We start from the raw sequence: 72,089 nt of genomic DNA, 5'->3' as shown, positions 1-72,089 counted from the left end.
CTCAAACCACCCTTTTTGGGCCTCTCCCTCTCTCGTTGACACTCTTAAAGGCATTTTCTTAATATACTCATAGGTTCTTTTACAACTCCAGTATGGTCAGCATAAAAACAACATTCTTCTCTCAATGCAGCACAAAGTCCCCGTTCTCTCATGAAGAGGAGGTTTAACCCTTGCCTGTTCTGTAAACCAACTTCAGAGAGAGAGGTTAAAGATTCCTGCAAAGCTGTGATGGAGGTTTCTAATATCTTTATATATGGGTCTATTTCTGCTTCTAATTGGGTCATTTGTTGTGTCCCATGGACTAGGGCAGTAGTTCCTGTGACCACTCCTGCAGCAACTCCTATTCCTAATAGGATGGCTAAAGTGAGTGATACAGGTCCCGGGCGCAACTGGGTTGTATGCCCTCCTATTTGATCTTTAAATGTACCTGCGTCATCATAGAGCACTATGGGTAACATCTGCACCATTACATAATTAATCATATCTGTTAACCATTTCATGAAAACATAAACAATGTTTAAATATATATAATCTTTCTGTTGTAGGGACAGACAAGGCAAGGCACATAAGATAGCACTGAAGAAAGGGAAACAGTCCTATTTCATTGCAAACGGACTTAGAGAGCATTGCTTCTGTTGTAATCAATTAATCCCCTGAACCCAAAGTTTAGGTTGTTTCAGAATTTGTACCCAACATGTAAGGGAAAGGGCTCAGAAGTTCACAGTCTGCAGAAGTTCACAAAAAGCAGTTTTTGTTTCTGTTATTTTTTCCTTTGTTCTGGGCAAGTTAAATTTTCAAGGACAACTGAAAGGGGGATACCTTTCTTTTTCTCTATTATTTTCTCCCTGCCAGCTGTTACCATGGAGCCTAGTTGGTAACTTCTTTATCTTAGAATTGTAGCCATCTATGTGAAGCCGCAATTCAAGGAGAGAGGTCTTATTCACATATTTTGTGATGAACTCGTAAGGGGGTGTCTAGCTTAGGAGTGCTGATTTTTCCAGCCACTGGCCAAGTAGATCGGGGCAACACGAAAAGAGGAAGTATATCTACATTGAACACTGACTTTTGGAGAAGTCATTTAAGACTTTTCTGTGGGCCTGGTACACAGGGGGAAGACGTGGAAGGCAAGGCTGAGAGCAGCTCTGTGCATCTGAGAATGAGGAAGGAGAGGTGTAAAAGAATAGTGGGAAAGGGGTTTTGGATTTTTCTAGCAAGAAAAACTTGAGCAGTAGAAAAGGTAGAGCAGAGGGGACGACAGGAGTGAGGATCCCAAAAAGCCTGTGAGGGACTTTAAATTCTCAGTCAACTGTTTTCAGTGATGACAAAGCAACTTTAAAGGCCATTTTCATTTCATCTTGGATAGGGGTCTGAGGGATCTCCTCAGCTGGTTTGAGCTTTGAGTTAGCTGGTAAGAGGACCTGATGGGACCTGCTGTGGGCACCGACTAGATAAGAGAGAAGTTAGTAGGTGGAGGGGTACCTCAGTACCTGATACCTCAGCAAGGGGGCAATGGTCTGAGGACTAGCAGAGGTTTTGATTTTTGATCTAGTAATTGGAGGGGAGAAATCAGGTTGCTGAGGTGGGAGTGACAGCAGAGAGTCTGGAGCAGAAGGCTGAGGGTTAGGATCTATTGGAGAAGCATAGTTCAGAATGTGAGCAAAGGAGGGGAAAGGCCTCAATATAGGAGAATCTCCTTCCACCCTTTTGAGCACTTGCAGAAGCTAAAAAGATCAAGCAGAATTTGAGGATCTAGAGACCCCTCTGAGGGCCATCGGTTTTGGTTGTCTAATTGGTAATATGGCCAATGCTGTGTATTGAATTTGATGAGGAGTTTGGGTTCCACCAGGTAGTCCCTGTATGCTAACATCCCCATGACTTACAGAAGAAGTCGGCTTTTCCTCCACACAGCTGTGGCTGTTTCTGGCTTTGATAGTCCACTGGGAAAACATAGTAATCTAGCCTAGCCAACCTGCATCTGGCTGGCGTGTCCCTACACCATAATGTTTGTTTCCATTATCTATGAAACGGAAGGGATTTAATGGAAATTTATTGGGATACGCTTTATCAGGGATATCCCAATAGGAAAAACCTATAGCCAGCTGACAAATATCTGGGTATTGAGATGGTCAACAGGTCCCTAAAGGGGCTGTATGCAAGATAGACTATTCTTCTTTTCTATGAGGATTTGTGATCAGCCATCGCTGCTGAATTGGCTGATGAGGGTTAGGACTACTGGTTGCCAATGGGAGAGTCTATAGCTTTATCCACATGCCAAATATGCTATTTGAAAGGGTTACCCGTCATTTCCAGTTTCCAGAAAGAGTCTGGACAGGGCACAGGCATGAGATGAGAGGCATAGATCCAGGAAGTGATTCCATCTACTTTTATTGCTGTAGGTGTTATAAATAGCACCTGGTAAGTTCTTTTCCAGCAGGGTTCCAGGGATGACAACTGATGTTGCCTTATGCAGATTAAGTCTCTTACTTGATGTCAATGTGGAGTCCCCCTGGTTGGTAGGCCGTGGCCAGCTGTTTTAACAGGTATCACTGAGTTCTTTCAAGAGCTTTAAGTCTGTAAGGAAGGGGGTGTGGAATGGATCCATAGGTCTTAGAGTTGGGGTTAGGACCCTTACTGATGGAGGGGCACCATAGAGAATTTCACAGGGGGAGAGGTTACACAAAGAAACAGAGGGAGTATTTCTTCAATGAAACAGTGCATAAGGCAGGAGCATAGTCCAATCTTTTATGCTGGTCTCTAAGCTTAATTTCATTAAGGTCTCTTTAATGGTTCTATTTATTTTTTCTACCTGTCCTGAGTTCTGGGGTCTATAAGCATAATGTAACTACCAATTAATCACCATGGTACTGGTTAACCCATGACTTACCTGAGCCATGAACGCCAGTCCATTATCAGACCCTGTTACATTAGGCAGGCCGTATCTTGGAAAAATATCTTTCAGGATGATCTTGACCACCATTTGCACCATTTTTTTTTCTTCTTCTTTTTTTTTCCTGTTGGGAAGGCTTCAATCCATCCTGAAAATGTATCTACAAAGACTAGGAGATATTTAAGTCCATACCTTGCTGGCTTAATTTCAGTAAAGTCCACTTCCGAGAAGTGTCCTGGTCTGGTTGCACAAAGGTGCTTTCCTGCAGGAAGCTTGGAAGGGTAACCATTAACCAATTGATGGACCCGACAGTCTTTAGATACCCATTCAGTTATTTCCTTTCGCTGTGAGTCGGTTAGTGGAAAACTCTGTTCTTGATCCTTCAGGAATGCCTGTAGTTTCTTTGAACCAAGGTGAGTGAGTTGATGTACATTTTCTATTGACATTGATAGAGCTGTGACTATAGGGGCTTTTACTGAAGGATTTAGAAATTCCACTTGGGGGCCTTCAATGTTAAAAGTTATTTTGGCCCAGAGCTTGGTGAGCAGATCTCTACCCAATAATGGGGCCAGGCATTCTGAGATTACTAGGAAGCAGTGATGGATTTTTCCTTTCCCCAGGTCCATGGTACTCTTATTTGTCCAAGCCCAATATTTACTGCCATTAGCCCCTTGAACTAGAGACATTTTATTTGATACAGGGCCCAATGGGGCCTTAATGGATGAATATATTGCCCCTGTATCCACTTCATGTTTACTGGGGTCCCCTCAAATTCAAAGTTATTTACTTTCACTGTGAGTTGGTTAGTGGAGTTGGTTAGACTTCATCCACAATGAGTGCTATTTTGCCCATTTTGGTTTTGGATGCACACATGGGATGTTCCTTAGATCCAACAAGTGATGAGAATCTAAGCCACAGCCTCACACAAGGCCAAAATGCTGATTCAGACACGTCCCTTTCCAAAGCAATTAAGCAAAGAGACACAGGTGATGTCCACTCATTTCAATTTGAAAACTGTTTTCTTCAGGCTTCTCAAAAGGGTGGCCTGAGGCAACGACCTTCCTGACATTCAGGGCAACAGAACAATAGGAATGCAAAAGGCCCAAAGCAGGGTATCTCCACTGAGACTTTATTGGTCACACTGATATCTGAGTTTTCTGAGATGCTCGCCATTCCCTTCAGCTATCCAGTACATGGCAATGTCACAGAGCTTGGAGGTGGTACTTATCTTGGACAAAAAATCATGAGCCTATTTTGGAGAGTGACCAGAATTCAGGAAGAAAACAGGAACTTAGGAAGATAGTAGGTGTTGCCCATCCATAGGTCAAGCCACAGTCCATTCATCAATTGGGCAAGGTGAATCCTGGGAAGCTTTCTACTAGACAGAAAACATTCATTGATGCATTCTCTTTTCTAATGTTTACAACTACGGACACAGTGGGATACACAAACGAAGAAACCCTCTCCTTGTCAAACGACTTACCAGAAACAGTTCACACCAAACCAAAAAAACCGCCTTTCCTACCTATTCTCAGAACATGAGACAAAACCACAAACCCACACCCACACCCACAAAGGCACCTCCTTCCCCCAAGTAGGTCTGAGACTATCCAGAGTGTTCTCTGACTAGCGGACCATAGTATGTTCCCACAAATTGGCCTGTCTAGACTCAGATATGGTCTCCTTGTTCAACTCTGTGAAGTTGAGAGAAGCCAGCGGTGAGCCACTACCTGTTTTCTCAGGAAAGGCCCCTCTTCTGAGCTCTTCTGGCATTTGGCCCACCTCTCATCAGTAGGTACCAAGAAAGACTGACGCTGTCCTTGGTAAATCCAAACAAGTGAGACCCTGGAACTGGGACAGGAACTAGCTCTGGGTGCCTTCCTTCCTGGATCCCAGGATCAGAGAGTTCCAAAACCAAGGAAGTGAGGTGAGGTCACTACCTTCAGGAACTGAATGAGGTTACTGCCTTGGCAACCACTTTGTCCTAACAGTTGCTTCCTATGGTCCCTTGAAATGGAGGCAGCCCCTAATTCCTGTGACAGTTTCACAAGTTAGAATGGTATATAAACCATAGGCACCTGGGAACAGCTCTCCACACAGGCCTGCATGGTCCATCTTCTCTACATTAAGAAGAGAGAGGCTCATTCAGACACAAACCTTTATCCTGACCAGGTTGTTTACCATGGAAGATGACTTTTGCTCTCTCAAGTCCTTCATAGCTGCATACATCTTCTCCAGGGATTGTTTCTGCATGGACCTTTGAGGTTCTCAGCAGGTGGAAGATCCCCTACATTCCTGTATTGTAAGACCAAAACTGTCCCTGCTCTTCTGTAAAGTTACATTAAGGGAACGGTGTATGGTTAGTGTTAATAACATGTTCGATTTGGGTTAGAAATCATTCTGCGGGATGAATAATGTTATTTGGAACCTGTGATTTTTACAAGAATATATAGGTGAAATATAAGTATGAAAACAGACATCTAGGTAAGATTTGAAACCCAGAAGGGCATTGGAACTTTGATTGGGATACTTAGTTTTGAATTATGTTCTGCACACATGCCTCAGATAAATTGATATAAAATGGCATAGGACCTTGTACCTTGGATGATTGAATGTCGAAGAGAACATCCATTCAAAAAGAGACAGTTGGTAGGATTAGGAAGATAGTAAGTAGGTTTAGAAAAAAAAGAATGATTATAGGATTTGGACCAAATTTTTTTTGCAATAGGGTTTCGGTTAGAGAGTGAATGTCAATGTCAGCACATGTGTAGATTGAGTCACAATGATGAACTGGGGAAAATATTTAGGAAAGCAGATATCAATAGAGACATTACAAAATGAGACAAAGTATAAAGTGAGTGATAGAATTAGACAGTTTCATAGGGTTGAGTTTGAATATATAATCTTAGAAAGAAACAAATATGAAGTCACCAATAGGATTGACATTTGAGAGCATTAGGCAAATTGGACATGGATATTTTTTGTAATCCATGTTCACGTTCCATTTAGGGTTTGGTACAATCATAAGTGCGAACTTTGCATTTTTTGTCCTGAATATTACTGTGATAAAATGCATATGTAGATCAGGTGACATGAGTATTTCTTCCACCATTTCTGGGAGCAATATTTTGAAGACATATAAATTAGTATTGGGGGTACAAAGAGGTGTAACCTGTGTCTATGTATATAGAGGCAATGCATAAAGAGACCATGTAGTGAATAAATAATATAACTGTTTACACTTTAAATAATGGATTGAATTGATATCTGAAAATATACAGGAAGTCTTATATTGATATTCAATCATTCATTCCAACCAATTATACATATAATGGTAATATTACGGTTATGGTTTATCATGACGGGTGTGTGAGTTTTGCTTCAAAAGTGATAATGGAAATTGAAAATAATGTGTCTGGAACGAAGTCTCATGAAAAGAGCAGTCAAGAAACATGGAGGAATACATGTGTTCTGAATCAGGAAGTGATTGAAAGTGAAACAAACGCCTATCAATTTGATAAATTGTGGATGAAATATATATCCTATGATGTGCATAAACTGAAGAAATAGTAATGTACCAGTGTTGAATAGAAATGAACTTCAAAATACACATTATGTGTCATAGGAATCTACTTGCATTGATGTGAAACTGGGTCAGTTACTGTAGAAATAGTAGGATATTTATGCACCATTTACTGAAGATAGTTTTTAGTACTAGCAAACAAATAAGTATTTCAGGTGGGTGAATATTTCTGAGAATAATCTTGTGAAAAGTTTATTATAAATCGACATATATGAATATGAATGAATTCAAAATAACAATGAAAACCAACAGTGGGAGGTAGGACAGTAAAGGGGTGGGAAATAATCAAAGAGAAAAACAAACCATGTTTCATAACAGAAATAAACATATATGACTGGAAGCACAACCCATATATCAATAATAACCCTAAATGTAAATGGCTTAAACACACCAATTAAGAGACACTAGTAGAATGGATCACAAAACAAGACCCAACAATATGTGTCTAGTGGAGACGCATTTGATAGGAAAAGACATACATAGGCTGAAAGTGAAAGGTTGGGAAAAATCATATCACTCATATGGACTTCGGAAACAAGCAGGAGTGTCCATACTCATATAAAATAAAATAGATATCAAGCCAAAGTTAATCAAAAGGGATAAAGAGGGCCACTACATACTGCTTAAGGGAACCATATACCAATAACACATAACAATCATAAATATATATGCCCCAAACAATGGTGCAACTATTTTCATCAAACAAACTCTTCTCAAGTTCAAGAGTCAAATAGACCACCATACAATAATCATGGGAGGCTACAACCCACCTCTCTCCCAACTGGACAGATCTTCCAAACAAAAGTTGAATAAGGAAACTATAGAACTCAATGACACAATTAACACAAATAACACAATTAATAACCTAGATTTAATTGACATATAGAATATACCACCCAACATCAAACAGTTACACTTTTTTCTCAGCAGCACATGGATCCTTCTCAAAAATAGAACATATATTATGTCACAGGGCAACTCTTAGAAAATATAAAGGAGTAGAGATAATACCATGCATCTTATCTGATCATAATGAAGTGAAACTAAAAATCAACAATAAAAGAAGGAAGGAAAAAGCATACATCACTTGGAGAATGAACAATAGGTTACTGAATGATCAATGGCTTATAGAAGACATCAAGGAGGAAATTAAAAAATTCTTAGAGATAAATGAAAACACAGACACAACATATCGGAATCTATGTGACACATTGAATGCAGTTCTAAGAGGAAAATTTATTGCTTGGAGTTCATTCCTTAAAAAAAGAAAAAAAAAACATGGTGAAGGCGATCTCCCACTCACTGTCTTGACAGGGTCACAGTGAGAAAAAGTGTTGGCAAAGCCGCTCTCCCACTGTCTTGACAGGGTCATAGTGAGGATGAATGCTGGCAAAGCCACGCTGTTTGGTGGGAAACGGAAACCATGAGACCCTATTTTATGTAATTGGGACTTTTCATTTCATGCTTATGTTTCTGACAGGAGGCATGAGTATGTTAAATGCAAAACAAATTAAATTTCAGATGGCTGGAACATAACATTTAGTTCATGCCTTGGAGGCTGTTCTACTACTCCTCAGCATATCAAGGACAAAGTAGAAGGTTGTTCTTCTATCTCAGTACATTGTGGACAAACCTGATAATGGACAACAATCATCCTTTGAAAGGTCATGAGAATTTTAGGCACCACATTGATTATATCAACTTGAACCCATGCCCATATTTCCAGTCTCTTACAAAACCTAACCAGTATGCTTATTTCACAAAATTCACCATATGCAGTCTCATTTTTGATTAAGGAAAGTTATATTATACACTTAGGAACGTTAAAACATATAAAGATATATTTTTCTTTTTTTTATAAACCCTTTCTTACTTTACATAGGGATATATGATGAGCATAGTTAATATTGGTGGAAAGTGGATTGATTTTTATAACTTACTTTCTATTGAGAAAGATTATAAAGATATGAGAACTAGTGCACCTTCACTGAGAAACAAAGAAACTCTTTGAGAAAGCAGCTCAATCAGTTTTATGAGAATAAATTTAAGAATTAATTAAAACAGCTTTATAAGACACAGTTTTAGAATAATGTTAGAAATATTATTTTATTTAGATACTTAAGTTTAGAAATTCTTAAGTTTTTAGTTGTATAGGTTTCTGATATGCTTTAACAATTATTCATAAACTTAAGAATATTTTACATATAAGATTTAAAGGGACTTTTTTCGATGGGAATTTTAGATTAGAAATAAAGTACAACTGTATTTTAGGTTAATGATTGGTTAGGAGACTTAGAGTCTGGTTATGTAGTTTGGCATTAGTTAATAAGAAAATAGCATATCTTGTGAATAATAGTAAATCTTCGGAAAATCTGAAAAATGTAAATTAGTGATGTATTTTATTAATGATTCTGTACTTTTAATAATTATATAACTGAAGGACATATCCTGGAAAAATGTAAATTAATGTTGCATTTTTTGTACCCCCAATCATGGTTAAGGAAATGTCATGTCTTAACAAAGTTTTAAATTATATAATCAATGACACATTCTGAATCTATAATGATGAGAAAAATTGTAATAAAATTGTAATAAAAGATAACCCAGAGAAAGATGCATTAGCTCTCTCTCTGGAGATTGCTCGAAAAAAAAAAATCCACATATATGAATATGAATGCATTTAGGGATTGTATAATAAGAAACATATATTTCATATTTTGAAAAATCTGGAGAATATATATATATATATATATATATATATATATATATATATATACACACATACACACACACACACACACACACACACAAACAGACTTTAAAAAGTAGCAATATATATGCCAATCAAATTCATCATGAAATATATATCATCCACAGATCCAAAAATATTCATTTTACTGAACATGGATTTGAGTATAATGTTGTTAAACTAGGAAGGGAACAGTGTATGGTTCGGGTTAATAAAAGGTTTGATTGGGGTTAGGATTCATTCTGCAGGATGAATAATGCTATTGGGAACCTGCGATATTTACAATAAAGTATAAGTGAAATATAAGAATGAAAACAGAAATCTAGGTAAGATTTGAAGCCCAGAAGGGCATTGGGCCCTTGATTGGGATAATTAGCTTTGAATTATTTTCTGCAGAGTTGTCTCAGATAAACTGATGTACAATGGCATAGGACCTTGTACCTTCGATGATGGAATGTCAATGAGAACTTCTAGTCAAAAAGGAATAGTCGGTATTATTAGAAAGATAGTCGGTAGGTTTAGAAAGAAGAGTGAGTATAGGATTTGGATCAAAAGTTTTTTAGCAATAGGGTTTCGAGTAGAGATTGAATGTAAATGTGAGCACATGTGAAGAGTCAGTCACAATGATAAACTGTGGAAAATATGTAGGAAAGCATATATCAATAGAGACATTAGAAATTCAGGCAAATGATAAAGTGATTGATAGGATTAAACATTTTCAACAGGCTTGAGGTGGAATATATAATCTTAGGAAGAAAAAAATATGTAGTCACCAATAGGATTGACATTTGAGAGCATTAGGCAACCTGGACATGGATGTTATTAGTAATGCATGCTCACTTTCCATTAAGGCTTTACTACAATCATAAGTGTGACCTTTGCTTTTTGTGTCCAGAATACTACTGTGATAAAATGTATATGTAGATCAGATGGCATGTGTATTTATTCCACCATTTCTGCGAGCAATATTTTGAAGATGTATAAATTAGTATTGGGTTTACAAATAGGTGTACCCTGTGTCTAGGAATATAGAGATAATGCATGAATAGACCATACTACGATTAAACAATATAACTGTTTCCAAATTTGAATAAAGGATTGAATCGATATCTGAAAATATACAGAAAATCTTATATTGATAAACAATCATTCATTCCAACCCGTTATACATCTAATTTTAATATTAGGTTTATGGTTTATCATGAAGACTGTGTGAGTTTTGTTTCAAAAGTGATTATGGAAATCGAAAATAATTTGTTTGGAAAGAAGTCTCATGAAAAGACCAGTCAAGAAACCTGGAGGAATACATGTGTTTTGAAGCAGGAAAAGATTGAAAGTTAAACAGGAGCCTATAAATTTGTGAACTTGTGAATGAAATATATATGCTATGATGTGCATAAACTGAAGAAATAATAATGTACCAGTGTTGTAAAAAAATGAACGTCAAAATACACATCATGTCCCATTGGAATATACACGTATTGATGTTAAACTGGGTCAGTTACTGCAGAAATATTAGGATTTCAATGCACCATTCACTGAAGTTAGTTTTCCGTACTAGGAAACAAATATGGATTTCAGGTGGATGAATATTTCTAAGAATTATCTTGTGAAAAGTTGATTATAAATCCAAATACATGAACATGAATGAATTCAGGGAGTGAATATAAGACTCATATATTTCATATTTTGAAAAATCTGGAGAGTGTATATATATATATATATATATATATATATATATATATATATATATATACAAAAAACACACACAGACATTAAAAAGTAGCAATATACATGCCAATCGAAATTCATCATTTAATATATATATATATCATCAACAGATGCAAAAATATTTATTTTAGTAAACATGGATTTATGTATAATGTTATTCAACTGGGAAGCTGACCCATAGTTTGAATTTTCAGTTCCAATAGAGTTTTGGAGGAGTGATCACTTCTCACAATTTGTATCTTCCAAGTCAGCCACCTCAAAATTATGTATGTGTGATACCAGGTAGTATTCTATATGTGCATATAAAATTACATGTGCTGAATAGGCTACAGAGAAAGGGAGACAGGAATTCACATATTTGTTAACTTTAAAAACACATGGAGAACTATTTCAACAGAAAATTTACTAGATTTATAACACCAACCCTTTATCATGCAAAAGACAAGTCCAACTATACACCATGACTCCTCTGAACTGCTTGTATTTCTATTGTGTCTGGGTTATTTTTCTCCATCATAATGGTTTAGTAGTCAGGGTCTAGTCAGCTATTGGTTAGTGTCAGAGATTCAATGTTATTGGTTAGTGTCAGGGATTCAGTATTTCGAATGGAAAATTAGATAATGAATCTAATGTGTATGCAAATATGTGCTACACAAAATTCTTCCCACTCTTATTCAGAACAATGCCTTCACATAACTTTGGCCCCAGGTAAGACACAATTACAGGAGAAGAGTCAGAAAATCTGTGAATACATATCAGGAATGCAAAATCCTCAGGAGTTCACAACCTTGCTGGTGGAAGGGGAGTTTCCAAAAGTAAGGGACAGGGTTGATAGATCCAACCTGATCTTTTATTAAAATTGGGAGCCATCTTGCCACAAAGCCATGACAAGATAATTTTTGCTTTACTATACATTACTGCAAATTCTGAACCTGTTTGGAATGCCTACCAGTGTCTTGAACTCACCCATGCCTGGCTCTCTGACCAGATAGCAGCGCTCTCTGAAACTTTAGTGACACCTCATAAATATTTTCTTTCCCTGGCCAGACAATGAGTCTCTGAGGCTCTAATGGTCCTCATAATTTCTGATGTTGGGGTGAGCAAAGAAAAATGTAAACTACCATTAGTGTGATGCTTGTCAAAGTTCTGTTATCTGTAACCCCCTTTTGTGTATCTTTCTGGGCTATATAGCTGGGCTGTAGGAAAGGTGGGGTTTCTGTCTTGTTCCCACCGTTATGGGAGGGAGAGGCAGCCTGGCCTGTTGAAATAATAAGCTTGCCTTAATTTGATTTTAATTGGAGTCAGTGGTCTTTTCTTGCATCCTGGTTTATCATTTTGGAGTTCCCTAGCAAGATGCCTCTGCCCGACCAGATCACAAGACCAGACTGCTGGAAATTCTGAAGCTGGCCTTCCCTCCAGGGCTCCAGGCTAGAGAGCCACTATAGGGGGTGCACAACTTGAGACGTTCCAAGGCCTTGGATTGAGCCTTAGGTCTGGGGAGCACTGCAGTGAACCACCGCACTAAAACTATTAGCAAGCACCTGGTGGAGGAGGCCTCCATAGGTAAGTGGCGCCATTATAAAATCTGATATCCGGTTAAGGGAGATCTCTTCTGAAGACAGAGAAGTGGCTTGGGGAAGCTCACATATACTCCTGTCCAGGACAGTAATGAGAATCGTTCTGTCCTCTTTTCTGTTCTGTAGGGAATTTCTCTGGAAGGGTAGAAAGGTGCCGACAGGCACGCATGCGCTCCTACCCCTGACCTTTAGCAAGATGTTGCATTGATCCTCTGTTTTTCTGTTGTGGTGCCAGGTTTCTTTTTGTGTGTGTGTTTTTTTCTATGTTCTATCTGTTTTTTTTTGTTGTTGTTGTTGTTTGTTTGTTTGTTTTTGTGCATTTTTTGTGTGTGATTTCTGTGGTAAAAACTTAAGGATATTGGACATGAAAATGGGTAATAAAGTAAGCAATCCTGAGACCCCTTTGAAATGTGTTTTAAGAAACTGCAATGAACTTTAGACCCCTTTGTTAAGCAGGATGAGAGAAGCCCCTAGCTGGCTGCCCGGAGCACACCCACTGTAGAGGGCAATGCCTGCTGGGGACTTAAGAACTGAGTATCTCCCAGGTTAACAAGTGAAACTCCTTTAAAACCCCTTGTCCCTCCAGATCAAGAGAGTCACAACCTTTGGGCAAAGTCCCCTGTGTTTCTCCTTTGTTAGCAAAGCAATAAACCTCCCTTTTTCTTTTTCTCAAAACCCTGTCCTCATTATTAAATTGGCATTAATTGGCTTTAAGGACAGGAAACGAACTTTAAGTTACAAATTTTGATACACACCCCCCCATGCCAGAACTTTTTTAGAGGTGACTACTGAAATGTTAGGAGATGAAGCATGCTTGGAATGGAACTGAATCAGAGGAACTAATCCTATAAGTAAATGGAGGGACTGAAGCACTCACAGCAGCTGCCAAAGCCCTGTTGATTCAGGGAATTTCCTCCTTCCTTCCCAGCACTGTAAGTATTATGCCACTTCTGTCTTTTTAAAAAAGAGAAAAAGAAAAAGGGGACACTAAATGCAGTAAAGTCACCATGGAGACCCTTGATTTTACATTTCAGATTGCCCATTTGTGAAAACATCTGGTCCCCTTGTGGAGACATCTATGGTGCCACTGGTGTAGGAGATTTTTCTCTTATCTTCTCTGTTTTAAAGGCTTCTGTCCCTCAACCAAAGTCTGGAGCTCCTTTCTGTCTGTCTTGTGTTTTTGTTTCTGGCCCTTTAAGACATGTGCAATTATGTGTTGATATTATAAATTGTTTCTTGGGAATGATCTTAGCTGAATGTGTGTCTAAAGGATGATGTTTTATTGTAACAATCTGGTATCTGAATGTTTTTTTACAGCATTGAACAATCTTGCAGTTAAAAGTCGGGTTTACGTAATTGTTTAGTTTATGCTTTCAGATAATTCATGCCAGAGACCTTAAATACTTAGGATGGAAAACTGAAGAACTCTACTTCCAAGTTGGCAAATAACTTTCCAATCATTCAGTTGTTTTTTTTTTTTTTTTTTTTTTTTTTTTTTACCAATTTTGAATTGAGTTGCCTGGGAAAATGTCACTGTGTGTACCAGTGCATTAATTTAGACAAGGATATTAAATCATACTATGGTATCTGTTGACAAAAAAAGATGTAAAGATATAAAATTTTGTGAATTCTATCTTAAACTTGTATCATAATTTTCAGCATCCTAACCTGAAAATTATGGTTAAAATGCCTTAGGCCTGAGGTGTCTGCTCAGAATAGCAGTTTTTTCCAGCTCCTTCCAGACCACAGCCAGGACTTATTTTGAAATGCAAATGAAAGAAGCCTGCAAGCTCAGTAGGAGACTGATCTGTGGCCTAAGGGGGAAAAAAAGGTAAATTGTATGGTATCTACTAATTCCTGGTCAGTCATTTTTTTCTAGGACTCTTACTTTTTTCCTTAGATTCTTTCTTTCTTTTTTTTTTTTTTGAGCTCATGATTTTAATCCTAAAGACCTAGGTTAATGTTATTAGGATCAGTTCTATCATTGACCAACTGTGAAGTTTTTGAAACATTGCAGTGGAGATTTTACCTGTGAAAAGCTACAAGGCCTTTACTATTATTATGTGTGCACACTTTTGTTATGTGTTGTATGTGCCTATATATATATATATGTCCTTATATCATATATATGATTCAGAAATTAACATATATAAGAAGCGCTCATAAAAAAATGCGCTCATAAAAACAAATTTTAAAAAGTGAAGCCATCTGGTCATCCTTCACTTTTTGTGGTGTTTCTTGCTGATGCACTAGGAGTTTGGTATTTGCTTCATGAAATACAAGGAGTTCAAGTGGGACACAGTGCTGGAGCGAGTTCTGTCATGTATGTATTGTCAGGGTCTGCAGGAGAATGTACCATCCAGGCTTCTATTCCTCATATCTTGCCCCCATGTCCATAGAAACCTGATTCTGAAAATTTCCCTGAAACCTCTCCATATAACAATTTGCCTTACATATATATAAGGGTCTGCTGGCTGCACCATGTGAGTCACAAGCCACTTAGAAGACAATGGCAGATCCACATGGCCCCACCACAGATGTTTTATCACACACATGCCCACCACTTCTCTAGGCCTACTACTTAGCAGGCTCCAACTTACTGGCATCTCAATTTTACACCATTTTAATGAAACCCAGTCAATCAAGGCACTGTCTGGTGTACTCATGAGCAGCCACAGGACATTCAAAGGTTCTCCAGTGCCACCTGGTCATGGGAATTTCAAAAATTTCATGGTATTTATCTAGCCATTATTCAAGGTTGAAGTTGGAGGCACTGTGGGTTTCAATTCATCCAGGCACCATTAAATTTGGAGGAAGCACATTTTAAAAAAAGGTCTGGAGAACTCTCACAGGCAAGAATTCCCAAAGAGTGGGCAAAAGATCACGTGAAGTCAGGCACATTGAGGTCTACAATGTGAAGTCGATGTGTGTTTTGACTCTCTTTTTTTTATCTCTCTTTTTTTTATTGGTTATTCAAAACATTACAAAGATTGCAAATCACATCTGTTTCACATCCACATTTTTACATAATACCATAATAGTAACTGTTGTATTCTGCTACCTTTCCTATCCTCTACTATCCCCCCTCCCCTCCCCTCCCATCTTCTCTCTCTACCCCATCTACTGTAATTCATTTCTCTCCTTATTTTTTTTTTTTTGATTCTCAAATATGACTGCCAAGTCTTTCAGAATAAAATCATGTGATATCCTGGCTGAGATTCCCAGTGCTCTGTGGAAAGTCACAATGGGCCATCAGTTCCAAGGGAGACTCTCATGCATAGCATCCTAAAATTCCAACACAATTCATGTTAATACTTCTCTGATGTGAGATTCAGAACTCAGTCTCTAAGGGGAATCTCACCAGAGTTCAAGCCCATGTGGACCCAGTCATCTCTTCCAACCACCACATAAATGACCACAAAAAAAACCAAAACACTCCCCCATGGCCCTCATCTTCTTTCATATAGACACTCATCATAACCTCTGGCTAAAAGTTTCTTTGAGGGGCGCAGCTATAGAGAGTGTCCAAAATATGCTCCCTTGCCCCTCATTTGCCTAAAGTCATGGTGGCCTGGACACAATTCCTGTGAACCAGGAGGGATCAAATAGGCCTGCCGTTAATACTGCTCTGCTTCTTCTATTTGGGGCCTACTGACTGTCAGGAATAGATTCTTTATGTGATTTGGAGTCATGAGAAAACACAAGAACCTCTGAAGGGCTTTGAAGAACTCATTTGACACAAAGGATTCCTATTCTCACTTGATGGAGGTCAGGAACCTTACAGAGAAAGGCGAGTGACTTCATCAACAATGATTTCTTTTTTTTCCATTTTGGTTTTGGATGCACACAAGGCATCTTTCTTTAGAACCATCAGGTGCTGAGAATCTAAGCCACAACCTCACACAGGGCCAACAGGCTGATTCAGACACATCCCTTTCAAAAGCAATTACTCAAAGAGCCACAGGTGATGCGCATTCATTTCCATTAAAAACTGTTTTCTTCTGGCTTCAAAAAGGGGTGGCCATAGGCAAAGTCCTTCCTGACATTCAGTGGTACAGAACAATAGGTAAGCAAAAGGCCCCAAGCAGGGTTTCTCCACTGAGACTTTCCTGGTCACACTGATTATCTGAGTTTTCTGAGATGCTCGCCATTTTCTTCAGCTATCCAGTACATGGCCATGTCACAGAGCTTTGATGCGGTACATATCTTGGACACAAAACCATGAGCCAATTCTGGTGGGTAAGCAGAATTATGGAAGAAAACAGGAACTTAGGAAGATAGCAGGTCTTGCCCATCAATAAGGCAAGCCTCTGTCCTTTCATAAATTGGCCAGGATGAATGTTGCGAAGTTTTCTCCTAGACAGGACACATCCATTGATGCATTTTCTTTCGTAATGTCTACAACCACGGACACAGTGGGATACACAGACATAGAAACACTCGCTTTGTCAAATGACTTACTAGAAACAGTCCCCTACAAACCAAAGTAACCACCTTTCCTACCTATTCTCAGATCATGAGACAAAACCACAAACCCACACCCACACACACAAAGGCACCTCCTTCCCCCAAGTAGGTCTGTGACTATCCGGAGTGTCCTCTGCCTGGTGGGCTATACTATTTTCCCCCGAAATGGTCTGTCTGTTCTCAAATCTGGACTACTTGGCCAACTCTGTGAAGTTGTCAAGAGCCAGTCGTGAGCCACTAAATGCTTGCTCAGGAAAGACCCCTCTTTAAATGTTTCCTGGCATTTGGCCACCCTCACATCTGTAGGTACCAAGGAAGTCAGACTCTCTCCTTGATAAATCCAATCAAGTGAGACCTCTGTGACTGTTACTGGCCCTGGCTCTGGGTGCCTGGTTCCTGGGATCCCAAGTTCAGAGAGTTCCATCACCAAGTAAGTGAGGTAGGTCACTTCCTTCATGAAGGGAATGAGCTCACAGCCTTGGCAACCACTTTGTCCTAACAGTTTCTTCCTAGGGTCCCATGAGATGGAGGCTGCCCCTACTTCCTGTGACTCTTTCACAAATTAGAATGGAATATAAACCATAGGTACTGGGGGAAAGTCCTGGTTTGGTCCATTTTCTGTACATTAAAAAGAGTGAGGCTGATTCAGACACATCCCATTATCCTGACCAGATTTCTTGCCACGGAAGATGACTATTGCTCTCTCAGGTCCTACATAGCAGTCTACATCTTCTTCAGGGATCATTTCTGCATGGATCTTTGAGATTCTCTGCAGGTGGAAGATCCCCTACATTCCTGTATTGTAAGACCAACTCTGTCTCTGCACTGTTGAAAAGTTAGATTGAGGGAAAAGTGTATGGTTAGGGTTAATAATAAGTTCGATTTGTGTTAGGAATCATTCTGCTGGATGAATAATGGTATTGGGAACCTGCGATATTTACAAGAATATATAGGTGAAATATAAGAATGGAAACAGAAATCTAGGAAAGATTTGAAGCTAAGTAGGGCATTGGGCCCTTGAGTGGGATATTTAGCTTTGAATTATATTCTGCACAGATGTCTCAGATAAATTAATATACAATGAAATAGGATTTTCTACCTTGGATGATTGAATAACAAACAAAACATCCAGTCAAAAAGGGATAGTCTGTAGGATTAGCAAAATAGTCAGTAGGTTTAGAAAGAAAAGTAAGTATAGGATTTGGACCAAAAGTTCTTTAGCAATAGGGTTTTAGGTAGAGAGTGAATGTAAATGTGAGCACATGTGAAGAGTCACTCACAATGATGAAATGGGAAAATATGTAGGAAAGCAGATATAAATAGAGACATTAGGAAATAAGCAAAAATATAAAGTGTGTAATTGGATTAGACATTTTTAACATTTTTCAGTTTGAATATATCAACTTAGGAAGAAACAAATATGTAGTCACCAAGAGGATTGATATTTGGGAGCATTAGGTCACCAGGACATGCATGTTTTTAGTAATCCATGCTCACTTTCCATTTAAGCTTTGGTAAAATCATAAGTGTGACCTTTGCATTTTGTGTCCAGAATATTATTGTGATAAAATGTATATGTAGGTCAGGTGACATGAGTATTTCTTCCACCATTTCTGGAAAAAAATTTTGTAGACGTATAAATTAGCATTTGGGTTACAAATAGGTGTACCCTGTGCCTATGAATATAGAGATAATGCATGAATAGACCATACTGTGTGCAAATAATATAACTGGTTCCACTTTAAATAATGGATTGAATTGATATCTGAAAAATAAATAAGAATTCTCATATTGATATAAAATCATTCATTCCAACCAGTTATATATCTAATGGTAATATTAAGGTTATGGTTTATCCTGAAAGGTGTGTGAGTTTTGCTTCAAAAGTGATTATGGAAATCAAAGTAATGTGTTTGGAAAGAAGTCTCTTGAAAAGAACAGTCAAGAATCCTGGAGGAATACATGTGTTCTGAAGCAAGAAGTGATTGAACGTGAAACACATGCCTGTAAATTTGTGAACTTTTGGATGAAATATATATACTATGATGTGCATAAACTGCAGAAATAGTAATGTACCAGTGTTCAATAAAAATGAACATCAAAATACACATCATGTCCCATAGGAATCTACTTGCATTGATGTTTATCTGGGTCAGTTACTGTAGAAATAATAGGATTTGTATGCACCATTCACTGAAGTTAGTTTTCAGTACTAGGAAAAAATATGTATTTCAGGTGGATGAATATTTCTTGGAATAATCTTGTGAAAAGTTGATTATAAATCCACATAAATTACAAAACATTATAAACACAAAACAAACAAGGACATTAAAATGTATCAATATATATGCCAATCAAATTCATCATTAAATATAAATGATCCACTGAACCAAAACTATTTATTTAATGAACTTGGATTTATGTATATTGTTTTTCAACTAGGAAGCTCCTCCATAGATTGAATTTTTTGTTCCAACAGTGTTTAGGAGGAGTGATCTCCAAAATCTGTATGCAAATATGTGCTACACCAAAATTTTCCCACTCTCATCCAGAACAATGCCTTGATATTACCTTCACCCCAAGTAAGAAGGCAATTGGAGGAGAAGATTTAGAAAATCTGTGAATACATATCTGGAATGTAAAATGCTCAGGAGTTCAAAACCTTGGAGGTTGTAGATGAGTTTCCAAAAGTAAGGGACAGGCTTGATAGACCCAACCGGATCTTTTATTAGAATTGGGAGCCATCTTGCCAAAAAGCTGTGAAAAGTTAATTTTGACTTTACTATAAATTACTGCAAATTCTAAACCTGCTTGGAATGCCTTCATTTGTCTTGAACTCATCCATGCCTGGCTCTCTGACCAGATAACAGCGGTCTCTGAAACTTTAGTGACACCTCATAAATATTGGCCTTCCGTCGCCAGACAACAACCCTCTCTGAGGCTCTAATGGTCCTCATAATTTCTGATGTTGGGGATAGCAAAAAAAAAAAAAATGTAAACTACCATTAGTGTGATGCTTGTCAAAGTTCTGTTATTTGTAATCACCCTTTTGTGTAACGTTTTGGGCTATATAGCTGGGCTATAGGAAATGTGGGGTTGCTGTCTTGTTCCTGCCATTTTGGGAGGGAGAGGCAGCCCGGCCAGTTGAAATAATAAGCTTGCCTTAATTTGATTTTAATTGGAGTCAGTGGTCATTTCTTTCATCTTAGTCCAACATTTTGGAGTTCCCCAGCAATATGACCCTGCCCGACCAGATCACAATACCAGATTGCTGAAAATTCTGAAGCTGGCTTTCCCTCCAGGGCACCGGCCTGGAAAGCCACTCTAGGGGGTGCGCAAGTTGAGATGTCCCAAGGCCTTGGAGTGAGCCTTCGGTCTGGGGAGCAAGGCAGTGAACCACTGCACTAAAACAATTAGCAAGCACCTGGTGGAGGAGGCCTACATAAGTAAGTGGTGCCTTTATAACATCTGATATCTGGTTAAGGGAGATCTCTTCTGATGACAGAGAGGTGGCCTGAGGAGGCTCACATATACTCCTGTCCGGGACAGTAATGAGAATCGTTCTGTCCTCTGTTCTGTCCTCTAGGGAATTCCTTTGGAAGGTTAGACAGGTACCGACGGGCATGCACGCGTTCCTAGCCTGGAGCTTTAGCAAGACATTGCAGTGCTCCTCTTTTTTTCTGTTTTGGCACTGGGACTCTGTTTTTTTGTGTTTGGTTCTGTGTTCTATACGTTTTTTCTTTGTTTGTTTTAGTGTGTTTTGTTGTGTGATTTCTGTGGTAAAATCTTAAAAATATTGGACGTGAAAATGGGTAACAAAGCAAGTAACCCTGACACACTTTGGACTGTGTTTTAAGGAACTGTAATGAACTTTACCCAACTTTGTTAAGCAGGATCAGAGAAGCCCCTAGCTGGATGCCTGGAGCACACCCACTGCAGATGGCAATGCCTGCTGGGGAACTAAGAACTGAGTATCTCCCAAGTTAACAAGTGAAACTCCTTTAAAACCCCTTGTCACTCCAGATCAAGTCCCCTTGTTTTTCCTTTGTTAGCAAAGCAATAAAACTTCCTTTTTTCTTTTTCTCAAAACCATGTCCTCGTTATTAAATTGGCTTTAAGTGGCTTCAAGGTCAGGAACCGAACATTAAGTTACAAAATTTTAATACCACCCCCCCATCCCGTAAATTTTTGAGACCTGACTACTGAAATGTTAGAAGATGGAGCATGCTTGGGGTGGAAACAAACCAGAAGAGTTAATTCTGTAAATAACTGGAATGACTGAGGGACTCCCAGCAGCTACTGAAGCCCTGTTTCTTCAGGGAATTTCCTCCTTCCTTCCCTGCACTGTAAGGATTATGCCACCTCTATCTTCTTTAAGAAGAGAAAAAGAAAAGGGAGACACTAAATGCAGTAAAGTCACCATGGAGACCCTTGATTTTACATTTCAGATTGCCCCTCTGTGAAAACATCTGGTCTCCTTGTGGGGACAACTGTGGTGCCACTGGTGTAGGAGATTTTTCTCTTATCTGCTCTGTTTTAAAGGCTTCTGTCTATCAGCCATATCTGGAGCTCCTTTCTGTCTGTCTTGTGTCTTTGTTTCTGGCCCTTTAAGACATGTGCAATAATATGTTGATATAATAAATTGTTACTTGGAAGTGATCTTAGCTGAATGTGTATCTAAATGATGATGTTTCATTGTAACAATCTGGTATCTGAATGCATTTTTGAAGCATTGCAAAATCTTGCAGTTAAAAGTCGGGTTTAGGTAATTGTTTAGTTTATGATTTCAGAAAATTCATGCCAGAGAACTTAAATACTTAGGATGGAAAACTATAGAGCTCCACTTTCAAGTTGGCAAGTAACTTCCCAATCATTCTGTTATTTTTTTCACCAATTTTGAATTGTGTAGCCTGGGAAAATATCACTGTGTGTACCAGTGCATTAATTTGGACAAGGATAGTAAATCATAGTATGGTATCTGTTGACAAAACAAGATGTAAAGATATAAAATTTTGTGAATTGTATCGTAAATTTGTACCATAATTTTCAACATCCTAACCTGAAAATCATGTCTAAAATGCCTTAGGCCTGAGGTGTCTGCTCATAATAGCAGTTTTTTCCTGCTCCTTCCAGACTTCAGCCAGGACTTATATTAAAATGCAAATGAAAAAAAGCCTGTAAGCTCAGTATGAGACTGATCTGAGGCTTAAGGGAAAAAAAAGGTAAAGTGTAGGGTATTTACTAATTACTGGCCAGTCATTTTTTCTAGGACTCTTATTTTTTCCTTAGATTTTTTATTTATTTATTTATTTTTGGCACATGATTTTGATCCTACAGACCTAGGTTAATGTTTTTCTGATCAGTTCTATCTTTAACCAACTCTGGAGATTTTGAAACATTGCAGTGGAGATTTCACCTATGAAAAGCTACAAGGCCTTTAGTATTATTATGTGTTCACATTTTTGTTTTGTGTTGTATGTCTATATATATACATATGTCCGTATATTATGTATCTATGATACTCAAATTAACATATATAAGGAGCACTCATATACAAAAGCACTCATAAAAACACATTTGAAAAAGTGGATCCAAAGATCTTAAATTCACGTGATTTAAAGGTTTCAAATTAAATTGGATAAACAGATAAATATAAATGTCTTTAAATTTAAGCTTACAAGTTTTTCTAGGTGTTCAAAATCTAATAAAATATTACTGTCTTCAAAAGGTCTAATATGCCTTTGTTCTAGGACTTTTCCTTAAACAACAAAAAAAAATGGTTCACAGTGTTCAATACATTTGTCTAATATTTTGATAAATATGTAAAGTAATTTTGATATGGGATTACTCATTCATGAGTACTTTTGTTTTATAACTTATTGATATACTAAGGTCTGTATAAGTTTGTACTAAAGTCTGTATAAGATTTTAAAAATCAGTCATGTGTTAAAGAGACAAAATTTTTTTAAAACATAAGTTTACCCATAAAATTGTGTTTATTAAGTTTTATTTTTTCTAGAGCAACAACCATAAAAATTAAACAACAGTTTAAATAAGAACTGTTATTTTAGAGCACTGTACGGTCATTTCTTTAAAAGCTATACTTGGTTACTGTAGAAACGTCAATGTAATTGTGATGCTATTAATGTGCTCATATCTTCCAGGTATACAAGCCGATAAGGTAGAAACTTTAAAACAGCATTATATCAAGCAGGTGTTCTGAAATTGTATTGTAAATAAAATATATATTGGGGATTTTTTAACTTGTTATCAATAAGATTTGCAATGTTTTATGTTACTTTTTACATTGTGGAACAATTTAAATGTATTTTTAAGTTAATGAGACCCTAATCTATGTAAAGGTTAAAAACTTTCAGCTGTTCTTTAATTCATGTTTTAAATGTGATATTATATGGCATCAGCTAATGTTCATGTGACCTCAAACAATTTATGTAAACTTTGTAAAATGTTATTTAAAAAACAAACATCAGCTTTAGAACTAAAACACTTAAGATTTATAAAGAGCCCGGCCTTACCTGAGATAAGGCTCTGTGTCCTATCTTACTACATGTGAGAATGACTATGAAAGCAGTAGGTCAGATTTTATTTCATTTAAAGTTTTGTTCAAAAGTTTTCTCTTTTTTTTCTGTCAAGATTACTAGGATCTCAAACAGGTTATATAATGTATAACTCAGCCAAAAAATTCAGGGTAGCTATTATATGAACTAAGTATTTTTACTCTTGTTAGAAAATTTTATTTTTTAATTTCCTTATAAGTGATCTAAAGATTCCCTGTTAGTGTTTTACAGAAGTTTTGCTTTAAGAACAGAACATGGATTAATTTAAGACAATAAGTCATCACCTACAAGACAGACAGAATAATAAGATTTCAATTAATAATAAGATAAATAATTAAAAAGTTATAGACATTAAAGCCCTGTACTCTTAATATAAGGCTGTTTAAATTTATTTGCTTGATGTTTAATATTAGGATTTAAAATTAAATTTAAATGAAAAGGGCCAAGAAAACCAATATTTGGCTCTTGCCCTCTGAGTCATTCTGAATCCAGGGAACAGAGGGACTTCTCTAAGTGCTTTGCAACTCTGGGCCACAAAACCTCCTGATCAGGGTGATTAAGGAGACCACTGTAGAACAGAAAGCCAATCAGTACATTTGCTACAAAGAGGAGAGTTGTTGAGAGCAGTGTTGGGGTATTTATGCTGATGGTGTCATCGGTGGTACAATTTTTCCAAAAGGAGCCGTCAGCTGGCTTGGTGTATCTTCCTCCCTTCTGTTTGTCATGATCGTTCAGCTAAAATTTGGGGGCCAACAGAGGTGAGTCAAAGAACCTCACCCCCCCCGCTGGTACAAAGACCTCTACACAGGTGTGGCTGTATACTGGCCTGGTAGTCAATGACGGGTAAGATCCAATTACTATGGTACCAACCTAAGACAGGAGGCTGACGCCTTAAGGTCAGCTCATCCGATAACGGGTAAGGACCATATGTACTATTGGACAACCTAAGGCAGGCACGGTCCCTAAGTCACATGCTTGTTGTTTAAACAGAGAGGGGGAGATGTTGAGAGCCACAGCCGAAGGGGCCCCAGCAAACTTTCAGAGTGCCAGCTGATGAGCTGAAGGGGTCCCAGCAAACTTTCAGACTGCCAGCTGATGATTGGCTCACAGCGGCCCCAGCAACATCTAGCTGATTGGCTCCTCTGCAGTGATGCTCATTGGGCTGTTTCCCTGCACTTTCAGACCACGGAGCTGCTCATTGGGGGACTTTTTTGGCTCCACCCATGTGACCCACCAATCGGCCTCAAGAGCAGAAGGATTGTGGGAGAAAAAGGTTGTTGGGGTGTGTGGCTTGTGGGAAGCTGGTGGTGGCAGTTGGGATCTGAGGGTTTTTTCCTGAGGAGCTGTTTTGTTTATTGTGTGTGGTTCTAAAAATAAAGTTAGTTTCTTTTGACAAGTGGCTCCTGAATTGTGCCCAGCCAGACTGCGGCAGAGAGTCATCAGAGAAGGGAGACATCCCTGATGCTTCCGAGGGAAGTCACATGGTCAAGCATGACCTGGACCAACCTAGCATAAATGGCACTAGCAGAACTGAGAAGCTGCTCTCAAGTTTCCCCAGGAATTACTCCCATAAAAGCTTAGCTGACTGTTAACAATAGATAAAAACAAAAGTCAGTTTGAATGCTTCATCTTAAAGACTTAGCAAAGACAGTTGAAAGCAAAATACAGCCATTCCTCAGCATTTTAAATAATAATAATAATAATAATAATAATAATAATAATAATAATAATAATATGCTAAGGTATACACTTTATGTTAGCCTCCCAAAATAAGGAAGACTGGAGGCTACAAAGAAAAATTCTCAGACAGGAATGCCTAATAACTGTAAAAAGAGACTATCAAGAGGAGCTGCCAGAGGCAGAAATTTTTAGTTTAAGGTCTACAGATATTTCTAACCTACACAAGTAGGCTTGGTGTTTGCTAGTACGATTATCCAGCCCTGAGTAACAGAATTAAAGGTTTCTCTATTAGACACAGAGGTCATAGTTGTAAAAGGATTTTGCAAGGTCAGATGACATTCAATTATTAAACTGTATCTTAGCAGGAGGGACAACTGTAACACTAAAAGTTAAATATTATGTGGACAGTCCTGATAATTGGGGATATTAAAGACTGGTGAGGGAACTTCATACAGTGACATGTTCCAGCTGCTGCAACATTATTTCAGTACTCATGATTTTTGTTTCTCTCATAGAAGAACCCATCCCCAGATGACTTTATAACATTTTCTTCCAAAACCAGACTTCAAAACGTACTGACTTCTAAAAGGCAACTCATGTCCCTCACACCATGCCCCCTCACGTCACCCTCTCTCAGCTCAGAAGAAGTCAAAATGAGAGACGACTCTATATTTAAAACAATGGAGCCAAAAATAAATAGACTATCAATATAAGTAATTAATTAAGTCAGGTAATATTAGGGAGACCGGTTTTCGGTGAGTTCTAAATATTTGGAGACTGTTACCTGAGGGATTATAATTTCCCCAGTCCTCTTCCCCTACCCTATCAAAGATTTGAAAGGGACACATAAGAAAATGGGGGGATGATAGACCCAACCTTATCTTTTATTAAAATTGGGAGCCATCTTGCAACAAAGCCATGAAAAGATAATTTTGGCTTTACTATAAATTACTGCAAATTCTGAACCTGCTTGAAATGCCTGACCGTGCCTTGAATTCACCCATGAATGACTCTCTGATCAGATAGCAGCCCTCTCTTAAACTTTAGTGACACCTCATAAATATTGGCATTCTGTGGCCAGACAATTACACTCTCTGAGGCTCTAATGGTCCTCATAAATTTTGATGTTGCGGAGAGCAAAAAAAAAAAAAATGTAAACTACAATTAGTGTGAGGCTTGTCAGAGTTCTGTTATATGTAACACCACTTTTGTGTAACTTTCTGGGCTATAAAGCTGGGCTGTAGGAAAGTTAGGGTTGCTGTGTTGTTCTGGCCATTTTGGGAGGGAGAGGCAGCACAGACGTTGGAAATAATACGCTTGCTTTAATTTGATTTTAATTGGAGTCAGTGTTCTTTTCTTACATCCTGGTCTAACAGGTAAAAACTACACAAACATAGAGCTCTGCTGACTTAAAGACTTCTTGAGAAACTGCCTCTGAGGTTTGGCACTTGAAATATATGTTGTTCTCAGGAGCTTTAGCATCTATGTGACTGGAGTGCATGGTTTCTTATTTTCCAATGAACATGAGGCAGCAGTGCTTAATTCTCTCTTTGTAGGTAAACTGTGGCCACTGGGGGCTAAGTATCTCCCCGTGTGGACTGTGAAGCCATTTGGTCATCCTCCATTTTCATGGTTTTTTTTGCTGCTGAACTGTGAGTTTGGTATTTGCATCACGAAATACAAGGAGTTCAACAGGGACACGGTGATCGCGGGAGTTCTGTCACGTGTCGTGGGTCAGGGTCTGCAGGAGAATGCACCAACCAGGCTTCTATCCCACATAGCTTTCTCCTTGACCATAGCAACCTGATTCTGAACATTGCCTTGAAACCTCTCCATATAAAAAGATGCCTTTACATATAAGGGTCTGCTGGCTGCACTTTGTCACCCACAAGCAATTTGGAAGTCAATTGGAGATCCACATGGACCCACCATAGATATTTTATCACACACCTGCACACCACAGATCTGGGCCCACTACTCAGCAGTCTCCATCTTACTGGCATCTCTGTTCTTCACCATTTTCATGAAACCCAGTCAATCAATGCACTGTCTGGTACACTCATGATCAGCAATAGGAGATCCAAAGGTTCTCCAGTGCCACCTGGTCATGGGAGTTTCAAAAAATTCAGGGTATTTATCTAGCCACTTTTCAAGGATGAAGTTGGAGGCACTGTGTGTTTCAATTCATTCAGGAACCATTAAATGTTGAGGAAGCTCATTTCAATGAATGCTCTGGGGAAATCTCAAAGGCAAGGCTTCCTAAAGAGTAGCCAAAAGGTCACATGAAGCCCAGACAATGGAGGTCTACAATGTGAGGTCCATGTGTGTTTTGATTCATTACTATGGCTGCCAAATCTTTCAGGTTACAGCCTTGGAAACCACTTTGTCCTAACAATTGCTTCTAAGGGTTCCATGAGATGGAGGATTCCCCTACTTCTTAGGACACTTTCACAAGTTAGAATGGTATATCAACCTTAGGCACCTGGGAACAGATCTCCACACAGGCCTGGTTTGGCCCATCTTCTCTACATTAAGAAGAGAGAGGCTGATCCAGACACAACCCTTCATCCTGACCAGGTTGTTTGCCATGGAGAATGACTTTTGCTCTCTCAGGTCCTTCATAGCTGCTTACAACTTCTCCAGGAATCATTTCTGCATGAATCTTTGAGTTTCTCAGCAGGTGGAAGATCCCCTACATTCCTGTATTGTAAGACCAAGTCTGTCCCTGCTCTTCTGTAAAGTTAGATTGACTGAACAGTGTATGGATAGGGTTACTAACAAGTTGGATTTGGATTCGGACTCATTCTGTGGGATGAAAAATGGTATTGGGAAACTGCGATATTTACAAGAATATACAGGTGAAATATAAGTATGAAAACAGAAATCTAGCTAAGATTTGGAGCCCAGAAGTGCATTGGGCCCTTGATTGGGATACTTAGCTTTGAATTATGTTCTGCACTGATGTGTCAGATGAGTTGATATACAATGGCTTAGGACCTTGTACCTTGAATGATTGAATGTCGAAGAGAACATCCAGTCAAAAGGGATAGTCAGTAGGATTAGGAAGATTCTCGGTTGGTATAGACAGAAGAGTGAGTACAGAATTTGGACCAAAATTTTTTAGCAATACGGTTTCGGGTAGACAATGAATGTTAATGTCAGCATATATGAAGAATCAGTCACAATGAAGAACTGGGGAAAATAGGTAGGAAAGCAGATATCAATAGAGACATTAGGAAATCAGACAAAGTATAAAGTGAGTGATAGGATTAGATATTTTGAAGAGGGTTGAGTTTGAATATATAATCATAGGAAGAAACAAATTTGTAGTGACCAGTAGGATTGACATTTGAGAGCATTAGGCAACCTGAACATAAATATTTTAGTAATCCATGGTCACTTTCCATTTAGGCTTTGGTACAGTCTTAAGTGTGACCTTTGCAGAATTTTACTGTGATAAAATGTATATGTAGATCAGGTAACATGACTATTTCTTCCACCATTTCTGGGAGCAATATATTGAAGACGTTTAAATTAGTATTCGGGGTACAAAGAGGTGTACCGTTTGTCTATGCATATAGAGATAATGCGTGAATAGACCATACTGTGAATAAATAATATATCTGGTTCTGACTTTACATAATGGATTGAATTTATATCTGAAAATATACAGGAAATCTTATATTGACATATAATCATTCATTCCAACCATTATATATCTAATGGTGATATTAAGGTTATGGTTTATCAAGAAGGGTGTGTGAATTTTGCTTCAAAAGTGATTACGGAAATCGAAAATAATGTGTTTGGAAAGAAGTCTCAGGAAAAGACCAGTCAAGAAATATTGAGGAATACATGTGTTCTGAAGCAGGAAGTGATTGTGAACCAAATGCCTATAAATCTGTGAAATTGTGGATGAAATATATATCCTATGATTTGCAAAAACTGAAGAAATATTAATGTACCAGTTTTGAATGAAAATGAACATCAAAATACACATCATGTCCCATAGGAATCTACTTGCATTGATGTTAATCTAGGTCAGTTACTGTACAAATATTAGGATTTGTAAGCATAATTTACTGAAGATAGTTATCAGTACTAGGAAACAAATGTATATTTCAGGTGGATGAATATTTCTGAGAATAATCTTGTAAATATTTGATTATAAATCCACATTCTTGAACATGAATGAATTTAGGGAGTGTATATAAGATACATATATTTCATATTTTGAAAAATCAGGAGAGTGTATACACACACACACACACACACACACACAAACACACACACAGACATTAAAATGTAGGAATATAGATGCCAATCGAAATTCATCATAAAATATATAGCATCCACAGATTCAAAAATCTTCATTTAACTGAACATGGATTTATGTATGATGTTGTTCAACTAGGAAGCTCACCCACAGTTTGAATTTTCAGATCAAACAGCGTTTAGGAGGAGTGATCTCTTCTCCCAATTTGTATCTGCCAAGTCAGCCACCTCACAAGAATTTACGTGTAGTACCAGGTAGGATTCTATATGTGCATATAAACATACATGTGGTGAATAGGCTACAGAGAAGGGGGGACAAGAATTCACATATTTGTTAACTTTAAAAACACATGGAGAACTATTTCAATTAAAAATTAACTAGATTTATAACACCTACGCTATATCATGCAAAAGGCAACTCCAACTATAAAAAACGCCTCCTCTGAACTGGTTGTATTTCTATTGTGTTTGGGTTATTTTTCTCCATCCTATTAGGATTAGTAGGCAGAGTCTAGTAGGGTATGTGTTAGTGTCAGGAATTCAGAATTTTTAATGGAAAATAGGAAATTGAATCCAATGTGTATTCAAATATGTACTACACAAAAATTTTCCCACTCTCATCCAGAACCATGCCTTTACATTACCTTAGCCTCAAGTAAGACACAATTAGAAGAGAAGAGTTAGAAAATCTGTGAATATATACCTGGAATGTAAAATGAAAAGGAGTTTACACATTTGTAGGTGGTAGAGGAGTTTCTAAAAGTGAGAGACAAGGTAAACACTCTACAAACATGGATCTCTGCTGGCCTAAATACTTTTTGAGAAACTGCCTCTGAGGTTGGGCACTTGAAATATATGTTGTTTCAGGAGATTTAGTTCCTTTGTAGAGAGACCATCAAAGCTGGGTCTGCATCTATGTGACCTGGAGGACATAGTTTCTTATTTTCCAATGAACATGAGGCAGCAGTGCTGAATTTTTTCTTTGTATGTAAACTGTGGCCAATGGGGGCTAAGTGTCTCCCCATGTGGACTGTGAAGCCATTTGGTCATTCTCCATTTTCGTGGTGTTTCTCGCTGTTGCAATGGGCATTTGGGTATTTGCTTGACAGTATACAAGGAGTTAAAATGGAACACAGTGACGGAGGGAGTTCTTTAAGTTGTGGTGAGTCAGGATCTGCAGGAGAAGGCACCAACCAAGGTTCTATCCCACGTAGCTTGCCCCCTTGAGAATAGCAACATGATTCTGAACATTGCTCTGAAACCTTTCCATATAACAAGATGCCTTTACATATAAAGGTCTGCTGGCTGCACCATGTCAGTCACAAGCCATTTGGAAGCCAATGGCAGATCCACATTGCCCCACCACAGATGTTTTATCACACAATTGCATACCACTGCTCTAGGCCCACTACTCACCAAGCTCCAACTTACTGGCATCTCTTTTCTACACCATTTTCATGAAACCCAGTCAATCAATGCAGTGTCTGGTATACTCAGGATCAGAAATAGGACATCAAATGGTTTTCCAGTGCCAGCTGGTCATGGGAATATCAAAAATTTCATGGTAATTATCTAGCCATTTTTCACGGATGAAGTTGGAGGCTCTGTGGGATTCAATTAATCCAGGAACCATTAAATGGTGAGGAAGCTAATTTCAATGAAAGCTCTGGAGCACTCTCACAGGCAAGGCTTCCCTAAGAGTGGCCAAAGTGTCACATAAAGCCATCCCCATTGAGATCTACAATGTGAGGTCCATGTGTGTTTTGAAACTCAAATTTGGCTGCCAAGTCTTTAAGAATAATTTTATGTAATATCCTGGATGACATTCCCAGTGTTCTGTGGAAATCCAAACTGGTCCTAGATCTCAGGTTCCAAGGGTGACTCTCATGCGTGACCTCTTAAAATCCCAAAACAATTCATGGCAATACTTCTCTGAGGTCAGTTCCAGAACTCAGTCTTTAAGGGGATTCACACCAGAGTTCAATCCCAGGTGGACCCAGTCATTTCTTCCAACCGCCATACAAATGACCACAATTAAATCCAAAACACTCCCACATGGCCCTCATCTTCTTCCCTATAGACACCCTTCATAACGTCTTGATGGAGTTTTCCATGAGAGGCACAGGCCAAGACAGTGTCCAAAATATGCCCCTGTTTCCCTCATTTGCCTAACGTCAAGGTGGCCTGGACACACTTCCTGTAAACCAGGAGTGATCAAATAGGCCTGCCATTAATACTGCTCCCATTTCCAATTTGATGCATTCTGACGGTGTGGTTTAGATTCTTTATGTAAATTGGAGTCATGAGAAAACCCAAGCAACCCTGCAGAGACTTGAAGAACTCATTTGACCCAAAGGATCCTTATTCTCACTTGATGGAGGTCAGGATCATAACAGAGAAAGGTAAGAGAATTTATTCACAATGAGTGAACTTTTTGCCAATTTTGTTTTGGATGCACACATGGGATCTTTCTTTAGATCCATCAGGTGCTCAGAATCTAAGTCACAGCCTCACACTGGGCCAAGAGGCTGATTCAGACACATCGCTTTCTAAAGCAATTAAGCAAAGAGCCACAGGTGATGCCCATTCATTTCCATTTAAAAACTGTTTGCTTCAGGCTTCCCAAAAAGGTGACCAGAGGCAAAGACATCCTGCTATTCAGAGAAACAGAAAAATAGGTAAGCAAAAGGCCCAAAGCAGGGTATCTTTACTGAGACTTTCCTGGTCACACTGATATCTGAGTTTTCTGAGATGCTGGCCATTCCATTCAGGTATCCAGTTCATGGCCATGTCACAGAGCTTGGAGGTGGTACATATCTTGGACACAAAACCAAGAGCCTATTCTGAAGAGTGGTCAGAATTAAGGAAGAAAACAGGGACTTAGGAAGATAGTAGGTGTTGCCCATCCAAATGGCAAGCCTCACTCCATTCATAAATTGGGCATGATGAATGTTGTTAAACTTTCTACTAGAGAGGACACATCCATTGATTCATTCTCTTTTCTGATGTCTACGACCACGGACACAGTGGGATACACAGACTTAGAAACACCTTGTCAAAAGACTTACTAGAAACAGTTCACTCCAAACCAAACAAACCTCCTCAGAACAGAGAGACAAAACCACACACCCACACTCACAAAGGCACCTCTTCTCCCAAGTCGCTCTGTGAGTATCCAGAGTGTACTCTGACTGGTGGGCGATACTATGTTCCCCGGTAATGGTCTGTACTGTCTCAGATCTGGTCTCTTTGGCCAACTCTGTGAAGCTGTTAGTAGCCCGCGGTGAGCCAGTACCTGCTTTGTCAGGAAAGGCCCCTTTTTTAGATCTTTCCTGGCATTTGGCCATTCTCACATCAGTCGGTACCAAGAAGACTGACTCTGTCCTTGGTGATTCCAAACAAATGAAACCACTGGGACTGGGACTGTGCCTGGCTCTGGGTGCCTGGCATCCTGGATTCCAAGTTCAGAGAATTCCATCAGTAAGGAAAAGAGTTAAGTCACTTAATTCAAGAACTGAATGAGGTCACTGCCTTGGCAACCACTTTGTACTAACTGTTTCTTCCAAGCTTCCCATGAGATGGAGGCTGCCCTTACTTCCTGTGACACTTTCACAAGTTAGAATTGTATATCAAACTTAGGCACCCAGGAGCAGCTCTCCACACAAGCCTGGTTTGGTCCATCTTCTCTACATTAAAAAGAGAGAGGCTGATTCAGACACAACCCTTCATCATGACCAGGTTGTTTTCCATGGAAAATGATTTTTTGGAAAGATAACTTTTGCTCTCTCAGGTCCTTCATAGCTGCCTACATCTTCTCCAGGGATCATTTCTGCATGGACCTTTGAGGTTCTCAACAGGTGAAAGATCCCCTACATTCCTGTATTGTAAGAACAAATCTCTCCCTGCTCTTCTGTAAAGTTAGATTGAGTGAACAGTGTATGGTTAGGGTTAATATCATGTTCGATTTGGGTTAGGAATCATTCTGCTGGATGAATAATGGTATTGGTAACCTTCGATATTTACAAGAATATACAGGTGAAATATAAGTTTGAAAACAGAAATCTAGATAAGATTTGAAGCCCATTAAGGCATTAGGCCCTTGAGTGGCATATTTACCGTTGAATTATATTCTGCACAGATGTCTCATATAAATCAATATACAATGGCAGAGGAACTTTAATCTTAGATGATTGAATGCAGAAGAGAACATCCAGTCAAAAAGGGATAGTCAGTAGGATTAGAACGATAGTCCATAGGTTTAGAAAGAAGAGTGAGTACAGAAGTTGGACCAAAAGTTCTTTAACAATATTTTTTCGGGTAGAGTGTAAATGTAAATGTCAGCACATATGAAGAATCAGACACAAGATGAACTGGGGAAAATATATAGTAAAGCAGATATCAATAGAAACATTAGGAAATCAGGCAAAGTATAAAGTGAGTGATAGGGTTAGACATTTTCAACATGGTTGAGGTTGAATATATAATCTTACGAAGAAACAAATATGTAGTCACCAATAGGATTGACATTTGAGAGCAGTAGGCAACCTGGACATGGATGTTTTTAGTAATGCATGCTCACTTCCATTTAGGCTTTGGCACAATCATAAGTGTGACATTTTCTTTTTGTGTCCAAAATAGTAAAGTGATGAAATGTTTACGTAAATCAGGTGACATGAATATTTCTTCCAACATTTCTGGGAGCTACATTTTGAAGATGAATTAATTAGTATTCGGGTTACAAATAGATGTACCTGTGTCAATGAATATAGAGATAATGCATGAATAGACCATACTGTGAATAAATAATATAAGTGGTTCCAACTTTAATAATGGATTGAATTGATATCGGAAAATATACAGGGAATCTTATATTGATATACAATAATTCAACCAAACCAGTTACACATGTAATCGTAATATTAGGGTTATGGTATATCATGAAGTGTGTGTGAGTTTTGCTTCAAAATGATTATGGATATCGAAAATAATGTGTTTGGAAAGAAGTGTCATGAAAAGACCAGTCAAGAAACCAGGAGGAATACATGTATTCTGAAGCAGGAAATGATTGAAAGTGAATAAAATGCCTATAAATGTGTGAACTTGTGGATGAAATATATATCCTATGATGTGCATAAACTGATAAAATAGTAATTTACGAGTGTTGAATAAAATGAACTTCAAAATACATATCCTGTCCCGTAGGAATCCACTGCATTGATGTTAAACTGGGTCAGTTACTGTAGAAATATTAGGATTGTATGCACCATTCACTTAAGTTAGTTTTCAGTAGTAGGAAACAAATATGTAGTTCAGGTGGATGAATATTTCTGAGAATAATCTTGTGAAAAGTTGAATATAAATCCATATATTTGAACATGAATGAATTTAGGTAGTGTATATAAGACACAAATATTTTGTATTTTGAAAAATTTGGAGAGTGTGTATATATATATATATATATATATATATATATATATATATATATATACAAAAATAACACACACACAATTAAAAGTAGCAGTATATATGCCAATTGAAATTCATCATGAATATATATATCAACCACAGATGCAAAAATATTTATTTTACTGAACTTGGATTTATGTATAATGTTGTTCAACTAGGAGTTTCACCCATTGTTTGAATTTTCGGTTCCAACATCATTTAGGAGGAGTGATCTCTTCTCACAATTTGTATCTGCCAAGTCAGCTCACCTCACAAGAATATACGTGTGATACGAGGTAGGATTCTATATGTGCATATAAAAATACATGTGATGAATCAGCAACAGAGAAAGGGAGACAGGTATTTTCATATTTGTTAACTTTAAAAACACATGGAGAACTATTTCAATTAAAAATTAACTAGATTTATAACACCTACAATATATCAAGCAAAAGGCAATTCCAACTATACACCATGCCTCCTCTAAACTGCTTGTATTTCTATTCTGTTTGGGTTATTTTTCTCCATCATATTAGGATTAGTAGTCATAGTCTAGTAGGTTATGGATTAGTTTCAGGTGTCCCGGCCAGCAGGACACATCAACCTGGGCATCGAACCTAGTTGGGGAGGAATGAAGGGACAAAAGACATGAGAGATGACAGCAAGATAGAGGTTCTGATAATGCTGCAAACTTTCATTGTTCTCACAGTGTATTTATATGCTGCGGATGGAAAAGCTCTCTTATCAGTAGTTGCTGGATGTCTTCACAGTGTGAGATAACCTCAGGATACTTCAGGAAGACAGATGGCTGCAAAATGTCTCAGGGAGATAGATGGCTGTGGGATGTCTCCCAGGCAGGATGTCTCCCAGGGGGCTATTTCTTGTAACTGTTAGGCTATTCTTTGAAGGAGAACTTCCTTCTAGCCCCTGACATTTCTTCCTTTCTTATATAAAATATTTGATGATACCTTACCGGCCAATGTTTTAGGGGGTGATAGAGGCTCTGTTTCTCTAGGAGGCCTTAGAATATTTTTTGATCCGAGCGAGCATGTTTACTAGGAGATTTCATGGTGGCCTTGGCAGGTTTTTGGAGGAGACGGCTTTTAGGGGGAAGCATGCCAACCACCATGCACCAGAGCGTGTCACTCAGAGGTCTTGTATTTTGAGATCCGTGGATCCATTCTCCTGCAGTCCTTCCTGCACCCTCCGTTATTATGGCCTAACGTCCTCACTCCATGGGTAGGTCCTCCCCCATGTGGAGGGGCCCAGGAAAAACGAACCCTTATGGCAATGTCAGAAGATCGTTGGTCAGAGCTGTTACTTAGAGTTTTATGTAAGAAAGAGTGATCTGTGGGGATGTAAACTTAAGAAATAAGCCTGTGAGAAGGGTAGAACATCCTTTTAAATGTTGGCAGTGTGGTCTTCCATCTCCAGACGATGATAGTGGACCTGAATGGGCTTAGAGGCCAAACTATTAATCTGTTCTTTAATAAATTTTACCAGCCTGTTTATAATTCAGGGTCCTATGGACACCATTAAAAGTAAACCCAACAAATGGCCTAATAGGGGAAGAAGGTAGGGTAGAAATCCTAAGCCCAGTCCAGAGGGAATTTTCAAATAGTTCCCTTCATCTCTTTTCTTGATTTTCTTGAAGCTGCTTAATTTTAGTGCATACAATGCCTGAATTATTGGCATAAAAGCAGCATCGATCCCCTTAGGCCAAGCAAATTCCTCCCTTGATAGCTGTCAGCAAATCTAAGCCTCGTCTTTTTTGAAGGAACACTTCTGCCAGGGAGTCTATTTGGTCCTGCAAATCTTTAATTTTTCCTGATAGAGTTTGTACATCATTTATAAGTTGTTGTGACAGGCGATGGTAAGAGTGTATAGCCGTGCCTAAGCCAGTATACCTGTGCCCACAGCAGCTGTTATTCCAAGGCTGGCAATGAGTGGTAACACCTGTATTGCCCGCCTGTGTCTTTTGACTAAGGTGCCTAGGCTAGGAATGGGTAGAGGTTTGTCTCATGGGACAATAGTTATATCAGGGAGTAATAAGGTAAGAACACCACCACCGGTCCAATTCGCTGGAAGCCTGGGGAAGGCCAAGTTTCCTCCACACATAAAAACTTTGTCATTGGGGGGACAAAGAGATGGGGTGGGTGAGGAACAATTTTGTACTGTTGAGCAATTTCCAAAGGAAGAAACTCCAACATCAAAATCATAGGTATTATACTGCATCGCACCTAAAAGACATAATGTAAAAGTACCTATGGGCTGTACTTCAAAAGAAAATCTGGGTTGTCATGTATTATCATTGTCTATGATAGAATTAATAGAAACTTCCATAGGCATGATTGCCGCTGTTGTCATGCAGAGCCAGCAATCACCAGCAAGGGTGGGGTTGGAATTATTAACAAGGAGAAGGTAGTTTCCAAAATTTCTAATGTATTGGTATCTAAACCTGGAGCTGGGATTTAGGCTACATTAAGGGATGATATGTGAGCTCAGGGATTTGGGGTTTCAGAAGTGTGATTACCTGAGGATGCTTGACAGCATCAGTTTGACTCCACCATGAGAGAATGCTCTAGGGGCCTTTATGGGCCAGCAGGACGGTTTACCTAAAGTGCCTTGGCACCCAGCTGCCTGTAGATTGGTGTGTTTGCCTTCTCCTCCCCGGTCAAAGAGAATGGTTGTATAATGAATAGTTGTCCCCCCTGCTGCATGAGTTTTAGTTAGGGAGGCTTCAAAAAATTGTTCTCCCTGCTTGTTAACACAAATTGAGGGTGACACATAATAAGAGTCATGCATCGCCTTGGTATGCGTACAGGTTGCAGAACAATTTTGGAGAGCTTTCTTGTACTAGGGGGAATAAGCTTTGGCTTCTTAACACATACCCATTTGGGCTGATGAACTCCTCTGAGTTTATGGTCAACTTCGGCACGGAGGTAAGCCACTTTAGTCATGCAGTCAGCAGTCTGGGTACAACTAGTGGGAGCCTGAGTCCAAGATCCGCCCTTGCATCACAGGGGGGCCAAAAAGGTACTCCATGATGTTGGAAGGTGGAGGGCCAAGGCCTCCATGTACAAACTTGTTCAGCAGAACTGCCTTAAGCAGGATCCTCGCACAGATTGTTGGCTACATCTGAAAAAGAGGAAAATTTGTCCTCAGGGGGAGGGCCTCCATCCCTGTTTTGAGGTAAGTCATTAACCTGTTTAATCAGGCGTTCGGGTTACCATCTTGGGGCTGCTTGCTCTTGTTCCCAAACACAAGCTGAGCCTCGTCCCCAGATGAGGACAGGAAGTGGGCTTTTCCATTTATTTGTAAGGGGATTGCGCCACATAACAGGTGGGCGAACAGAATTGGACGAGGGATGCCAGTGTCTGTCTGCGGCCAAATGGGATTCACTGTCTAGGGTAAGAAAAATAAGGGCAAATAATGCATGGTTAAGGCAATGCCTGGGAGTGGTAAATACAAATGTGGAAGCCTTAAAGCGGGTTAGCCAAGTTTTTAAGGTAAGGTCGGCACGTTCCACAATGCCTTGGCCCTGAGGTTTGTATGGAATTGCAGTAGTATGACAAATTTGCAAGGTAACACAAAACTGTTTAAACTTGGCACTGGTATATGCAGAACATTATCAGTTTTAATATGTATTGGTTTACCCATTACGGAAAAGGCTGAAACAACATGAGAAAGGTCATCTTTGGTAGCCTCTCCAGAATGTGGTGATGCAAAACTAAAGCCGCTGAAGGTATCTATAGAAACGTGTATATATTTGGTTTTTCGACATTCAGGAAAATGAGTAACATCCATTTGCCAAAACTGATTTGGCAGTAATCCTTGGGGGTTAATTCCCAAGTGTTGAATGGAGAGGGAGACTGTGCAACCAGGGCATGTTTTTACTATCTCTTGTGCCTGTTGCCTGGTGATTTTACAAAGTAATCGAAGGCTCTGGGAATTTAGATGGTGAAGATTGTGTAACTCCGTGACCTTTTGAATGGAGCCAACAACAATTGCAAAGATGGTACGAGTTGCTGCATCAGCTTGGGAATTACCTTGTGTTAGAGGGCCGGGAAGATCAGAGTGTGCACTGATGTGTCCTAAGAAAAATGGGTGTTGTCTGGCCTGAATTAGCTGCTGAAGCTGGTGAAACAGAAAAGCCACATTGGAAGAAGACTTCATGGTGGATGAAATCTCCAGCTGGGGCACAGAATGAGCAATGTAGGCACTGTCTGCATAAATATTAACAGGATTATCAAAAAATGTTATAAAAACTTGTGTTATGGCAAAAAATTCCACAAACTGTGCTTACTGATACACAGTATCAAGTGTGGTAGGCTGGTTATTGACAACAAAGACTGCATGGCCATTACTGGAAACATCTGTAAAGACAGTAAAGGCTTGAGGAATGGGAGCCTTTTGAGTAATTTTGGGAAAAATAAATGGATGTAACTGGACAAAATGTAAAAGGGGGTCATTGGGGACGTGGTTATTAATTGTTCCCCATAAGCCTGATAGGGCAATACCCCATTCATTCTCTGTTTGTAGTAAAAACTGGGTTTGGTCCTTAGTATATGGAATTAAAATATTATCAGGGTCTTTGACAAAATGATGTAGAGAAAGTAAATGACCTTTAATAATAATAGAAGTTACCTGAGCAAGATAAACAGTAACAATCTTGTAGCATGTGGTGGGTAAATGGACCCACAGCAAGGGGCAGCCTTTATTTTTAAAATGTGGATCTCACTGCCAAAATATTCCTGTCGGTGTATGAGGAGTGTGTAAAATAACCAGAACCAGAGGAAGGTTACAAGAAATTTGTGTAACAAACTGTTGGGCAATGGCTTCTGTGACTGGTTTAATGCCTTTCATGCCTTGGGAGTAAGCTTTTGAGGGGAGGAGCGGTGGGAATCACCTCTCAAACTATCAAAAAAGGGGAAAAGTACAGAAGTGGGTAATCGTAAATATTTTCTTAGCCATTTAATATCCCCCAGTAATTTTTGAAAATCATTAAGGGTGTGATGATGGTCCACACGTAGTTGTATTTTAGAAATTTGGATCTGATTATCTTGAAGTTTAAGGCCCAAATAGGTATAAGGCTCCTGTGTTTGAACCTTATCAGGAGCTATCTGTAGTCTGAAGGTAGGGAGGGTTTTGTAAAGGTCCAAGTAACAATTATTAAGGTCATGGGTATTAGGTGCAGCAATTAACAAATCATCCATATAATGTAAAATATACATTTGTGGCCATCGCTCTCTCACAGGGTCTACTGCTTGAGCAACGTATTTTAGGCAAAGACTAGCGCTGTTTGCCATACCTTGGGGAAGAACCTTCCATTGAAATCTCTGCTTAGGGCCCTGAAAATTAATGCAAGTGAGACTAAAGGCAAAATAGGGTCTATCCTCAGGATGTAAAGGAATGGTAAAAAAGTAATCTTTTAAGTCAATAACCATTTTACAATAGTTTTTGGGAATAGCCACTGGTGTGGGAATGCCTGGCTGTAGTGCTCCCATCAGGCACATAACTTCGTTAATGGCACACAAATATTGTAAAAGGCGCCACTTGCCTGATTTTTTCTTGATAACAAAAATAGGAGTATTTCATGGTGAGGTTGAGGGCTCTACATGTCCGGCTGCCAGCTGTTCCTGCACTAACATGGAGGCAGCCTCCAAATTTTCTTGGGTAAGGGGCCACTGATCCACCCACCAAGAGTCTGAGTCTCCCAAATAATTTTATCTGCATTGGGAACAGGAGGGTCAGGGACCGACACTAAAAATCTGAATACCCAAGTCCATATATATTTGTTTTTTGTATGGGTTGTATAGGTTCAAACAGTCCTTGTCTCAGTCTCACAAGGCCTGTACCAGGGACAAAATTCATACGAAGCATTTGATGAGTCACCATGGAATTGGGACTGGAAAGAATAACGTCCATTTGACTCAAAAATCTTGGCCCCATAGGTTAACAGGGAGGTCAGGAACAACAAATGGAGTGACATTTCCCTTATTACCCTCTTTATCAATCCAGCTAAGAGCCCTAGAGCTGACCAGAGGATTTTTTGACTGTCCTATCCCTTTAAGGTGCGTCAAGGATGGGCTGAGGGGCCAACCTGATGGCCAGTATTTTTGAGAAATAATTGTGGCATCAGCTCCAGTATCTAGAATTCCTTTGAATTCCTTTCCTTCGATAAGTAAGGTAATGGTGGGTCTATTGTGAGAAATGGGCTGATCCCAATATACTTCAGAGGAGCCAAAGGAGGCAGTCCCATGCGGTAGTTTTGGGCGGTGGAATTGCCTCCTGAATCCAAGGGAAAGAGTATTAATTGTGCAAGTCTTGTTCCTGCTGGGATGGCCACAACTACATTAATAGCTGTGGTCAATATTTTTATTTCTCCAGTGAAATCATTATCATTAATGCCAGGGAAGAACTGAACACCTTGTAAGAAGTAGAGGCTCTTCCAAGAATTAGGGCACATGTATGAGATGGACGGGGACCCATAATTCCAGTGGGTATTATTTGGGACCCTTGCATTGAGTCTAATATTGTATCAGTGGCGGCAAAATGTTCCAATCCTGTGCTGCCTGGGGTGGCTAGTTGGAGGGAGGCAATTGTGGAGAAGGATTTTGAGGTAGGTTGGGAGTATGGCAGGGAACAAACCTTATTGCCCCTGGGCTTGTCCTGGAGAGGTCCTGGCCAGGGCTTGGCCCCACAGGGAGTTTCTCGAGAAGCAGGAAGAAATAGGCTGCCGAGGGCATTTGTCTTAGATCTACACTCACTGGCCCAGTGATAACCTTTACCACATCTAGGGCAAAGAGTAGCTGCAGGCGGTTTTGCCCCAGTTTGAGGAGATGCTATGCCTAGGCTTTGTTTTCCTGTCGGACACTCACGTGCAAAATGGCCAGGTTGTTTACAAGTAAAGCAAGTACGTGAGCCAGGATTGTGAAAGGCCTTGTTGAAGGCGGCACCTAGGGTGACACACATGGCAAGGGCTGCACCCACCCCTGCACAGAGTCTAATAAAGTCAGAAAGTTTCCCTTTATCCTTATGTGGTTGAAGAACATCCTGACATGCCGGGTTGGTGTTTACAAAGGCAAGATGTTTTACAAAGGTACTTTTGCTTTCGCTTGGTGCAAGCAAGCATTCCACAGCTAGGTTAAGCCGGGGAACAAAGTCGCTATAAGGCTCGTTGGGCCCTTGTCGAATTTTTGCCAGGGAAGTGGTAACCGAGGCCTTTTGAGGGAGGCGTCTCCAAGCATGTAAGCCAGCCATCTGAATCTGCCCCAAAAGTTCAGCAGGGAAATTTGCCTGTTTTGTTTTAGTGTCAAAAGGCACATTGCCCACTAGCTTAACATAAGTCCAGGATTTAGAGAAGGGCTTAGTTAATTTTTTTTGAGCAGTTTCATGACAGTGCTCTTTGAAATCTGCATTCTGCAACAGGAAGTCTCCGTCACTGAGGGTAGCTTGGTCTAACAATTTCCAATCATTGAAAATAAGCCATTGTGTGATGTGGATTTCTAATAAAGCCAACGTGTAGGGCGCAGTGGGGCAATAGTGAGCACAAGCCTTTTTAAGTTTTTCAAGAAAACGCAGGCTTAATTTTTTGTAGACACTTTGTGTTCCTTCCTTCCTAGGGGTAAACTCCTCATCCTCTGAGTCCTGATCTCCTTGATCCATTTCCCCGGCTTCCTCCTCTTGATCCTCGTCTAAGTCTTTGACCTCAGCCTGGGCAGGCTTATCTATCTGACTGCGGGTGACTGGGAAGGCGAGAACAGGCCAATGGAGTGGCTTAGCCTTTGTATTATACCGCTGTGGGCCAGCTTGCGTTGACTCCGTGCCTAAGACTAATGAACAGAGCTCAGAGTCAAGGGATCTTAATTCTTTTAAAAGTTGGATCTGTTCCCATCTATGTTGGAGAGACTCTCTCAAGGGAGCCAGGTTAGGCAAGGGAAGGGGGGAAAATTTTTTTTTGGGGGGGCCATTAGGCCACTGAAAGTCCGGAGCACAAAAGGCAGGTGGGATATAGGAGGGAGGTGGATGTAAGTCCTATAGGCTGTGGCAGGGTCCTGATAGGTGGCGGGTCTTCTGAATGGTAGCCAGCTGCTTAATTCTCCAAGGTAGCCTTCTCCCCAGGGGTTCAATGTTTCTCCAGGATTTAAAACTGGATAAAGGCGGTTGGTAACCATTGGAGCCTTATTCATTAGGGTGGTATTTTGAGTGGGACCAGGAAGGTTCCCAGGGTCCTGGGGAGACTGAGAATGGTCTATGTCTATACTAACTGATGGGCATGCCGATGGGGAACGAGAGGTCTTTTGTACAGTCTCTTTCCCAATCCTGACAAGTTTTAAGGTACCATTGTCAAAGGGTGAACTTTTAAGAATTTCAGTAATTAAGTTCCTGTAATAAAAGGTGGGAACAGGCACTTTTTCTGGGCCAAAGGAATCATAATGATCTTTTAAACAGTCTCCTACTCTAAGCCATCTTTTACCATCAATGGTCCCTTCAAGGGGAAACCATGGACACAATTCTCCTATGTATGAAAAGAAAAATTTTAAGTCCTTTTTCTTAACACATGCCACCCATGTCTTGAAGGACACCTTGAGGCCTGACAAAAAAAAAATCATGTGACGAAACTGCTTGTCCCATGGTGGATCACTCCCCGTGCGTCATCCTAACTCTCCTCCTGGATCTGTCTCTCGGTGGTGTCTGCTGAAGCAATCGCGAGCTCCACATGATCAAGTCTTCCAGGAGGACGGGGTTCCCAATCAGTCAAAGCCTCGAGCCCAAGTCAGTGGGCGCCAGATGTCCCGGCTGGCAGGACACATCAAGGTGGGCAGCGAACATAGAAGGGGAGGAATGAAGGGACAATAGACACGAGAGATGACAGCAAGAAAGGAGCTCTGATCAAGCTGCAAACTTTTATTGTTCACACAGTGAATTTATATGCTTGGAGATGGGAAAGCTCTCATATTGGCAGTTCCTAGATTTCTTCACAAGGTGAGATAACCTCAGGATGTTTTAGGAAGACAGATGGCCACAGGATGTCTCAGGGACACTGATGGCTACACGATGTCTCCAAGACAGGATGTCTCCCTGGGGGCTGTTTCTTGTAAGTGTCAGTCTATTCTTTGAAGGAGAATTCCTTCTACCCCTGAGAGACAGGAATTCAGTATTTCGAATGGAAAATTGGAAAAAGCATCCAATGTGTATGCAAATCTGTGCTACCCAAAAATCTTTCCACTCTCATTCGGAACAATGCCTTGACATTACCTTCACCCCAAGTAAGACACAATTAGAGGAGAAGAGTTAGAAAATCTGTGAATACACATCTGGAATGGAAAATGCACAGGAGTTAACAACCTTGGAGGTGGTAGTGGAGTTTCCAAAAGTAAGGGAAAGGGTAAAAACTCCACAAACATGAAGCTCTGCTGGCCTAAAGACTTCTTGAGAAACTGCCTCTGATGTTGGGCACTTGAAATATATGTTGTTGTCAGGAGCTTTAGCTTTCTTTGTAGTGAGACCATGAAACCTAGGTATGTATTGATGTGACCTGGAGGACATGGTTTCTTATTTTCCAAAGGACATGAGGCAGCAGTACTGAATTCTTTCTTTGTAGGTAAACTGTTGCCACTGGGGGCTAAGTGTCTCCCACTGTGGACTGTGAAGCCATTAAATCATCCTCCACTTTTCGTGGTGTTTCTTGCAGGTGCACAGGGAGTTTGGTATTTGCTTCACGAAATATGAGGAGTTCAAATGGAACACAGTGCTGGAGGGAGTTCAGTCATGTGTGGTGTGTAAGGGTCTGCAGGAGAATGCACCAACCAGACTTCTATCCAACATAGCTTGCCCCCTTGACCATACCAACCTGATTGTGAACATTGCCCTGAAACCTCACCATATAACAAGATGCCTTTATATAGGAAGGTCTGCTGGCTGCACCATGTCAGTCACAAGCCATTTGGAAGCCAATGGCAGATCCACATGACCCCACCACAAATGTTTTAACACACACCTGCACACCACTGCTCTAGGCCGACTACTCATCAGTCTCCAAATTACTGACATCTCTGTTCTACACCATTTTCATGAACCGCAGTCAAACAAGGCATGGTCTGGTACACTCATGATCATCAATAGGACATCCAGAGTTTCTCCAGTGCATCCTGGTCATGGGAATTTCAAAAATTTAATGGTATTTATCTAGCCATATTTCAAGGATGACATTGGAGGCACTGTGGTTTTCAATTCATTCAGGAACCATTAAATTGAGAGGATGCTCAATTCAATGAAAGCTCTGGAGAACTCTAACAGGCAAGGCTTCCCAAAGACAGGCCAAAAGGTCACATGAAGCCAGGCCCATTGAGGTCTACAATGTGAGGTCCATGTGTGTTTTGACTTGCAACTATGCCTGCCAAGTCTTTAAGAATAAAATAATGTGATATCCTTTCTGAGATTCCTAGTGCTCTGTGGAAAGCCCCCCTGGGCCTAGATCTCAGTTTTCAATGGCGACTCTCATGCATGGCCTACTAAAATCCGAACACAATACACAGCAATACTTTTTTGAGGTCAGTTTCAGAACTCAGTCTTTAGGGTAATCACACCAGTGTTCAAGCCCACGTGGACCCAGTCATCTCATCCAAAGGCCACACAAATGACCACAATTAAAACTAAAACACTCCCACAAGGCCCTCATCTTCTTCCATATAGATGCTCATCATAACTACAGGCTGTAGGTTTCCATGAGGGGTGCAGCCAAAGACAGTGTCCAAAATAAGCTCCCTTGCCCCCATTTGCCTAAAGTCAGTGTGGCCTTCCTGTGAACCAGGAGTGATAAAAATGGCAGGCCCTTAATACTGCTCTGGTTCTCCTTAATGAGGCCTACTGACTGTGGGGTTTAGATTCCTAATGTTAATTGGAGTCATGAGAAAACCCAAGCACCTATGGGCTAGACTCTGCAGGACTTTGAAGAAATCATTTGACCCAATGGATCCATATTCTCAATGATGGAGGTCAGGAACCTTTCAGAGGAAGGCGAGAGACTTCATCCACAATGATTGCTCTTTTATCTACTTTGTTTTTAGATGCACACATGGGACTTTTGTTTAGATCCATCAGGTGCTGAGAATCTAAGCCACACCCTCACACAGGACCAAGAGGCTGATTCAGACAGATCCCTTCCGAAAGCAATTAAGCAAAGAGCCACAGGTGATGCCCATATGTTTCTATTTGAAAACTGTTTTCTTCAGGATTCACAAAGGGGTGGCCTGAGGCAAAGACCTACTGACATTCAGGGCAACAGAAGAATATGTAAGCAAAAGGCCCAAAGAAGGGTTTTTCCACTGAGCCTTTCCTGGTCACACCGATATCTGAGTTTTCTGAGATGCTCATCATTCCCTTCAGCTCTCCAGTACATGGCCATGTCACAGGGCTTGGAGGTGGTACATATCTTGGACACAAAACCATGAGCCTATTCTGGAGAGTGGCCAGAATTCAGAAAGAAAACAGGAACTTAGAAAGATAGTAGGTGATGCCCATCCATAAGGCAAACCGCAGACCATTCATAAATTGGGCAGGATGAATGCTGGGAAGATTTCTCCTAGACAGGACACATGTATTGATGCATTACCTATTCTAATGTCTACAACCACGGACACAGTGGGATGCACTGACCCAGAAACACTCGCCTTGTGAAACAACTTACTAGAAACAATTCTCACCAAACCAAACAAAACGACTTTCCTACCTATTCTCAGAAAATGAGACAAAACCACAAACTCACACCCACACTCACACCCACATAGACCCCCAAGTAGGTATGTGACAATACAGAGTGTTCTTTGACTGGTGGGACATAATATATTCTCCCAAAATGGGCTGTCCTTTCTCAGATCTGGTCTCCGTGGCCAACTATGTGAAGCTGTCTGGAGCCAGCAGTGAGCCACTACCTGCTTTCTCAGGAAAGGCCACTCTTCAGACCTTCCTGGCATTTGGCCATCCTCACATCAGTAGGTACCAAGAAAGACTGACTCTGTCCTTGGTAAATCCAAACAAGTTTGACCACTGGGACTTGGACTGGGACTGGCGCTGGGTGCCTGGCTTCTGGGATCACAAGTTCAGAGAGTTCCTTCACCAAGGAAGTGAGATGAGGTCACTTCCTTCAGGAACTGAATGAGGTCACTACCTTGGAAACCACTATGTCCTAAAAGTTGCTTCCAAGGGTCCCATGAGATGGAGGCTGCACCTACTTGCTCTGATATTGTCACAATTTAGAATGGTATATCAACCATTGGCACCCAGGAACAGCTCTCCACACAGGCCTGGTTTAGTCCATCTTCTCTACATTAAGAAGAGAGTGGCTGATCCGACACAACCCTTCATCCTGACCAGGTTGTTTACCATGGAAGATGGCTTTTGCTCACTCTGGTCCTCCGTAGCTTCCTACATCTTCTCCAGGGATCATTTCTGCATGGACCATTGAGGTTCTCAGCAGGTAGAAGATCCCCTACATTCCTGTATTGTAAGACCAACTCTGTATCTGCTCTTCTGTAAAGTTAGATTGAGAGAAGTGTGTATAGTTAGTGTTAATAAAATGTTTGATTTGTGTTACGAATCATTCTGCTGGATGAATAATGGTATTGGGAACCTGCGATATTTATAAGAATATATAGGTGAAATATATGTATGAAAACAGAAATCTAAGATTTGAAGCCCAGAAGGGCATTGTTCCCTTGATTATGATACTTCGTGTTGAAATACGTTCTGCACAGATGTCTCAGATAAATTCATATACAATGGCATAGGACCTTGTACATTGGAAGATTGAATGTGAAAGAGAACATCCAGTCAAAAAGGGATAGTTGGTAGGATTAGGAAGATAGTCGGTAGGTTTAGGAAGAATTGTGAGTATAGGATTTGGACCAGAAGTTCTTTAGCAATAGGGTTTCGGTTATAGAGTGAATGTAAATGTCAGACATATAAAGATTCAGTCACAATGATGAACTCTGGAAAATATGTAGGAAAGCAGATAATAATAGAGACATTGCAAAATCAGGCAAAGTATAAATTGAGTGATTCGATTAGACATTTTGAATGGGGTTGAGTTTGAATATATAATCTTAGGAAGAAACAAATATGTAGTCAACAATAGGATTGACATTTGGGAGCACTGGGGAACCTGGACATGGATGTTTTTAGCAATCCATGTTCACTTTACTTTTAGGCTTTGGTAGAATCATAAGTGTGAACTTTGCATTTTGTGTCCAGAATATTACTGTGATAAAATGTATATGTAGATCAGGTTACATAAGTATTTCTTCCAGCATTTCTTGGAGCAATGATTTGAAGTCCTATAAATTAGTATTGGGGGTTCAAAGAGGTGTACCCGGTGTCTTTGTTTATAGATATAATGCAAAAAGAGACCACATTGTGTATAAATACTATAACTGGTCCCACGTTAAATAATGGATTGAATTGTTATCTGAAAATATATAAGAAATCTTATATTGATATACAATCATTCATTCCAACCAGCAATACATCTACTGGTAATATTATAGTTATGGTTTATCATGAAGTGTGTGTGAGTTTTGCTTCAAAAGTGATCATGGAAATAGAAAATAATGTGTTTATAAAGAAGTCTCATGAAAAGAACAGTAAAGAAACATGGAGGAATACATGCGTTCTGAAGAAGAAAGTGATTGAAAGTGAAACAAATGCCTATAAACTTGCAAAATTGTGGATGAAATATATATACTATGATGTGCATAAACTGAAGAAATAGTAATGTACCAATGTTGAATAAAAATGAACATCGAAATACATATCATATCCCATAGGTATCTACATGCATTGTGAAAATTTGTTTATAATTCCACATCCATGAATATGAATGAGTTTAGAAAGTGTATAATAAGACACATATTTCATATTTTGAAAAATCTGGAGAGTGTGTGTGTGTATATATATATATATATATATATATATATATATATATATATATATACACACACACACACCCACAGAGAGACATTAAAAATAGCATAATAAATGCCAATTGAAGTTCACCATGCAATGTATATCATCCACAGATCCAAAAATTATTTGTTTTATTGAACATGGATTTATGTATAAAGTTTTTCAATTAGGAAGATCACTCATAGGTTGAATTTTCAGTTCCAACAGCGTTTAGCAGAGTGATCTCTTAAAATTTGTATCTGCCAACTCAGCCACCTCTCAAGAATGTACGTGTGGTATCAGGTAAGATTCTAAAATTGCATGTAAAAATACATGTGCTGAATAGCCTACAGAGAAGGGGAGACAGGAATTCACATATTTATTAACTTTAAAACACATGGAGAACTATTTCAACAAATAATTGACTAGATTTATAACTCTTACACTATATAATGCAAAACGCAATTACAACTATACACCATGCTTCCTCTGATATGCTTGTATTTCTATTCTTTTTGGGTTATTTTTCTCCATCTTACTAGGAATAGTTGTCAGAGTCTAGTAGGGTAGGTGTTAGTGTCAGGCATTCAGTATTTCGAATGAAAAATTGGAAAATGAATCTAATGTGTATGTAAATATGTGGTACACAAAAATTTTCCCACTTTCATCCAGAACAATGCCTTGACATTACAATAGCCCAGAATAAGACACAATTAGAGGAGAAGAGTTAGAAAATCTGTGAATAAATTTCTGGAATGGAATATGCTCAGGAGTGCACAACCTTGGAGGTGGGAAAGAAAATTCCAAAAGTAAGGGACAGGGTAAAACTCAACAAACATGGAGCTCTGATGGCCTAACGACTTCTTGAGAAACTGCCTCTGAGGTTGGGCACTTGAAATATATGTTGTTGTCGAGAGCTTTAGCTTCATTTGTAGTGAGACCATCAAAGCTTGGTCTGCATCTATGTTACCTGGAGGACATGGTTTCTTATTTCCCACCATATATGAGGCAGCAGTGATGAATTCTTTCTTTGTAGGTAAACTGTGGACACGGGGGGCTAAGTGTATCCACATGTGGACTGCAGAGCCATTTGGTCATCCTTCACTTTTTGTGGTGTTTCTTGCTGTGCACTGGGATTTTGGTATTTGCTTCACGAAATACAAAGAATTCAACTATTACCCGGTGCTTGAGGGAGTTCTGTCATGTATGGTAGGTCACGGTCTGCAGGAGAATGCACCAACCAGGCTTATATCCCACATAGCTTGCCCCCTTGACCATAGCAGCCTGATTCTAAACATTGCCCTGAAACCTCTCCATATAACAAGATGCCTTTACATATAAGGGTCTGCTGGCTGCACAATGTCAGCCACAAGCCATTTGCAGGCCAATGGCAGATCCATATGGACCCCCCAAAGATGTTTTATCACACACCTGCCCACCACTGCTCTAGGCTCTCTACTCTGCAGGCTCCAACTTCCAAACATCTCTGTTCTGCACCATTTTCATGAAATCCAGTCAATCAAGGCACTGTCTGATATACTTATGATAAGCCACAGGATATCCAAAGATTCTCCAGTGCCACCTGGTCATGGGAATTTTAAAAATTTCATGGTATTTATGTAGCCATTTTTCAAGGATGAATTTGGAGGCACTGTAGGTTTCAATTCATTCTGGAACCATTAAATGGTTATGAAGCTCATTTTAAAGAAATCTCTCACAGAAAAGACTTCCCAAATAGTGGCCAAAAGATCACATGAATCCAGGCCCATTGAGGTCTACAATAAGACGTCCATGTGTGTTTTGAGTCTTAACTGTGGCTGCCAAGTCTTTCAGAATAAAATCATGTGATATCCTGTCTGAGATTTCCAGTGCTCTGTGAAAAGCCACCCGGGGCCTAGATCTCAGTTTCCAATGGTGACTCTCTTGCGAAGCCTCCTAAAATCCCAACACAATTCTTGGCAATACTTCTCTGAGGTCAGTTCCAGAACTCAGTCCCTAAGGGAAATCGCACCAGAGTTCAAGCCCAGGTGGACCCAGTCATCTCTTCCAACCGCCACACAAATGACCACATAAAAACCAAAACACTCCCACATGGCCCTCATCTTCTTCCATATAGATACTCATCATAACCTCTGGCTGGAGGTTTCCATGAGGGTTGCAGCCCAAGACAGTGTCCAAAATATACTCCCTTGCCCTCATTTGCCTAAATCAGGGTGGCCTGGACACTCGTCCGGGGAACCAGGAGTGATCAAATAGGCCTGCTGTAAATACTGCTCTGCTTCTCCAATTTGAGGCCTACTGATTGTGAGTTATAGATTCTTTATGTGATTTGGATACTGGAGAAAACCCAAGCACCTATGGGCTAGCCACTGCAGGACATTGAAGAACTCATTTGTACCAAATGTTCGTATTCTCACTTGATGGAGGTCAGGAACCTTACAGAGGAAGGCGAGAGACCTTTTCCACAATGCCTGCTCTTTGGACAATTTAGTTTTGGATGCACTCATGGGATCTTTCTTTACATCTGTCATGTGCTGAGAATCTAAGCCACAGTCTCATACAGGACGTAGAGCCTGATTCAGACACATCCCTTTGCAAAGAAATTAAGCAAAGAGCCACAGGTGATGCCCATTCATTTCAATTTGAAAACTGTTTTCTTCAGACTTCCCAAAGTGTGGCCTGAGGCAAAGACCTTCCTGACATTCAGAGCAACAGAACAATTGGTAAGCAAAAGGCCTAAAGCAGTGTTTCTCCACTGAGACTTTCCTGATCACACTGATATCTGAGTTTTCTGAGATGCTCACAATTCCCTTCAGCTATCCAGTACATGGCCATGTCACAGAGGTTGGAATTGGTATATATCTTGGACACAAAAACATGAGCCTATTCTGGAGAGTGGCCAGAATTCAGAAAGAAAGAGGAACTTAGGAAGATATCAGGGGTTGCCCATGGATAAGGCAAGCCGCAATTCATTCATAAATTGGGAAGTATGAATTCTGGGAAGCTTTGAACTAGACAGGACACATCACTTGTTGCATTCTCTTTTCTAATGTCTAAAACCACAGACACAGTGGGATACACAGACCCAGAAACACTCGCCTTGTCAAACGACTTACAAGAATCAGTTCACTCCAAACCAAACAAATCGCCTTTCATACCTACTCTCAGAACATGAGACAAAACCACAAACCCACACCCACACCCACAAAGGCACATCCTTCCCCCAAGTAGGTCTCTGACTATCCGGAGTGTCCTCTGACTGGTGGGCCATACTATGTTCAAACGAAATGGCCTGATCTGTCTCAGATCTGTTCTCCTTGTCCAACTCTGTGAAGTTGACAGGAGCCAGTGGTGAGCCACTACCTGGTTTCTCAGGAAAGGCCCCTCTTCAGAGCTTTCCTGGCATTTGGCCATCCTCACATCAGTAGGTACTAAGAAAGACTGACACTGACTCTGTCCTTGGTAAATCCAAACAAGTGGGATTGGGACTGGGACTGGGACTGGATTTGGGTGCCTGGCTTCCTGGATCCCATGTTCAGAGAGTTTCATAACCAAGGAAGTTAGGTGAGGTCACTTCCTTCAGGAACTGAATGAGGTCACTGCCTTGGCAACCACATTGTCGTAACACTTGCTTCCAAGAGTCCCATGAGATGGAGGCTGCCCCTACTTCCTGTGACACTTTCACAAGTTAGAATGCTATATCAACCATAGGCACTCGGAAACAGCTCTCCACACAGGCCTGGTTTGGTCCATCTTCTCTACATTAAGATGAGAGAGGCTGATTCAGACACAACCCTTCATCCGGACCAGGTTGTTTGCCATGGAAGATGACTCTTACTCTCTCAGTTTTTTCATAGCTTCCTACATCTTCTACAGGGATCACTTCTCCATGGACATTTGAGTTTCTCAGCAGGTGGAAGATCCCCTACATTCCTGCATTGTAAGACCAACTCTTTCCCTGCTCTTCTGTAAATTTAGATTGAGGGAACAGTGTATGGTTAAGGTTAATAACATGTTGGATTGAGTTAGGAATTATTCTGCTGGATGAATAATGGTATTGGGAACCTGCGATATTTAGAAGACTATAGTGGTGAAATATAAGTATGAAAAAAGAAAACTAGGAACCATTGGAAGCCCAGAAGGTCATTGGGCACTTGATTGGAATAGTTAGCTTTGAATTACGTTATGCACAGATGTTTCAGATAAATAGATAATCAATGGCATAGGACCTTGTAACTTGGATTATTGAATTTAGAAGAGAACATCCACTCAAACAGGGATAGTCGCTAGGATTAGGAAGATAGTTGGTAGGTTTCAAAAGAAGAGTGAGTAAAGCATTTGGACCAAAAGTTCTTTACCAATGTTGATTCAGTTAGGGAGTGAATGTCAATGTCAGAACATGTGAAGAGTCATTCACAATGATGAACTTGAGAAAAGGTGTAGGAAAGCAGATATCAATAGAAAAATTAGGAAATCAGGCAAAGTACAAAGTGTGTGATAGAAAAACATATTTTTAACAGGGTTGTGGTTGAATATGTAATCTTAGGAAGAAACAAATATGTACTCACCAATAGAAATGATATTTGAGAGCATTAGGGAACCAGGACATGGATGTTGTTAGTAATACATGGTCACATTCAATTTAGGCTTTGGTACAATCATAAGTGTGACCTTTGTATTTTGTGTGAGGAATTTTACTGAGATGAAATGTATATGTATATCAGGTGAGTAGAAAATTCATCATGAAATATATATTATTCACAGATCTAAAAATATTCTTTTTACTTAACATGTATATATAGGTAAAATATAAGTATGGAAACCGAAGCCTAGGTAAGATTTGAAGGCCAGAAGAACATCGGGCCTTGATTGTGATACTTAGATTTGAATTATGTTCTGCAGAGGTGTCTCAGATATACAATATACAATGGCACAGGACGTTATACCTTGGATGATTGAATGTCAAAGAGAACATCCAGTCAAAAAGGTATAGTCGGTAGGATTAGGAAGATAGTCGGTAGGATTAGAAAGAAGAATGAGTAAAGCATTTGGACAACAAGTTTTGCATCTCCAATTTGAGGCCTACTGTCATGCGTGGGTGACGCTCATGCATGGCCTCCTAAAGTACCAACACAATTCATGGCAATACTTCTCTGAGGTCATTTCCAAAACTGAGTATCTTAGGGGAATCACACCAGAGTTCAACCCCAGGTGTACCCAGTCATCTCTTCCAACCACCACACAAATGACCACAATTAAAACCGAAACACTACCACATGGCTCTCATCTTCTTCCATACATACACTCATCATAACCTCTGGCTGGAAGTTTCCCTGAGAGGCGCAGCCCAAGACAGTGTCCAAAATAAGCTCCCTTTCCCCTCATTTGCCTAAGTCAGGGTGGCCTGGACACCCTTCCTGTGAACCAGGAGTGATCAAACAGACCTGTGGTTAATACTGCTTCACTTCTCCAATCTGCGGCCTACTGACTGTGGAGTTTAGATTCTTTATGTGAATTGGAGTCATGAGAAAACCCAAGCACCTATGGGCTCGCCTCTGCAGAGATTTGAAGAACTCATTTGACCCAAAGGATCCCTATTCTCACTTGATGTAAGTCAGGAACCTTACAGAGGAAGGTGAGAGACTTCATCTACAATGACTGCTCTTTTGGCCATTTTGGTTTTGGATGCACACATGGGATCTTTCTTTAGTTCCATCAGGTGCTGAGAATCTAATTTCTAGCCTCACACAGGGCCACGAGGCTGATTCAGACACATCCCTTCTCATAGCAATTAATAAAGAGCCACAGGTGATGCCCATTCATTTCCATTTGAAAACTGTTTTCTTCAGGCTTCACAAAGGGGTGGCCATAGGAAAAGACCTTCCTGACATTCAGAGCAACAGAAAAATAGGTAAGCAAAAGGCCCAAAGCAGGGTTTCTCCACTGAGACTCCCTGGAGACACTGATATCTGAGTTTTCTGAAATGCTCGCAATTCCCTTCAGCTATCCAGTACATGGCCTAGTCACAGAGCTTGGAGGTGGTACATATCTTGGACACAAAACCATTAGACTATTATGGAGAGTGGCCAGAATTCAGGAAAAATACAGAAATTTAGGATGATAGTATGTCTTGCCCATGGATAAGGCAAGCTGCAGTCCATTCATTAATTGGGCAATATGAATGCTGGGAAGCTTTCTACTAGACAGGACACACCGATTGCGGCATTTTTTTTTATAATGTGTACAACCACGGAGACAGGGGGATACACAGACATAGAAACACTCACGTTCTCAAGACTTATTAGAAACATTCCACTCCAAAACAAACAAACCAACTTTTTTACCTGTTCTCATAACATGAGACAAAACCACAAACTGTTATCCACACACACGAAGGCAACTTTTGCCCCAAGTTGATCTGTGACTATCCAGAGTTTCCTTTGACTTGTAGGCCTTATGATGTTCTTCAAAAATGGCCTTTCTTGTTATAGATCTGGTCTCCTTTGCCAACTCTATGAAGTTGTCAGGAGCCAGTGGTGAGCCACTTCCTGCCCTCTCAGGAAAGGCCCCTCTTCAGAGCTATCCTGGCATTTGGCCACCCTCACATCAGTAGGTACCAAGAAATACTGAATCTCTCCTTGGTAAATCCAAACAAGTGAGCTCACTGAGACTGGGACTTGTACTGGCTCTCGGTGCCTGGCTTCCTGGATCCAAAATTCAGATAGATTTATCACCAAGGAAGTAGGTGAGGTCACTCTCTTCAGGAACTGATTTAGGTCACTTTCGTGGCCACCAATTTGTCCAAACTGTCGCTTCCAAGGTTCCCATGAGATGGAGGCTGCCCCTACTTCCTGTGACACTTTCAAAAGTTAGAATGGTATATCAACCATAGTCAACCAGAGACAGATCTCCACACAGGCCTGGTTTGGCCCATCTTCTCTACATTAAGAAGAGAAGCTGATTCAGACAAAACCCTTTATCCTGACCAGGTTGTTTGCCATGGAAGATGACTTTTGCTCACTCAGGTCCTTCATAGCTGCCTACATCTTCTCCAGGGATCATTTCTGCATGGACCTTTGAGGTTCTCAGCAGGTGGAAGATCCCCTACATTTCTGTATTGTAAGACCAACTCTTTCCCTGCTCTTCTGTAAAGTTAGATTGAGGGAACAGTGTATGGAAATGATTAATAACGTGTTAGGTATGCGTTAGAAATCATTCCGCTGGATGAATAATGGTTTTGGGAACCTGTGATATGTATTAGAATATATAGGTGAAATATATGTATGAAAACAGAAATCTAAGTAAGATTTGAAGCCCAGAAGGGCATTGTGCCCTGGATTGGGATACGCAGTGTTGAATTATGTTCTGCACAGATGTCTCTGATACATCGATATACAATGGCATAGAACCTTGTACCTTGGATGATTGAATGTAGAAAAGAACATCCAGTCAAAAACGGATAGTCGGTAGTGAAAGGTTAATAGAATAGCTACTTGTCACTTTCTATTTTTCTGTATGCTTAACAAGACTCTGTTGCAAACTTGAGAAATGTTTGCTAATCTTTTTCTCAGAATGTGCTGTTCCCAACTGCCAAACTGCAAAATGTACTCCCTCTCATGGTGTCACGCAAACCGCCCACTCACCCTTACCCATCAGTAAACTTCCCTCCCTTCCGTCTACAAGAAAAGTATGTAAGCTCGGCTTAAGCTGTTCTCAGGGCTCTCTGCTCTATTCAAGTGAGCTCTGAGGCTCAGCATGCTGGAACCCAAATAAACCCTTAGCTGTTGCATGAGACAGTCTCTTGGTGGTCTCTTTCTCCGACCCTCACACGTCCTTTATATATTGAGGTTTCACCGAGTTCCGGCAGCGGCGGGCGAGAGACCCCAACGGGCTCCTCTTGGGGCAAGTAAGGTGCCTCTTTCTGGTTCATGTGTCAGGTTAGTGCTTGGCAAATTCGTTGGTGATGAAGAGCCTGAGCTTTCTCTGATGGTGTCTGAGAGACGTGTCACAGAGACAAAGGGCACGTCCCTGGGGGACACCCCAGAGGACTCGGGAAATCAAGGAACAATAGTCTCCTCAACTCAGTGATATTTTGTTTCAGATTCGGTATTGCCATCCCATCGGGTTTTGCCGGCTACTCATTCCTGGTCTCAGTGTTGGAAGTCCATTGCCTGTCTTTATTGTTGTGTCTTTTCTGTGTCCTGTGTCGTTGCTTTTACTGTTTGTGTACCTTTCATTTTGGGACATAGCCCTTCAATGTGTCTGTCCCTGAACCTTGATCACTGCACCAAAGTCTTCTTAAGGACTCAGAATCTTTCTTATTTAGTAAAACGCTGGACCTGGCAGACTCTCTGTGCCTCAGAATGGCCCACCTTTGGAGTCAGATGGCCCCTAGAAGGATCTTTCTACTTCCCACTAATTTAAAAAGTCAGAGATATTGTCTTTCACGCGGGGCCACATAGCCATCCTGATCAACAGCCATATATTTTAACATTGCAGGACCTCTGCAAATCTCCTCCTCCATGGGTGAAGCCTTTACTTGCCCCTGCCCCAGCTCTTATTCCTTCCCCCATGATCTCTCAAACCCTCTGGTCCTTCTTCTCCTCACTCTCTGTTCTCCCTGAGTCACAAGATTTGACTCTACTGGACTCTCCTCCCCCTCCTTATCCCCTGCCCTCTTCCCCTAACCCACAACACACTCTAAGTGATTCTCTTTCTGTTGACTCAGCCTCTCTGCCATTGGAGGAAGCTAAGCCAGCCCAGCGCCCTCCAGATGCCTCCCTCGTGGCACATACATCTCCTCCTCCCATGGACGAAGCTGGCCCGGCTAAAGGAACTCACTGGCGGTTAATGATTGAAAACCCTGGAACTCCCATGATTCATCCCCTCTGTCCCTATGGACCAACGATTGACGATGGCCATCGTGGAAAAATGCAAGCCTACCAGTATTGGCCTTTCTCCTCTTCAGACCTATTTAACAGGAAAAATAACAATCCCCCTTTTCCTGAGGAACCCACCCAGCTCACAGGTCTGGTTGAGTCATTGATGTTTTCACACCAGCCTACTTGGGATGAGTGCCAACAACTCCTAGGGACTCTTCATGACACACGAACAAAAGAGAATCCTCCTGGATGCTAAAAAAAAATGTCCTCAGAACAGATGTGCGACCAACACAACTTCCCAACATAATCAAAGCTGGCTCTCCCTTGAACCGACCCAACTGGGACCCCAAAACCTTTGAAGGTAGGGAGAATCTGTCCACTTGTCACCGGGCTCTAATAGCAGGTTTCCAAGTGGCCACTACGCGACCAACTAATTTGGCCAAGGTAAGATAGTTTATTCAAGGGCCTGATGAATCTCCCTCTATGTTTCTGGAGAGAATTATGGAGGCATATAGGATATATACTCCTTTTGATTCTCAGGCAGAGGATCAAAAGGCATCTGTCACAATGGCCTTTATTGGGCAAGGTGCCCTGGATATTAAAAGAAAGTTACTATGCTTAGATGGATTACAAGAAATGACTTTGAGAGATTTAGTCAGAGAAGCCGAGAAGGTATACTATAAGAGAGAAACTGAGGAAGTGAAGGGAGCAAAGGGAGGATAAAAGAAACACATACAGACTAAGGCGTTGACTAAGGTCCTGGTCACAACAATAAATAGGTCAGATAATAAGAAACAGGGAGACAGGAAGGGATACCTGGGCCCACACTAGAGGCCACCCCTGGCCTCAGATCAATGTGCCTACTGTAAAGAAAAAAGACACTAGGCCAAAAAGTGCCCCAGAAATAGACAGCCACACAAGCCATCCATTCTGACTCTGGAGAATGACTACGAAAGTTGGGGCTCAGATCCCCTCCCCGAGCTCAGGGTAACTTAAAGTGGAGGGGACCACAGTAAACTTTGAAGTGGATACAGGGGCAATATACTCAGCCCTTAAGGCCCCATTTGGTCCTCTATAAAATAGAAGGTCTCTAGTACAAGGGACTAACGGCAGTAAATATTGGGCTTAGACAACTAAAAGGACCACGGACATGGGGAAAAGAAAAATCCATCACTCCTTTCTAGTAATCCCAGAATGCCCGGCCCCATTGATGGGCAGAGATCTGCTCACCAAGCTCTGGGCCAAAATAACTTTTAACCCTGAAGGCCTCCAAGTGGAATTTCTAAATCCTTCAGTAAAAATTCGTATAGTCATGGCTCCAACTATGTCAATAAAAAATGTACATCAACTCACTCACCTTGGTTCAAAGAAACTTCAGGCATTCCTGAAGGATAAAGAACAGAGAGTTAAACTAACTTACTCACAGCAAAAGGAAATAATGGAATGGTTAACAAAATCCTGTTAGGTCCACCAATTGGTTAATGCTTACCCTTCCAAGCTTCCTGCAGGAAAGCACCAAAGAGGAACCAGACCAGGACAATTCTGTGAAGTGGACTTTACTGAAATTAAGCCAGCAAGGTATGGACTTAAATATCTCCTAGTCTTTGTAGATACATTTTCTGGATGGATTGAAGCCTTCCCCACAAAAAAAAAAAAAAAAAAAAAAAAAAAAAAAAAAAAAAAAAAAAAAAAAAAAAAAGAAAGAAACAGCGCAAATAATGGTCAAGAAGATCCTGAAAGATATTTCTCCAAGATACGGCCTGCCTAAGGTAATAGGATCTGATAATGGACTGGCTTTCATGGCCCAGGTAAGTCAGGGGTTAGCCAGGACCCTGGGGATTAATTGGAAGTTACATTTTGCTTATAGACCCCAGAGTTCAGGACAGGTAGAAAGAATGAATAGAATCATTACACAGACCTTAACGAAATTAAGCTTAGAGACCAGCATAAAAGATTGAACTATGCTCCTATCTTATGCAATGTTGCATGCAAGAAATACTCCCTCTGTTTCTTTGTGTAATTTCACCCCCTTTGAAATTCACTATTGTGCACCTCCTCCAGAATGAGACATAACCCCAACTCTAACACCTAACGATCCCTTCCACACCCCCTTGCTTGACAGACTTAAAGCTCATGAAAGAACTCAGAAATACCTGTGAAAACAGCTGGCCACTGCATACAACCTGGGGACGAGGGGACTCCAAAACGATATCAAGTACGAGACTTCATCTATGTAAGATGACATCAGGTGTCATTTCTGGAACCCCGCTGGAAAAGACCATAGCAAATGTTACTTATAACACCTACAGTGGTAAAGGTAGACGGAATCACTTCCTGGATCCATGCCTCTCATCTCAAGCCTGCTCCCTGTCCAGACTCTGGCTGGAAACTTGAAAAGACTGGTTACCCTTTCAAATTGCGAATTCGCCGTGTGGATAAGTCTATAGACTCTCCCATTTACCACAAGTAGTCCTAACCCTCATCAGTCAGTTAAGCAGCGATGGTTGATCACAAATCCTACTTTAAAAGAAGTATAATCTATCTCGCATACAGCCCCCTTAGGGACCTGGTGGCCATCTCTCCACATAGACATTTGTGAGCTGGCTATAGGTCTTTTCTATTGGGATATCCCTGATGAAAAGGATCCCACTAAAATTCCATTAAATTACTTCCGTACCATAGATAATGGAAACAAACATTATGGATGTAGGGACACGCGAGCCAGATGCAGGTTGGCTAGGCTAGATTAGTATGTTTGTCAGGCGGACTATCAAACCCACAAACAGTCACGGCTATGTGGGGGAAAAGCCGACTTATTCTGTATGTCATGGGGATGTGAGCATACAGGGGCTGCCTGATGGAACCCAAACTCCTCATTAAATTCAGAACACAGCATTGGTTATATTACCAATTAGAAAACCAAAACTGATGGCCCCCAGAGGGGTCTCTAGATCCTCAAATTATGCGTGAACTTTTTAACTTCTGCAAGTGCTCAAAAGGGTGAAAGGAGATTCCCCTATGTGGAAGCCTTTTTCCTCCTTCACTTACATCCTGAACTATGCTTCTCCAATAGATCCTCACCCTCTGCCTTCTGCTCCAGAATCTCTGCTGTCACTCCCACCTCAGCAACCTGATTTCTCCCCTCCGATTACTAGATCAAAAACCCAAACCTCCACCGGTTCTCAGACCACTGCCCCCTTGCTGTGGTAGCAGGTACTGATGTACCCCTCCACCCACTCATTCCTCTCTTCTCCTCTCAGTGCCCACACCGGGTCCCACCAGTTCCTCTTACCAGCTAACCCAAAACTCAAACCAGATGAGGAGAGCCCTCATACCCTTATCCAAGATGTAATGAAAATGGCCTTTAATGTTGCTTTGTCATCACTGAAAACAGGTTACTAAGAATTTAAAGTCTCTCACAGGATTTTGGGATACTCACTCCCGTCTTCCCCTCTGCTCTACCTGTCCTAATGCTCAAGTTTTTGTTGCCTGGAAAATCCCAAACCCCTTTCCCATTATTCTTTTACATCTCTCCTTCCTCATTCTCAGATCCTCGAAGCTGCTCTCAGCCCCACATTGCCCGTCATCCCCCACTTACCAGGCCCACAGAAAAGTCTTAACTGATCTTCTCCAGAAGTCTTCATCATGGCTGACTTTAAAACTTTCAGCAAACGAGTCCCTATAAACGAGTTCAATATAGATAAACTTTCTCTTTTAGTGTTCCTCTGTTTTACGTGGCCACTGGCTAAAATCTCAGCACTTCTAAGTTAGTCACCCCCTTACTAGTTTTTCACAAGATACGTGAACATGGCCTCTGGCCTTCAGCTGGGCCTTCACAGAGATGGCTACATTTCTAAGATAAAGAAGTTACCAACTGGGCTCCTTTGTAACAGCTGAGAGGGAGAAAAAAGATAGGGAAGAAAAAGCTTTCCCCCTTCCAGGTGTCATTGAAAAGTTAACTTGCCCAGAACAGAGGAAAAAACAGAAACAATAACTGCTTTTTCTGAACTTCTGCAGACTGTGAACTTCTGAGCCACATCCCTTACATGTTGGGTACAAAATTCTGAAACTATCTAAGCTGGGGATTCAGGGGATTAATTGATTACAACAGAAGCAATATCATCTGAATCCGGTTGCAAGCAAGTAGGACTGTTTCCCTGTCTTCAGTGCTATCTTAGGTGCCTTGCCTTGTCCTTCCCTACAACAGTATAATTCTATATACTTAAACATTGTTTATGTTTTCATAAAATGGTCAACAGATGTGATTAATTAATGGTGCAGATGTTTCCCAGAGTGCACTATCATGACGCAAGTTCATTTGAACATCAAATAGGGGGGCATTCAATCCGGTTCCCCTGGGAACATACACCCTCACGTTAGCCATACTATTACGAATAGGGGTTGCTGCAGGGTTGGGCACAGGAACCTCTGCCCTGGTCCATGGGACACAACAATTGACTCTATTAGAAGCAGCAATAGACCAATACATAAAGATATTAGAAACCTCCTTCACAGCTTTGCAGGAGTCTTTTACCTCTCTATCTGAAGTTGTTTTACAGAACACTCGAGGGTTGGACCTCCTCTTCATGAGAGAAGGGGGCCTTTGTACTGCATTGAGAGAAGACTGTTGTTTTTATGCCGACCATACTGAAGTTGTAAAAAAATCTGAGTAAATTAAAAAGACGCTTTTAAGAGCAACAATGAGAGAGAGAGGCCCAAAAAGGGTGGTTTGAGTCTTTGTTCACTCTTTCCTCCTGGTTAACTACGCTTTTATCAACCCTGGCCAGTCCAATAATAATCCTCATATTAGTGCTAACTATAAAACCCTGTTTGCTCAACCGTGTAATTTATTTTCTCCAAGCTCAAATTGGACAAGTTAAACATTTGGCAATACCCCACTAGCAGACATATAATGTACACACCCCAATGATCACTTTTATGATTAAAAGTACCAGAAGAAGAAGTGGGGAATGAAAGGTTAATAAAATTGGTACTTTTCACTTCCTGTTTTTCTGTAAACTTAGAAAAACACTGATGAAATATTGACAATGGTTTGCTAATCTTCTTCCCAGAATGTGCTGTTCCCAACTGCCAAATTGCAGAATGTACTCCCTCACCCGGTTGAAAGCAAACCGCCCACTAACCCTAACCATTCAATAAAGTTCTCTCCCTGCCGCCTCCAAGGAAAATATATAAGATCAGCTAAAGCTGTGCTCAGGGCTCTCTGCTCTATTCAAGGGAGCTCTGAGACCCAGCATGCTGGACCCCCATTAATCCCTTAGCTGTTTCATAGGATAGTCCTTGGAGGTCTCTTCCTCCGATGCTCACCTGAATATTATTGGATGATTGAATGTAGAAGAGAAAATCAAATCAAAAAGTGATTGTTGGTAGGATTAGGAAGATAGTCTGTAGGTTTAGGAAGAAGGGTGAGTATATGATTTAGAACAAAAGTTCATTAGCAATAGGGTTTCAGTTAGAGAGTGCAGTTAAATGTCAGCACACGTAAACAGTCAGTCACAATGATGAATTATGGAAAATATGTAGAAAAGCAGATATCAATAGAGACATTACGAAATCAGGCAAAGTATAAAGTGAGTGATAGGGTTAGACATTTTCAAGAGGGTTGAGGTTGAATATATAATCTTAGGAAGAAACAAATATGTAGTTACCAATAGGATTGACATTTGAGAGCATTAGGAAACCTGGACATGGATGTTTTTAGTAATCCATGTTCACATTCCTTTTAGGCTTTGGTACAACCATAAGCGTGTCATTTGCATTTTGTGTCCAGAATATTACTATGATTAAATGTATATATGGATCAGGTGACATGAGTATTTCTTCCAGCATATCTGGGAGCAATATTTTGAAGATGTATAATTCGTATTGGGGAAACAAAGAGGTGTACCTTGTGTCTATGAATATAGAGATAATGCATGAATAGACATTAATATGAATGAATAATATAACTTGTTCCACTTTAAATTATGGTTTAAATTAATATCTGAAAACTTATAAGAAATATTATATTGATATAAAATCATTCATCCCAAACAGTTATACAACTAATGGTAATATTAGGGTTATGGTTTATCTTGAAGTTGTGTGAGTTTTGCTAAAAAAGGGATTAGGGAAATCAAAAATAATGTGTGTGGAAAGAAGTATCATGAAATACAAGCCAAGAAACATGGATGAATACATGTGTTCTGAAGCAGGAAGTGACTGAATGTGAAAAAAATGCTTATCAATTTGCTAACTTGTGGATGAAATATATATATCCTATGATGTGCATAAATTGAAGAAATAGTAATGTACCAATGTTGAATAAAAATGAATGTCAAACTACATATCATGTCCCATCGGAATCTACTTGCATTAATGTTAAACTGGGTCAATTTCAGTAGAAATATTAGGATTTGTATGCACCATTCACTTAAGTTAGTTTTCAGTACTAGGAAAAAAAATATGTATGTCAGGTGGATGAATATTTCTGAGAATAATCTTGTGAAAAGTTGATTATAAATCCACATGCATGAATATGAATGAATTTAGGGAGTGTATAATAAGACACATTTTTCATATTTTGAAAAATCTTGAGAGTATATATATATATATATATATATATATATATATATATATATATACACACACACACACACACACACACACACACACACACACATACAGAGACAGCAATATATATTCCAAAGGAAATTCACCATGAAATACATATCATCCACAGATCCAAAAATATTCATTTGGCTCAACATGGATTTATGTATTATGTTGTTCAACTTGAAAGCTCACCCATAGGTTGAATTTTTAGTTCCAACAGTGTTTAGGAGGAGTGGTCTCTTCTAACAATTTGTATCTGCCAAGTCAGCCACCTCACAAAAATGTATGTGTGATAACAGGTAGGATTCTATATGTGCATATAAAAATACATGTGCTGAATAGGATAGAGAGAAAGGAGACAGGAATTTGTTGAGAGCCACAGCTGAAGGGGCCCCAGCAAACTTCCAACTGCCAGCAAATTTCCAGCTGCCTGCTGATTATTGTCTCACAGCGGACCCAGCAACATCTAGCTGATTGGCTCCTCTGTGGTGGTGCTCATTTGGGCTGTTTCCCTGCCCTTTCAGACCACAGAGCTGCTAATTGGGGTCTTTTTTGGCTTCAACCATGTAACACAGCCAATCGGCCTCAAGAGCAGGAGGATTGTGGTAGGTGGAGAGGCTTGTGGGTGTCAGAGAGACTTTACAAGGAAGCCAGTGGTGGCAGTTGGGCTATGAGGGTTTTTTCTGAGGAGCTGTTTTATTTGGAGAGTGTGGTTCTAAAAATAAAGTTCGTTTCTTTTGACAAGTGGCTCCTGAATCAGGCCCAGCCAGAATGCAGCATTTGGTGGCTCTCATGGGGAGCGACTAAGGGTAAGTAATAAGGTAAACTGCTCACCCCTGAGGGCAGGGCGAGAGAATGGGTAGCCAGTTTAAGATTCATCTTTTGTTTTGCTTCACTTTTGTTTTAAGCTGCCTATACCTGGAGATGAGTGAGATGGAAAAAAAAAAAAAAACAGCTCACATCTGAGAGAAAACAATTTACATCTGAGGAACAGATAGGGATTAAGGACCGATGCACATGTCAGGAGGATAGAAAGGCTATTATGACTTTTTGTTTTTTCCTTTTTATTTCATTCTGTCTCAGTTTTGTTTGGCCTCATTTGTTTGGTTGTATTATAGTAGAAATACGGTATCAGAAATTAGTAAAAAAACAAACTGAAAGAGTGTTAAGTAAATTGTTAGAGGAAGGAAGCATCTTAGAAAAATCAAGAACAGTCAGGGCACTCGTTGATACAATACAAAAATGTAGCCCATGGCTTTTTAAGGAGAAATTGTTAAATATATCATAATGGAACCACCATGGTCAAGATTTAAAAAGAGTAGAAAAGAACAGCCCAGGGACTATGCCAGTTGGCACATTGCCATTGTGGACGTTCATATTGGTTTGCTTAGTCCAAAGCCTTCAGTTCAGACAAAGATAGAGGAACAAAGCTTAGAGCAGAAAAAGCCATCAGGGTCAAAGTTACAAAAGTAGACTGCTAATAATAACTTTCTATCACCAGAGGGCGTAAGTGTCCAACCAACAGCACCACCTCTACAGGAGACTGTTATTAACACCTTTCTATCACCAGAGGATGTAAATGTTCAACTAACAAGGCCACCTCCATATGCTGGGAGGCCCCCAACCCCCATAGTTGATAGTTCGGATCCTGAGACAGGATCTCAAGTATTAACATGCCCTGTATTTGAGGTAGGAGGGCAGCGAATTCACCATGCTTTAAATTTCAAAATTTTGAAGCAGCTAAATTAGCCTGTAACAACCTATGGTCCTCAAGCACACTTCATTGTAATCTTGGTCGAATCCATTAACAACTTGAACATGATGCCAGCATATTGGGCTAGTATGTGTAAAGCTGTGCTAAATGGAGGTCAATACCTGTTATAGAAGGTTGCCAATGAGGAATTTTGCAAGGAGATGGCTAGGCGAAATGCAGCAGCTGGTTATCCTCAGAGAAATCTAGATATGTTGTTAGGAAAGGGACCTTATGAGGATCAGCAGCAACAAATTGCGTATGATCCTGGCGTATATGCACAAATTGCTGTAGACGCGGTTAGGGCATGGAAGACTTTACACGGACATGGAGGTTTACAAGGTCAATTATCTAAGGTAATACAAGGAGCTAATGAATCTTGTGATGAATTTGTAGATAGGCTTATTCAAACAGCTACAGAGTTTTTGAGAATACAGAACAAGCAATGCCATTAATAAAACAACTGGCTTATGACCAAGTGAATCCTTGGTGCAGAGGTAACATGAGACCATGGAAACATGAAGATTTAAACACATATATTGAATTATGTAGAGACATTAATGAACAAGAGCAAGTCGTGGCAGCTGCAGTAAAACAGGCTTTAGATGCCAGAGACATTAATGAACAAGGGCGAATTGTGGCAGCTGCAGTAAAACAGGTTTCAGATGCCAAGCCAAGAACGTGGTACTATCGTGAACAAACAGAACTTTTTAAAAGGAATTGCCCCATAAGAGGGTTTAACAAAACTAGGTATCCAAGGAGTTGAATACCAGGTATTTGCCCACGATGCCGTAGAGGCAGACATTGGAATAATGAATGCCATTCTCAAACCAGCATAGAGGGTACTTCATTATAAAAAAACAAACAAGGACCAGATGTTTATCCATGATATCATGGAGAAAGGCATCAGGCTCTATTGCCAAAAATGGACAGGGGGGCCCAATGCTCTGGGGCCCCAAACCACAAATATATGGAGCACTGGGGGAACCCAGCAACCCCATCAAGGTAGTGCCCAGGTCACATTGTCCATCATAACCCTCATCAGACAAACCAGAGAAAGCACTGGGTTGGACATCTGTTCCTCCGCCAGATCAGTAATAAATAAAGATGGGAGTTCAAATCATTCCCACAGGGGTGAAAGGTCCTCTTCCCAAAAGAACAGTAGGCTTATTATTGGGACGCAGCTCTTCTACTCTAAAAGGACTTATGATAAGTCCTGGGGTAATTGATCCCGATTATGAAGGTGAAATACAAATTATAGCCAGTTCTCCAAAGGGTATATCAGTAATTTCACCAGGAGATAGAATAGCACAGTTACTAATAATACCCAGACTACATGATAAATTTTCCAGTAGTACTTTAAAATGAGGTTCCAAGAGATTAGGCTCCACAGGTGTAGATTGGGCTATGCTTTCTTTAAATTTAGATTCTTGCCCCATGCTAAAACTAATTATTCAAGGACATGAATTTAATGGGCTACTGGATACAGGTGCAGACCTTAGCATCATCTCTCGGCAGGAATGGCCAAAATATTGTCCATTACAAAAAGCCACTCAAACGCTTGGAGGCCTAGGAGTGGCGACTAATCCTCATAAGAGTGCATTGGTATTAGATTGGAAGGATCCTGAAGGATGTGAAGGAACTATAGAGCCATATGTATTGGATCATCTTCCCGTAACTTCATGGGGATGAGATGTCATTGATCAATTACATTTGACATTAACAAATAACATCAATCAAAATTCACCCACTATTATGGCTAGACAAGGTTTTAGGAAAGGAAAAAGATTAGAAAAACAAGAACAAGTTATAGCAGCACCAATACAAATAGATCAAGGAACAGATAGATATGGGTTGGATTTTCAGAAAGGGCCACTGAGACAATAAAAATTACTTGGAAATCAGAAAGACGAGCATGGGTTCCTCAGTGGCCCCTGACTAAAGAAAAGATACAAGCAGCCCATGACCTGGTCAAACAACAATTAGCGGAAGGACATATACAACCTTCTGTGTCTCCCCATAATATCCCCATCTTTGTCCTCAAAAAGAAATCTGGTAAATGGAGATTACTGCAAGATTTAAGAGCCATTAATTTTGAAATGGTTATTATGGGACCTGCTCAATCGGGGATTCCTCAATTGTTTTCTTTGCCAAAAACTTGGTATGTTTTCGTAATAGATATTAAAGATTGTTTTTTTTTTCAATTCCAATTCATCCAGAAGATAGTCCAAGTTTTGCATTTACTATCCCTGCACTGAATCATGAAGGTCCTGATCAGAGATATGAGTGGAAAGTACTCCCTCAAGGGATGGCTAACAGCCCAACTATGGGTCAAATTTATGTTAACAAAGTAATCCAGCCACATAGATATCAAAATCCTGAACTACAAATATTTCACTATACGAATGATGTATTATTAGCACACAAAGCTAAAAACCTATTGCTAGAATGTTATGCCACACTTACAAACTTATTAAATAATTAAACCTAGAGATAGCAATAGATAAAATACAATTAAATTTTCCAATTAATTATTTAGGAATTCTATTATTCTCAGCAATGATCAGTCCACCAAAAATTCAAATACGAGTAGATGAACTCAAATCAATTAATGACTTTCAAAAGTTATTAGGAGACATAAATTGGATAAGGCCTTATCTAGGTATACAAACAGAAGATTTGGGACCTTTATTTGATATCCAAAAAGCTCCATAATATCCAAATTCACAGCAAATGTTAATGCCTGAAGCAAGAAAGGCATTAAAAATCATTGAAACATATATGGGAAAAATGCATTTGAATAGAGTTGATATAATTTTGCCTTTATTATTTATTTTACTACCAACAAAAAATATTCCTAAAGGAGTATTTTGGCAAGAAGTTCCATTATTATGGATACATTTATCTTATTCTGGTAACACTATAATTACTAGGTATTCTGAGGCTGAGGGACAATTAATACTCATAGGAATAAAAGCAGCAAAGGGAGTGTGTGGAACTTCACCCAATAAAATTATTACTCTATATACTATGTATCAAATTGATGAATTAGCTAATGAGTTAAATACTTGGGCAATAATCATGTGTAAATCTAATGTTTCATTTGATAACCACTTACCATCTAATCTTTTATTGGCTTTTTGGTCATCACATCCTGTAATTTTTCTAAAAATGCAAGAAAACACCTATCATGAATGCTCCAAATATATTCACTGATGGGTCAAATAATGTTCCTGCAACAATAGTTACACCTGATCAAACTTTTACATTTTTAGTACCCAAACAGTTAGCTCAAAATTTAGAGCTTAATGCAGTATTACAAGCTTTTGTGATGTTTAAAGATTCTGTATTTAATTTATTTTCTGATAGTCAGTATATAGTTAATGCTATAGTATCCCTTGAAGATGCTGGTAGGTTTTCCCCTTCCTCTACTGTTTACTCTTTGCTTTCCACTATACAAAGTGTAATCTGGGACAGAAAAGATCCATTCTTTATAGGACATGTCAGGGCACATACAGGATTACCTGGAGACCTTAGTTTGGGCAACGATTTAGCAGATAAAACAACACATGACATACATACATATTTTCTCTACACTAGAAGAAGCTATAAATTTTCATAAAAAGTTCCATGTCAATGCTAATACTTTACAAAAGCATTTTAAAATAACTAAGGATCAAGCTAGACAAATAATAAAACAATGTCAAAATTGTGTGAACTTTTGACCACTAGTTAATCTTGGAGTCAATCCTAGAGGATTGATACCTAACGATATTTGGCAGATGGACGTCACACACTTGCCAGAATTTGGAAAATTAAATTATTTGCATGTTACAGTTGATACTTCTTCTGGATTTTTGATGGGATCCCTTCATGCCGGAGAAAAAACTAAAGATGTTATAGCTCATTGCTTACAAAATTTTGCCACTGTGGGCGTTCCAAAACAGTTAAAAACAGATAATGCCCCTGGTTATACTTCTAACTCTTTTAAACAATTTTGCTCATCATTTGGCATTACTCGTATAACAGGAATCCTATTCAATCCACAGGGACAAGGCATAGTTGAAAGAGCACATCAAACTATTAAAATGTACTTACTAAAGCAAAAAGACAGAATTGGGAAGGGGTATATATTCCCCAAAGATAAACCTAAAATAGCCCTTTTTACTCTAAACTTTTTAAATTTGGATTCATCAGGACTTAGTGCTGCGGAAAGGCATATGTGTCCAAAAAATGTGCATAAGGCTAAGGTATTTTGGAAGGATATTCTAACAGGACAATGGAAAGGTCCGGACCCAGTAATTGTCTGCAGTCGGGGGTCTGTTTGTGTGTTTCCACAGGAAGAACAGCAGTCGATTTGGATTCCAGAGAGATTAACTAAAGTGATTTCTATAGACCAAAAAGAAGATGATTTGGCTCAAATCCATAACAGCTGATATCCAAAACTCCAATTTGGCTATCCTTACATCTGCAACCGAACCAGGATGCTTTTTTTAATATCTATTTTATTATTGCCCTTTCCCACATCATGAAGTTCTATTTTTTTTTTTTTGAGCTCATACAGACCTAGGTTAATGTTTTGTTGATCAGTTCTATTTTTTGACTATACAGTTTTTAAACATTCCAATGGTGATTTCACCTGTGAAATGTTATAAGGCCTTTACTATTATGTTATATGTTGCATGTATTATTTTATGTGTGCACACTTGTGTTTTGTGTTATATGTTTGAATGTACGTATGTCCATATATCATATATGATGAGCGCTCATGAAAAAAATAGATACAATAGATATATTTTTTTTTATTCACGTGATTTAATGGTTTAATTTAAATTTGGTAAACAACTGTTCAGGATTGTTTTAATATGTAAGCAAAAAGGGAGTTTAGCAGAACTGTTTGTTTACTTTCACCTTTCCTTTTTATTATATTTAATAATCCTCTTGAAGAAAATGTAAATTGTTAAGAAAATTGTTTTTTAGTGCCTTCTGGAATGATACATAATTTTTTCTTTAGCCATTATTGCCAGAATTGCTATGTTCATCCCAATGCTAGAGAAGACAAAGATAAAACCAATCCAAAGCTTCTGCAGTAGCCATCACTGAACTGCTTGCAGAACTTGCCTGCACTATGTATCACTTGTATGCATTGTGAACTCACTTGTATGCATTGTGAACTATCATTTGGTTCAGCGGCTTGTGGTGGTGTTGGGGTATTTATGCTGATTCTCTCATCGGTGGTACAATTTTTCCAAAAGGAGACATCCATTGGCTTGGTGTATCTTCCCAATTCTCACTTGATAGAGGTCAGGAACCTTACAGAGGAAGGCAAAAGACTTCATCTGCAAAGACTGCTTTTGTGGCCATTTTGGTTTTGGATGCACACATGGGATATTTCTTTGGATCCATCAGGTGCTGAGAATTTAATCAACAGCCTCACACAGAGCTAAGAGGCTGATTCAGACACATTGCTTTTCAAAGCAATTAAGCGAAGAGCCACAGGTGATGTTCATTCATTTCCATTTGAAAACTGTTTTCTTCAGTTTCACAAAGGAGAGTCCTGAGGCAAAGAACTTCCTGACATTCAGGGCAACAGAACAATAGGTAAGCAAAAGGCTCAAAGCAGGGTTTCTCCACTGAGACTTTACTGGTCACACTGATATCTGAGTTTTCTGAGATGCTCACCATTTTCTTCAGCTATCCAGAACATGGCCATGTCACAGAGTTTGGAGGTGGTACATATCTTGGACACAAAACCATGAGCCTCTTCTGGAGAGCGGCCAGAATTCAGGAAGAAAACAGCAACTTAGGAAATTAGCACGTGTTGCCCATCAATAAGGCAAGCCACAGTCCATTCATAAATTGGGCAGGATGAATGCTGGGAAGTTTTCTACTAGACAGGATACATCCATTGAATCATTCTCTTTTC

The sequence above is a fragment of the Callospermophilus lateralis genome, chromosome 9, assembly GCF_048772815.1.
Source record: "Callospermophilus lateralis isolate mCalLat2 chromosome 9, mCalLat2.hap1, whole genome shotgun sequence".
Taxonomy (NCBI): Eukaryota; Metazoa; Chordata; class Mammalia; order Rodentia; family Sciuridae; genus Callospermophilus; species Callospermophilus lateralis.
Note: the sequence above shows the minus strand (reverse complement) of the source record.